Here is a 72,089-nt window from a genome sequence, read left to right as displayed (position 1 = left end):
GAAAACAAACATTCTCAATCATTATTATACAGTGTCATAGTATCATTATATAGTATCAAAGTTCAATTGTATCACAACTTCGACAATGATACTATGGTGATATGTATCATTACCCCTTAGCCAATACTCCATCTCACATGGAAATCACTCCCCCTTACATAATGATCCGGAAACCCTATGTATTTGTAGTATAAACTACATATTAATTCTCCCCCTTTTTAAAATTGGCAAAGGCACGAAAACGGGGTCCTAATGAAATTTCCAAAAGAGACATTTCATGACCAAAAGAAAGAATATATCAACTTGTTTAGATGAAATCATAAAGCCGAAGCTAAATGCATTCATCAAGGAGCTTATAAAGATACAAGATAACCCCTATAATATTCCACAGCCGCACTCCGCACAAAGATTTAGCAATTAAGCACAAGTTCAATTAAGAACTCTCCCCCATAATATGTAATTCCCGAAGGAACAACAAGAGCAACCTTAAATTCAAAAGAAAAGAAGGATTTCTTTGGACATAACAAATCACATACAAGTATTAATTTGACTCCAAAAATACTCAATTAAATTAACCACAAGAGAACCCATGATTAATTTAATCGGAAATGCTCAACATAAGTGAACTTATGAAGACTAAAAAATAATCAATTAGATTAATCACAAGAGAACCCATAATTAATCTAATCGGAATACACAACCAAATCAACCACAAAAAGTAATCAATTTAATTGGTCATGCTCGACATAAGAAAACTTACGGAGCAACAACTAAATAACCAAACGAGGATGATTAATTTAGTTGAACATGCTCGACATAAAATACCTCACGGAGCAACCACTAAGAATAACTCAGTCGATTGTGCTCAACATAAGACACTTTATGGAACAACACAGTATATGCACAAAAATTGTAGACCGGAGGTCGACCAAATACTGTGGAATAATCAAGGATTCATTCTATTTTCCATCACCATTTGCACAATGACATACAATAGACATAATCCTTGTAAACAAAAGATTTTAACCTATCTTTCATCAGTAATTGACATAATAGGCTTAACTTTGGTATTTGTCAAAAATTCATTCCTTTTTTTATCAACACATGCATATCGACATAAAAAGGACTTAACTTTTGACAAGGTATGGGACAAACACAGTTCGCGGACGAAAACATTCATATCCCATAACAAATTGCAATATATAAAACCATAAAGATTAATACTGCAAAAATCATCTTCCAAACAATTTCAGAATTTAAACCAATAAATCTAAAAACATGAAGATGAAAACGTTGGACATAGCTATGGGTAATCACAATAATGGTTATTCCAAACTCTAGTTATTCTTCTAAACAAGAAAAAATAGAAGATTTACTAGGCATTAATATCTCTTAGAGAATATGATTTGAAAAACACTAAACCTGGTCAGCAACCAGAGATTGAATATAGACAAGCTCATTCAGTTCGTTTTTCATAAAATCAAGATTCCTTGTTGCAATTCCGAGTTGTTCACGTATGACCTCAAAATCTCGAAGAATATTTCCTACCAGTTGTGATGACATCTGAACTGGTAGTTTGTTTTCATGATCAACAACATGAAAGCAAGTTATGAAAACAGGGTTCTTGTGAAACTCGATCGTCTTCCCTTTCTTGACTTCACCAACTTTGTTACCTCCAATCATTGTGCTCACCATAAATTGGTAAAACCTTTTGACCTCACGAAAATATGTATCAAGAGATGATACATAAGTTTATATAAATAGGTTCCATGGAAAACCCTAGGAAGGATTGTATACATCCGTGGGGGTCAGGTGTTCGTGCACATATGGCAACGGCTCTAAAGTTTGACCAAGAGGAAGGAGCATGAAATTCGTGTGTCGAGACTTAATAGTTGAGAACCAACTATTTTAAGGAAGTACACATAAACAGGGAATTATTCTCAAAGGAGGATAATCATAATTATCTTCAAGAGAAGAACTGGAGCGAAGCTCAACATATTTTAAGATCATCAACTATAATTTACATCAACAAAAGAAGAAGGAAAGGTAAACATACAACCTTGACAGCATTCTCAAGACACACTTCTTGAGACAATGAGCATCCTTCTTAAACTACAAGAAGAATGCTATATTGTGTAGTCATGTTGTATTTAGATGAGCATTTTGCTCATCAATATTGACTTCTTCTTTTTCTCCTTCAAGAAGATTTAGAGAAAAATCACTTGACTTACTTGAGGAAGTTTTATCAAGTGAAGAATAAGAAGTACCTGAGCCAGTCGCTTTCCTTGTCTTTTTGATGCTCCGTTTGAGTCTGTTTATGCTGATCTTAAGCTCCGAGACTCGATTATTGATATGAATGAAATCTGGAGCATCGGACTTGGATCCATAGTCTTCAATAGACAGAGAAAAAGAACTCAACTTTTCTTTCTTTCTCCTATGCCTTTTTCTTTTTCAGAGTTATTTAAGAAGTCAGTTGCCCTTCTGCCATTGTCGGTATTTTTTGTTTCAAATACACAATTAAGAAAAGTCTTATCACAGAATTTTTCTTGATTGTCGACAATGCCTTTTACTCCAACAATATGAGAGACCGGTTTAATAACTTCTTTTGACATCCATGCAAGAATGTTGTGAAGTTTTTTATTCCTTAAACGAAAACGGCATTTTCACTCAGAATGTCCTTTATTTCCGCAATAATAGCAGTTAAAAGAATCTTTCTTTACCGTTCTCGTGTGAGTAGATTTACAAGGAGAAAAATCCTTGTTTCCAGAATCATCACAAGATGCAAAAGGCTTCTCGCATAAAGAATTATCATTAGCTTTAAAAAAATTGATCTTACTAGTTTTTGGAGCATCTATTCCTTTATAGACCAGACCACGTGTGTCACGATGTTCTTTACATGCTCCAATCTAAGAAGATAATTTTTTAGAGATGGAATTGAATCTACTCAGACTGTCTTCTAGTGACTTCACTTTATCAAGAGCAGCAGCTAAATCATCCTCAAGGCGTTTTTCTCGAGTGAGATAAGTGCTTTCTTTGTCATCAAAAATTGCTTGCTGAGAGTTAATCCTTGCTTCAGTTTCTGCAAGTTTTTCTTCCAAAAAAAATAACTTTTGATAATGATTATCACATTCAAGTGACTTCATACGTAGGTTTTTCTCAGAATCCTTGAGGATCGATTCGTTAGAACGATTCGAGACATAAACACCTGCGTAGTATCTTCTCAATTTCTTATTTGTACGACATAGATTAGTCAGAAAAGGTGTGACATGAGAAGTTATCATCTTTTTCTTTTCCAACGAATTCAAAAGCTTAACATACTCTGAGACTTCCTCATCAACATCTCTATCCATATCTGAATCACTTTCATCAGAAAGTTCATCTAACTGTTCTTCTAGGCATGTTTCCCAGACTTCAACAGGTTCTACATTAAGATAATGTTTAGATACTAATCTAGATGAGATAGTTTTCTCAGGTGAATCCAAGCTTTGAAAAACATCTGGTAATTTATGAACAAGTACGTTATTAGAGATAGACTCGTCCATAATCAGATCACTAAAAACACAGACTTATGAGGTCTTGAACGTGTTTGCCCGCTCTGATACCAATTGAAAAAGTGGGGGTACAACAACCACACCCAATATTTCGCTTAGCAATCTGTATGGACAAAAACCAATATACTTTCAAGAGAATCAACTAGACTCAATCTTAATAAAGTATATCAAAGAGTTATATCTCTCTTTCTTGATTCAATTCTTTCTCAAGCAAATAGAAATCTGCGAGTCTAACTGAATACAAGAGAAATCACTTGAACGATACCAAAGACCAATGTTCAAGTATCAATCAATTTCAATCAACAAACAAAGGTCGGATTTCCAATTGATTGATTCAAACGCCAACCTGTGATATTTCAATTATATAACAAAATATAATGCGGAATAGAAATAACACAGACACCAGAATTTTGTTAACGAGGAAACCGCAAATGCAGAAAAACCCCGGAACCTAGTCCAGATTGAACATACATTGTATTAAGCCGCTACAGACACTAGCCTACTATAAACTAACTTTGGTCTGGACAGTAGTTGAACTCCAATCAATCTCACACTGATCCAAGGTACAGTTATGCTCCTACGTCTCTGATCCCAGCAGGATACTACACACTTGATTCCCTTAGCTGATCTCACCCACAACTAAGAGTTGTTACAACCCAAAGTCGAAGACTTAATAAAAAAATCTGTATCACACAGAAAAGTCTACAGGAATAGATAAATCTGTCTCCCACAGAAATACATACAAGTTTTTGTTCCGTCTTTTGATAAATCAAGGTGAACAGGAACCAATTGATAAACCGGACTTATATTCCCGAAGAACAACCTAGTATTATCAATCACCTCACAATAATCTTAATCGACGCGGCGAAAGAAGATATTGTGGAATCACAAAAGATGAGATGAAGATGTTTGTGATTATTTTTATATATTTCCTATCGGAGATATAAATCTCAAGCCAATCGTTATGATTGTACTCAAAACGATAGAAGATGCAAGATCAGATCACACAACTACAAGAAAGTAGTATCGGTCTGGCTTCACAATCCCAATGAAGTCTTTAAGTCGTTAACCTAGTTTAGAAGAAGAAACCAAAGGTTAAAGGAGAATCGAATCTAGCTTAGCACAACTAGTATCACACAGAAGGTGTGGGGATTAGGTTTCCCAGTTGCTAGAGTTCTCCCTTATATAGTCTTTCAAATCAGGGTTTGCAATCAATGTTATCTTGGTAACAAAGCATCCAATATTCACCGTTAGATGAAAACCTGATTAGATTCAAGCTAATATCTTTCAACCGTTGGATCGAAAAACTTAGCTTGTTACACACAATTGAAATGCACGATTTTAGGCTTGTGTAACCGTACCCAAACATGTACATTTGTTGGTTCAACAATAGTTAACCAAATGGTTAGCCATATGAGCACTTTCATATCAACCATATTCTTCTTCACCATAACTAGTTCAAATGACTCAAATGAACTAGTTAGAGAGTTTTTCAATTGCAAGGAAATCTTATGTAACTACACAAGACACAATCGAAGCAAAAACGATTTGATTCACTCGAATTGGTTCATGAACTTTATAGCCACGGTTTGCATTTAGCATTCCTTAGTTAATATAAATAAGTTCACAAACAATCGTCTTTAGATATAACCAGCTTAAGTTCGCGGACTTAAGTTCTCGGACGGAGTTCTCAAACTCCAGCAGATATTCTCGGGTCGAGAACTTCCGCCAGTTCAAGGACTGCGTTCGTGGACTGAGTTCACGGATCTTGTTCTGGTTCTCTTGATCAACAAAGTTCGCAAACTTCGGTTCAAGGAAAAAGAACTTATACATATATGTGTTACCACAATGCTTATATCCAACATTGGTTATATAATCTAAACTCTCATTTTAATCATTAAAATATTCTTAGAGGACGTTATATAGTTGTTATACACAAACCATTTTTCGTCAAAGTAATTTTTAAAGTGATTGAAACATATCATGACTTTCGTCACTAGGTAAAGATGAACTAGGCCAAAGCGAAAGCTTACCAACACATATCTCGAGAAATAGATAGGCGAGATTGTTTATGGGTGAAAACCATTTCTGCTGGTTTTGGTAATTTTGGGGTGTGTGTATATGAGAAATGAATCTAAACCCTAAAAAAATGCACTGCATGGGAGTGCTTTCTGATTCGAGAGATCAATCTGTACAATTCTGGCCTAAACCAAGAAATGGCCATTCCAGACTTGCTTCGGTCACAAAGTGAAGGGGATGGGGTTTATCTTAGGGAGGAAAAGCGAAGAAGGTGTTGAGATTGTGAAGGTGTTTGATGTTTATAACTTGTATCAGAATACCGAAGTGGCTTGCAAGATGTAAGCAATCAGTTCTGTGTGTTTGAATACGAATTGTATCAACACTTGGTTTTTGTCTTGTCTGTGTTGGAAATAGGTAGGAGAACCTATTTGTACTAGTCATTGAGCCTAACCCACGTCTCTCGTGGGAAGTGGAGGAGGTGGAGTGATAGAGTAGTGGAGTCGTGTTAGTGATTGTCACACGATCTGGTATAAGCCCACTTCTCCCATCATCACTAACCGTCAATGTCTTCCTGACACGTTCTTGTGATGGCGCGTTGCACGCTGCATGTTATAAACCGCCAGAACAATGCCCCAATATGTATCCCCCAGTTTGTGACATGCTTGATGTCTCGATTGTGTGGATCGTGGGACCCACAGAAGGTAGCATACAATGCTAGGTTAAATAACTAAGTTATTTAGGAAGTTGATACTCATGAAATATCGTTTACTCTATACATGTAATGCGTCGAATATAATCAATGTGTATGAAGCATCGTTGTTTTAAGGCTTAACGGAGTAAGTCGAGGATTAAGCGTCTTAGAACAGATGCATGCTTAGCTATCTTCGAATGATAGTTTGGAGGTTGCACAGGCAAGCCCTCCCTTGGCCGATCACATGATGTGGTAGAGTGACGGATGATAATCACCACGACACCTTATTGGCCATTTAACTCCTATCCTGGGCTGCCTAACCAAGATGGTAGAGTTGATGAAGTTTTAGGGTTTTGAAGAGGTGCGCAAGCATCACTCTTCAGCTTGGTCGAAACCAAGCATGGGAGGTGTTTTTGACATGACCGACTAGGTAGGCGTGTAGGCGGCTTGACGATGTTCATATCCATACCTCACTGCCCCATGAAGATGCGATCTAGGCTACTCAAGTTTACCGGTAAAGAGGAGTGGATGAGATCGATTTGTGACAGGAATCCTGTGCCGCAAAGGATTTCCAAAGGGGCGCGGCATGCCACCTTCAGGGCGCACGAATCGAGGCGTCTGGTCCTGCCTTGATCTGGTCGATCGGACGTAGAGGTAGACGGGCCCACGGTGATCATGTAGATACTCTCAGGACCTCCTTAGTCTATTACTGCACCCTTCATCCAGGCTGGCGAAGATGGACGCTCGTGATCGATTTACGACGCATGTAATATGCCGCAAACCCTAATTAGGGTTTTATGTTGGTCGCGAGCATGCTACTTTGGCCGGATGAGTTTGCATGCTATGCTCTTCGTTTGGATTGGCCGACCACGCGGGACCCACATTGGGACGGTGGTGAACATGGTGATACCTGATTGACGGTCATAGGCCTGATCTAAGCCATCCCAACATGCTTGCGAAGTTGGATGGTCAATTTGGATTTCCACGGTTTCCTAAAGCATCACTCCAGCCATGTTTGGGCAATCTTTTATTGCTCCATTGCTTGGATGTGGGAGAACCGATCAGGTAGGTGTAAAATGGGCCCGCCAATGGGCGTGCCAACACTTCACCAATTGATGGCTAGACAATCCAAGTCGTCCAACCGTGCCTGCGAAGTTGGACGGTCGCGACTTATTTTGAGACCATTTTTTGACAGTCTTGCGCATGCTAGCCACTCCATGCCTGCTCGACCATCCTCTTCAGGGTTGTTTTTTGGCGACTATTTGGGGGTCAGGCATGCGTTCGACCAGCCAGGGCATAACCAGGCCCGCTGGTGGTCATTGTGGTGATAGACTGCTCCTACTGAGGATCGTCTAGGCTATAGAATCATGCGGCCAACCTGCGTGGTCATGATTATTTCTGAGACTAGCACGAGCAGTCCAGATTATACTCAATCGGGCTAGTATAACACACCGAGAGGAATGCTCAATCGGGCTAGTATAACACACCGAGAGGAATGCTCAATCGGGCTAGTATAACACACCGAGAAACTTTACTCAATCGGGCTAGTATAACACACCGAGAGATAGCCTGTACGGGCATTTCGTGCATGCCTCACTATTGACACTCGGATATTCATGTTACTCTGTTAGGAGCAACACTCAGTCCTCATGTCGCATCAACAGTGAGGGTTCCCGGGAACAACACAGGAAATACAAGGCTAATAAAGCATTAATTAATAATGCTATAAATCCACAGAAAATCAGGATTGTTGCTACATGCTCCGTTCTGGGTATATTTAATTCACAGGGATTGTTTCCACATGCTCCATTCTAGGTGAATTAATAAAGTGAAGAAGTATTCATCACTCAAATGGCCTTATATTTTACAGGATATCAACCTATTAAATTCGGTTTTTACAATTTTAGCCTTAAACGAAAATCCACCATCAACATTAAGTCTCCTGCCTAGAACATAATGATTACATCATTGTGGGTTAGGCATGAGATGGTGACAGTATGCATGTAAGAAGACAAGATAAATGAAGTTTACCTGGTTGAGTTCTGACCAGCCCTGCAATCATCCATTTGGGTGCGCTGGGTGTGACCACGATCTTGGTGGGACCGGTTTCCTCCTTCGGGTATTTGAGCCAAGAAGGGAATATAACTTGTATACTCCCCTTCCCACAAAAAACCGTGCATGTAACCATGGACGAATATGGACCCCACCATGTATATGCTTCGATCAAACGTCACCCTGTTGCACCTGTTTGATAGGCATGTGGGCCCCCTACTTCGCTCAACCGTGGGACTCGTCATGCGCCTACTTTATCGAACGTAGGCTTGTTGTGCCTTCTTCGGTTAGACGTGGGTCCACTGCGTGCCTGCTTCGGACGAACGTCGGACCCGATGCGAGCATGCTTTCTTCGAACATGGGCAGCTGTGCATGCTTCGATCAAACACGGGGCCACCGTGTACATGTTTCAAACATTTCCCGTACGGTTGATATGCTTGCTCGAGTGTCATCCTTGCTATTTCGACCAAACATCGACCCTGCTATCTTGACCAAACACCGGCCTTGCTGCCTGCTTCGCTCAAACGTGGGACCCACCGCGTGCTTGATTTGCTCAAAAATGAACCTTGTGTGCTCAAATGTGAATGTGGGTCATGCAGAGAGCGTTGAAGCAGCTTCTGGAGCGAACGTCGAGATGGATCTTGGAGAGAGCATTGAAGCGGCTTCTGCTCGAGAGAGTGTTGAAGCGGCTTCTTCTTCACTTTGGTTTCCCCTTGAGAATTATATTCTTCTTGATTGACCATTTATCTTGTGTTGAAGAAGTTCTTGACTGACGGCGAAGGAATTTCATGTTGATCCTCAGTCCCCAAGTGTGGTCTACGTGGCTCTATCTTGTATGCCCGATGGGTCTACCATAAAGGTATCTCCATCCAGCCTTTGTACTAGTAATCATATTACTTATCCATGGGTAAAAATATGCAGAAGTTTAGATTACCTTTTGTACGTAGTGGTCGTTGATATGGTGAAGCTCTGGATGGTATGAATCGGCGAGCAACAACGGTTCTTGGAAGCAGCTGTGATCATAAGAGACCGGCAGGGAGAGGCGTGGTGGCAACTTGCACGAACTTGGCACCCTTCATACAATGGTAGAGATCGTCTCTTTATTAAAAGGAGAAGCAGCAATCGATGGCTTTCTTGATGTTTCTTCATGGAATAGAGAATAGGGAGACAGTCCCCTGCCCACGAGTATCCACTGATCTTTCGACTTGATAAATGTTGTCATGCTAAGTTCATGAGGCCGTCTTTACATATGCTCACTTGAGTATATCCTCGTCTTTGGACATCTTGGAATCATAGTGATAGCGTGCTTGCATCTCTCTGAATTCACCATCTTTGAGATGGGAAGTGCTAAGCAGTCCCCAGTCATACTCCTTTGCCATTATCATCTTTGGATCGTGTCTTTGAGGAGTAGGGAAGTTCCTTCATGCAATTAACTTAACTAATAGGTTCTGCAAATATGATGAAGCTCTTTACATGGAGGATCTGTATGTACCTCTCAAGTCCCAGGTGAAATCTCCCTTGGTAACGCAACTACTTCTTCTACGGGAGACAAATTCTGAAAGCATCTCTCATTGATGTAGTTACCGTCGATCCAGATATGGAATATCTTGGACGTTGTTTCATCATTGTGGCAGTCGTGCATGTAGTACTAGAGTTGAAGTTGGAAATTTTGGACGCGCGGGATGTTGTATCTCGGTGGCTTTCCTTTTGCTGGTTCTTTCTAGCAGGGCAGATGTTGTTGTAGATGAGCGTTCAACAGCTTCACGAAGTCCATAGGATGACCAAAAGCGCAGATTCTCCAACATAGCACGATATACATGCACCATTGTCTGATAGAGTAAATTCTCCCGGATCTTTCTCGACATGACGCGTGAACATCGTTATCTTCTTGAGGCTGCTTCCCTTGAGGTATCGGGCTCCAGTGGAAGATTGCTGTCATAGAGCGTTGATACATTGCACCGGCATTCTTTAAACCAAATGGCATTACAGTATAATAAAAATTTCCGAGAGGAGTTTGAAAAGCTGTCTTACTTGCATCATGCTCGTACATCCTTATCTGATTGTACCCGCTATATCCATCCATGAAGAAGAACATGTCATGTCCGCTGATGGAGTCTACTAACATGCCAATGTTAGGTAGAGGAAAATCGTCTTTGGGGCAGCATTTGTTCAAGTGTCTGAAATCTACGCAGCACCCGATCTGTCAGTTTTTCTTTTCTGGTCACGGCTTTCCACAAAAGTTTGTTCCCTCTTAGCGTGAGCGTGGGTTGCGGCTTCACCAGATGAAGAAGAACGCCTTGTCAGCAAAGATGCATCGTGGGGCTTAGCCCTCAATGATGCGAGTCGGTCTTCCTCCTGAATTGACGCCCACGTGGGGAGTGAGATGCAATGAACTTTGTCTGATCCTTCCTGCAGAGCTTCTCTTGGTTCAAACAATTCCACTCCACATATTGGTGCATAGGGAGACAGCGATGCAGGGATACGAAAGACTTCTTTATTCAGTATAGTCTTCAGGCACTGGTAATATGTCGAAGGGAAAATTCTACTGTCATGAAGACATAGTCTCTCCAATATCATGCGGTAGTATGGATCTTTTTCTATGACTTCGAATTTCACCTTTGACTGAACGGGCCCTACAGATAAATTCAGGTTGACATACCCCTACTTGTTGGTTTGGTTTTCCTCAAAGTCTGTCATTGTAGTAGGCTTCCGTACGATCTTTCCTGGGCGAACCTTGGCCGTCCTGAGAGTTTGAGAGTAATCACATTCGAAGACGCTCCCGTATCGATGAGAGACCTCTTGAACTCTGAATCCTTGATGCGTGCGGCAACATGTATGGCACGGTTGTGACCTTCCTCTGGTTGGTTGTAGCAAACGTCTCCGCCCGCTAATTCTTCGAGAGGTGTAAAAGTTCGCATAAACTTTCCACTAGAGAAGTCGCTTCCTGATCCACCGGCCTCTGGTTCATAGTGAAACTATTGACTTGAGGAGGATCGTTGTGAGGATCAGTCACCAGTGTAGGAGTCTCCATGACAGGACCGCTCATATCTGATGTCATCTTGTTGAGGAGATTGAGTATGTCGTTCATCGCTTATTTGATCCGGTTCATGTAGGCCCGCGCCGCTGACGTACCTTCTCCGAGTGCGTCGAATGCGTTCCTTGTTGGCTCCAGGGGCTGTCGCGGCTCTTGTGGCAATCGATCAGTTAATGTCTTAAGAAAAGTGAGTACCTCTTTCTGAGTTGTAGCCACGTCCATTTGGTCCCTAGAGAGAACTTCTTGTCTCTCCATCAAATCCACCATGGTAATAGGGGGTTGTCCTCCTATGGCTCCTCCATCTCCTCGTCGCGGTGGAGGAGTGGAAGTTGCTCTGGTGACGGCTGGAGGCGTTACACTTGAAGAGATTCCAGGGTTTGCGGCTGCTCTGGCTCTGGTGATATGAGGTGTCACGCCCAATGGAATATCTCCTCATGCTCCGCTGGTGCTGGTAGTATAAGAAGTAATTCCGAGATACATTGATGGTATTGACTGGCTGCAGGTGACATCACTGATTGGGATATCAACACCGAGAGTGTTGTCAGCGCTAGTCCCGTTGGGATTGGTTGCTGATCCAGACCTAAGATCCACCATTTTCGAAATCAGTAAAATTGAATTGGTATTGAAGAAATTGACTTCACAACCGAGAGACTAATCTCCCACTGTGGTCGCAAGTTGTTTATGGGTGAAAACTATTTCTGCTGGTTTTGGTAATTTTGGGGTGTGTGTGGATGAGAAATGAATCTAAACCCTAAACAAATGCACTGCACGGGAGTGATTTCTGATTCGAGAGATCAATCTGTACAATTCTGGCCTAAACCAAGAAAAGGTCGTTCCAGACTTGCTTCGGTCACAAAGTGAAGGAGATGGGGTTGATCTTAGGGAGGGAAAGCGAAGAAGGTGTTGAGATTGTGAAGGTGTTGGTGGTTTATGACTTGTATCAGAATACCGAACTGGCTTGTAAGATGGAAGCAATCAACTCTGTGTGTTTGAATACGAATTGTATCAATACTTGGTTTTTGTCTTGTCTGTGTTGGAAATAAGGAGGAGAACCTATTTATACAATTCATTGAGCCTAACCCACGTCTCTCGTAGGAAGTGGAGGAGGTGGAGTGATGTAGTAGTGAAGTCGTGTTGGTGATTGTCACACGATCAGGTATAAGCCCACTTCTCCCATCATCACTAACCGTCCATGTCTTCCTGACACATTCTTGTGATGGCGCGTTGCACGCTGCACGCTGTAAACCGCCAGACCAATATCCCAGTATGTATCCCCCAGTTTGTGACATGCTTGATGTCTCGATTGTGTGGATCGTGGGACCCATATAAGGTAGCATACGGTGCTAGGTTAAATAACCAAGTTATTTAGGAAGTCGATACTCATGAAATATTGTGTGTACTCTATACATGTAATGCATCGAATATAATCAATGTGTATGAAGTATCGTTTTTTTAAGGCTTAACGGAGTAAGTCGCGGATTAAGCGTCTTAGAACAGATGCATGCTTAGCTATCTTCGAATGATAGTTTGGAGGTTGCACAGGCAAGCCCTCCCTTGGACGATCACATGATGTGGTAGAGTGAGGGATGGTAATCACCACGACACCTTATTGGCCATTTAACTTCTAGGCTGGGTTGCCTAACCAAGCTGGTAGAGTTGATGAAGTTTTAGGGTTTTGAAGAGGTGCGCAAGCATGGGAGGTGTTTTTGACATGAACGACCGGGAAGGCGTGTAGACGGCTTGCCGGTGTGCATGTCCATACCTCACTGCCCCATGAAGATGCGATCTAGGCCACTCAAGTTTACCGGTAAAGAGGAGTGGCTGAGATCGATTTGCGGCAGGAATCCTGTGCCGCAAAGGATTTCCAAAGGGGCACGGCATGGCACCTTCAGGGCGCACAAATTGAGGCGTCTGGTCCTGCCTTGCTCTGGTCGGTCGTACATAGAGGTAGACGGACCCACGGTGATCATGTAGATACTCTCAGGACCTCCTTAGTCTATTCCTGCACCCTTCATCCAGGCTGGCAAAGATGGACGCTCGTGATCGATTGACGACACATGTAATATGCCGCAAACCCTAATTAGGGTTTTATGTTGGTCGCCCGCATGCTACTTTGGCCGGACGATTTTGCATGCTATGCTCTTTGTTTGAATTGGCCGACCACGTGGGATCCACATTGGGACGGTGGTGAACATGGTGATACCATACTGACGGTCATAGGCCTGATCTAAGCCATCCAAACATGCTTGCGAAGTTGGATGGTCGTGATCAATTTGGATTTCCACGGTTTCCTAAAGTATCACTCCAGCCATGTTTGAGCAATCGTTTATTGCCCCATAGCTTGGTTGTGGGAGAACCGATCAGGTAGGTGGAAAGTGGTCCCGCCAATGGGCGTGCCAACACTTCACCAATTGATCGCGGGACAATCCAAGCCGTCCAACCGTTCCTGCGAAGTTGGACGGTTGCGACTTATTTTGAGACCATTTTTTGACAGTCTTGCGTATGCTAGCCACTCCATGCCTGCTCGACCATCCTCTTCAGGGCTGTTTTTTGGCGGCTATTTGGGGGTCAGGCATGCGTTCGACCAGCCAGGGCATAACCAGGCCCGCTGGTGGTCATTGTGGTGATAGCCTGCTCCTACTGAGGATCGTCTAGGCTTTAAAATCATGCGGCCAACCTGCGTGGTCATGCTAATTTCTGAGACTAGCACGGGCAGTCCAGATTATACTCAATTGGGCTAGTATAACACACCGAGAGGAATGCTCAATCGTGCTAGTATAACACACCGAGAGACTTTACTCAATCAGGCTAGTATAACACACCGAGAGATATCCTGTACGGGCATTTCGTGCATGCCTCACTATTGACACTCGGAGATACGTGTTACTCTGTTAGGAGCAACACTCAGTCCTCATGCCGCATCAACAGTGAGGGTTCCCGGGAACAACACAGGAAATACAAGGCTAATAAAGCATTAATTAATAATGCTATAAATCCACAGAAAATCGGGATATTTGCCTCATGCTCCGTTCTGGGTGTATTTAATTCACAGGGATTGTTTCCACATGCTCCATTCTAGGTGAATAAATAAAGTGATGAAGTATTCATCACTCAAATGGCCTTATCCTTTACAGGATGTCAGCCTATTAAATTCGGCTTTTACAATTTTAGCCTTAAACGAAAATCCACCATCAACAGAGATAAACTCGGCTCGAAATAGAAAATCTGTATAATCAAAGTCTATATAGCAAAATGACTTTTGTCTCAAGATAGGAGATAGAGTAGATATACTTTTGAGTGATAGATAAGTTCAAGTCTCCACATACCTTTTAGTCGATGAAGTTCCACCAGTTCCTTGGGTAGTCCTTCGTCTTGTATGATGATTTCCATTGATCTCAACTACACTTTTTATCCTAGTCCGAGACTTAGCTATAGTAGACTAGAAATAAAGAATTATAGTTTTGATCACTAACATTGACAAACATGCTTGAGATAGAAACGCATGCGAGTTCGACCGAACAATGCTCTAACATATTGTGTTCGAATAAGTTCTGGTTGATTGATCGAATTCTTGAGAGTGATTGCTCGGATCAGAATTCTTCTGTTGTTTCAACCATGGGTTCAGAGACTTATTTATATTGCAAGAAGTAGTATACACATTGATCCAATAAGTGTGACAATTGCTGAAGTCAAAGAGTGGGAAAGTGGGAAATCGTGTTAAAACCAGTTACTCATCATGCAGAGACTTGGTTGATTATCCACCCACTACTTCATTAAATCCTTCAACCGCTCGCACGACTTAGTCACATTCTCATCGCGGGTGAACACATGTTCCATAGGCCGCCAGATCAAAACCCTAGTTAATATCCCCCATATGACACGATTGATGTCTCGTGATTGTGGAGTCTGCAAGGAATACTGTATTTAATTAGTCAGTTGTTGACTTGATGAAACGATGAGTCTTTGTATTGTTGAGTCGAACATGATTTACGAATATTCTGGGACTCATGAATTGAACATGTCTATTGAGACAGAGGTATAATTGTCGAATAAATGTTGATAGTTAAAGTGAGCAAATATTGCTCATTCGATGAATTGCTGAATATTGATAGTTGAACCAATATTTCTGATCTGAGCAAATATTGCTCATCTGAGCAAATGTTGCTCGTTTGATGAATTATTGGTAGCGGGACCAAATGAAATATTAATTTAAAATACTGGCAACTGGACCGAGTATAATTAATTAAAATGTTGATTGTGTGATCAACGTAAAATTGTTTGAACCTGCTCAGAATTATGCTTTGCAGAGCCTTGGATTCGAAACCCTAATTTTTGATCAATTGTTGATCAATTGATGATTTATTGAAAATCAACCACAGAGTGAAGGAGGGACCGAATACATGGGATAATGGGCCGACCATGTAGCGCCCAAATGCTCAAGTGAGCCAGCACCAAAGTCTCTTGAGTACCAGTTGGTGAAAGGATGATTAAATGATGGTTTAATCATTTATTGAAATAATGCTCATTTGAGCCTTAAGTGATAAAACCTAATTATGACGGAGTGAGGGACCGACCAAGGGGTCATGGGACCGTCCCTGGTGGTCATGGACCGACTGACGATCGTTTGATGAAATTCCAAGTTGTTTGGAAGAGTTTAACCTAATATGAACAAAGTAGGTTAAATTATGAAAATATGTGGGACCGGCTTCTTGTAAGCTAAAGGGACGACCCTGGTCGCTCAAGGTAACATGCCCATGTCACCATAGTGTCCGTGTCTCAGTCTTGATAATTTTGATATTCTCTGATGCGCGTTTGAGCAACATTTGAGAAAATACGAAGAAATCAGGGTTTTACTCAAACTGAGGAACTTCGTAGGATGAAGGAAACAAAAATAATAATAATAAAATAAGGAATTACAAGGTGTGGGACCGGCCATGGCTAAGGCATGGCCGACCGGCTAATGAGCTCGGTCCCATGACACATTTCCTAATTTTATATTATTTTAATGATGTGAAGAAAATATCATGAAATTAAGGAATTTGTTGAAACGAAGGAGTTTCCATAAATTGAAGGAGTTTCCATGAGATGAAGGAAACAACAACAATAATAATGATAATAATAATAATAATAATAATAATAATAAGGGATTCCGATACTGCCTTTCCTGCGAATATTGGTAAGCCAAAAGATGGTGTTAAATTGCTTGGTGGACCAGTCAGCCTAGATATGAACTTCTGTAGTAAAGTGGTGTTGAATAGGATTGCCAAAACCTCTCAGCTCATTGACAAGATTCAAGAGCTGCATGATCCTCAGTGTGAACTTTTGCTTTTGCGCAACTGTACTGGAGTTTCGAGGTTATATTTTGCCTTACGCACTACTTGCCCCAAGGAGATTCAGAATGTTGCCACGCGCTTTGATGATTATCTTATGTGATATCTTCGTCATCTTATAGTCGGAGATAGGGATGGTTTTGGCTTAGTCCAACAACGACTAGCCACTCTCCCCATCAAAGATGGTGGTCTGGGTATTCTTACTATGACAGATACTATGCAGTACTGTTACCTTGCATCTCAGGCACAGACCCAGCATTTGCAGAATTCTATTTTGAGGCTTCCTGCAACAACCGACTTATGCCTTGGTTTCCATACTACTTTACAGAGTTTTACACAAGCTTGTGAGGTCCCCCTCCCTGATTTCAACATTAATGATGCCGCCCCTCATTAATGAAGTCATTGGCTGCTATCTACTTTGGATCTATCAGGGAAAAGGTACTTACTCGCTTTTCTTTTTCTACACGTGAAGCTATTGTTTGGCAATGTAATAGATCTGATCATGCTATGGATTTCCTTAAGGCAATACCTATTCCTGGGCTCAACCAGGCAATTGGTTCCAGGCAGTTTAGCTCGGTCTTACAATATCGTTTAGCTATACCCCTTTTTGAGGAAGGTAATAAATGTACCTGTTGTGGCAAACTCATGGATATCTTGGGAGACCACGCTATCCATTGTGCTAGAGAGGTCGGGCTTAAATTCAGACATGAATTAGTAAAAGATATTCTGGCAGACATGTGTTACAGAGCTGGGGTTGTGGATAGAAAAGAGGTTTCTTTGGGCGTCATCAATAATAAGGATTTTCGGCCATCGGACATCATGGTTTATAATTGGATAGATGGGAAGGATGTTTGTCTCGATGTCACTGGGGTATCTCCGTTTACCAGTGCTAAGTCACGCCACTTCGTACCAGGTCACGCCATTTCTGCAGCAATTACTCGCAAGAACACTAAATACTTAGATGTTTGCACTTCTCTCGGATATGGGTTCGGTGTTTTGGCTTTCTCCACTTTTGGTGAGCTTAGTACGGATTTATTAACTTTCCTGAAGAGATTAAGGAATTGCATGGTAGGACATGATTCCAACTTTAAGATAGGCAATTCTCTTTTTCATAGGCTAGGAATCGTTATTCAGAAAGGTGTTGGTGCCCAACTTGTTGCTAGGATACCCACCATCTCTTGTAATATTGATTTTGATTAATAAATGCCTTAGTGTCTCCCTTTTATAAAAATAATAATAATAATAATGTTGATAATAATAATAATAATAATAATAATAATAATAATAATAATAATAATAATAAGATAGGAAATTTTAAGATAGGCATGATGCTAATTTTAAGATAGGCAATTCTCTTTTTCACAGACTAGGAATAGTTATTCAAAAAGGTGTTGGTGCCCAGCTTGTTGCTAGGTTACCCGCCTTCCCCTGTAATACTGATTTTGATTCATAATAAAAGCCTTCGTGGCCCCTTTTATAATAAAAAAAAATAAATAAAAGTAATAATAATAATAATAATAATGAATAATTGTTTCCCGACTTCGTCGAAACTTCTTCTTTCTTTCTCGTTGAATCCATCAGTTTTCAGATTCAACTGTACTTCTTCTTCGTAGATTCACTTAGGGTTTTTAGAGAATCGAATTTCTCAGTTTATTGAGTGTGAGTTAGTTGAATCAAGGAGTTGATTTGATTAGGGTTTGCTTTGATTGAAAGTGGTGTTTCTGTGTTAGGGGGGTTTCTCTGTGGGAAGGTATTCTTTGAGCAGCTTTGGAAGTTTTCCTGTGAAGGTTTGTTGTTTTTGTCGTAATTAGTGGGTCAATGAATGGAATTTTAAGTTTTCGATTGGGGTTTGCCTAATTTGAATCCTTAATCTCTCATTCCTTAACTCCTAGTTGGCCTTGTTTCTTTGTTTTGTAACTGTGAAGATTTGAGAGTTTGTGAAGGTTATACTGTTGAATTAGTCTGAGTGTGTTTTGTCTGAAGGAGGTGTTTCAGTGCATATAAGAGTTTCTTGTATTTCAAGATCAATGCCTACAACTCGATCTGCAACCTCATACACTCCGAGAATTCAATACATAGATGAAGATGAAGTCGTGGATTTTACATCTTGTTCGTCGTCGTTGCCTCAGACTTCATCCACCTCATCTCAGAATGGTAAGGTTCCTTGTATCTTGAGTACTAACAAACCAACCATGACCAAAGGAGGACGTATTCAGTGTCCTTTCAAAAAAAATTATGGGTGTTCTAATAGGACTGGTGGTAATGGATATAACAAGTCGGGTTTTTACATGCATTTGCGTGATAGACATCAACAAAATACAGAGTGTCAACATGCTTGCAGGGAGAGAATCAGATCTAGCAGAATAGTTTATGAAGCTTGGGAACGAACACTAAATCAGTTGCAGATGTGGTTGTGTGCGCCATGTATGCATATACAGGCTTGGAAGAAATCCTGCGCGTCTCATGTAGGTGATGTCACTGTTGGACCACTTACTGGTAATTCTGTGGAATTTCTCATTCATGGAATTGTCAAACCTCTTGAAACCCCTGACACAATTCCATAAGTTGTGCGAGATGACGTCACAGATGTTGTCCTCAACTTAGATTTACTAAATCTTGTTTATCAGAAGCGGTTCACAACCATTGCTAGCATCCCCCACCATGCAGGCTTCATTTTTCAAGGACTTTAAAGATCGCGTTGGATAAGGTATTATCTAATCCTACATATTTAGCATCATGGTTACATCTTTTACTGTTGCCAATATGCACCTTAAATCTTTACATGCCTAAGAACTCAAGGTAAAAGAGGGATGGAATTAGAAACAAGCTTCAGATGGATAGTATCCACCAAGTTTTGGTTCAGTGGAAGGAAAGTGGTGGGTGTGTTCATCTCATTGAACAACTTTTGGCTGAATCCGAGAAGAGACAGCAAGTCCGTAAATCAAACAATAAGAAGAAGTCTAACCTTAATGTGCAAGCATGTAAGAAGAAATTGAGTCAAGTACGTTACACTGCAGCTGTGAAGGTCTTATCCTACGATGGTATAGCTCTGGACAATGCAGACACTCTATAAGAGCTTATCCAGAAACACCCAAATGCTCCACCACCATCTATCCCCCTTGAACCAGTTGAAGATGCTGCTTTGTATGTTGATTCTAAAGCTGTCCTTGATGCCTTGAAGAGTTTTCCTAAAGGCACGGCATGTGATAGAGATGGGCTTGGGGCTCAGCATATCTTAGATGCTTTGAGTGGTGCGACTGCTGCTGTGAGTGATGAGCTTTTAGCATCCATTACGGGGGTAGTCAATTTATGGTTGGCTGGACAATATCCATCTGCTTTAGGGGAGTACATTGCGAGTGCTCCCTTAACTCCTCTTCTCAAGACTGTAGGTGGGCTACGACCAATTGATGTTGGTATAATTTGGCGAAGATTATGTTCGAAGCTAGCTGCTAAATCAGTTTGTAAGGATCTGTCTTTATATCTAGGGGATCATCAGTTCGGGGTTGGGGTTTCCTGTGGAGAAGAAGGTATTCTTCACGCTGCTAACAGGCTTTTGGAGATGAAAGGTACACAAAATACTATGTCCATGCTTCTAATTGACTTCTCTAATGATTTTAATATGATTGATCGAACCAAGTTAATTCAGGAAGTTAGACTTAGATGCCCTAGTATCTCCATATGGGTGGAGTTTTGTTATGCATCTCCAACAAGACTTTATTATAATGAGGTTGTACTTTCATCTGCTTGTGAGGTCCAACAAGGGGATCCGTTGGGTCCTCTATTATTTTCCTTGGTTCTTCAGCCTCTAGTGAACATGATTTCAGGACAGTGCAAACTGGATTTTCATGCATGGTACCTTGATGATGGTACCATTGCTGGTGATAGTATGGAAGTAGCTAAAGCGTTGTCTATAATTCAGGTTGAAGGCAGTAGCCGTGGGCTACATCTTAATGTTCGCAAGACAGAGTTATTTTGGCCCTGCGTTGATCCTAGAAGTCAAGCTGACGGAGTCTTTCCAGCTAACATTAGTAGACCTACTCGTGGTGTTAAGCTGTTGGGAGGGCCGATGAGTTGTAATCTGCAGTTTTGCAGTGACCTTGTGAAGCATAAAATTGATAAAACTTTACAGCTCATGGAGTCTGTAAATCAATTACATGACCCGCAGAGTGATTTATTACTATTACGTAGTTGCGCAGGTGTTTCAAAGCTGTATTTCAATCTGAGAACTACCCAACCTGAGGCTCTTCAACAAATTATTTCTTGTTATGATTGTCCCTTGATACAGTTTCTGCAGCATATTGTTACAAGAGATGGTGCAGGGTTTGGGCTCCTTCAACAACGTATTGCTACGCTGCCAATGAAGGATGGGGGTTTGGGAGTTCACACGATGGAAGATACGAGTAAATACTGCTTTCTTGCTTCTTGTTATCAACAAGAAACCTGCAGGAGATCATCCTTAATCTTCCACCGGAATCTGAGCTAAGCCTTTGCTTTCAGCGTGCCTTGTCACTGTTCATGCAGGTACGTGAGATGTCTTCTTTCAATATCAACACTATTGCCACACGTCCTATAAAATCTTTGGAAATACAGTATTTTGAGGTTGTTAAGAAAGATATGCCTTCCCAATTTGTTATGTCAGAACGTGATACTATACTTTGGAAAAGCAATAGGCTTGATCACGCTCAGGATTACCTCAAATCTATACCAATATGTGGGATTAATCAGACACTTGGACCTCGTCAATTCAGGGCAGTTGTTAGTTATAGACTTGGAATACCTATGTTTAATACTATTGATGTTTTTGCTTGTTGTAAGAGGAAAATGGATGTTTATGGTGATCATGCTCTTCATTGTGCAAGTGAGGTGGGCGTAAAGTTTAGACATGATTTTGTTAGGGATATTGTTTAGGATATATTTTACAAGGCTGGAGTTCCATCTAGAAAAGAGGTCAATCTTGGGCTCTCATCGGATGATAGTAAGGATTTGAAACTGGCCGACATTCTTGTATGTAATTGGGTTAACGGGCAAGATTTGTGTTTTGATGTTACGGGTGTTTCACCTTTTTACGGTATTCATGGTCGAACTTTCGTTCCGGGTTTCGCCATTTCTAATGTTATTTCACGCAAGAGGGTGAAATATTTGGATAAGGTATCTACTCATGGGTTTGGTTTTGGCGTTCTTGCTTTCTCCACTTTAGGAGAACTTAGTGAAGACATGGTGTTTCTTTTGAAGAGGTTGAGAAATTGTATAGATAATTATGATCTCAATTACAAAATAGGTAATTCTCTTTTTTATAGATTAGGTATTTCAATTCAAAAAGGTGTAGGGGCTCAACTTATTGCTAGGTTGCCCTCTATCGACATTGTACCTTGTATTTGATTAAAAAATAAATATTAATAATAATAATAATAAAGAACTAATATATTTCTATATACGTATATACCGATTGTAAGAACAAAATTCATACAGAACTTTTGGTTGGTAACCTAGCAACAAGATGGGATCCAACTCCCCTTTGAATAGCAATGCCTAGTCTATAAAAAATAAAACTCCCCATACCACAACTAGCATCATTGTTGATAAGACAATTCTTCATACGCTTGAAGAATCTCAAAGTGTCCTCCCCAAGTTCTCCTAAGGTAGAGAAGGCTAGGACTCCAAGGCCATACCCATGTGAAACACATTTGTCCAAATATTTAGCACGTTTCCGTAAAACATCATTAGAAATGGATTTACCAGGGACAAAAGAGAGAACACCTTCACCAGTGAAAGGCGAGACACCTGTGACATCCATACAAACATCTTGACCATTATCCCAATTAAGGACAAGGATATCGGCGGGCTTCAGATCTCTGTCGTCATCAGTCAGAAAACTAAGTGAAACTTCCTTGCGTGCAGCTACACTAGCCTTGTAGCAAATATCAGCAACAACATCTTGAACAACATCATGTCGAAACTTGTAACCAACATCTTTAGCACAATTAAGCGCATGATCACCAAAGATATCCATAGGCTTGCTACAACATGGGCATAGACTATTCTCAACGAACAGAGAGATGCCAAGCGATAACAATTTACAACTCTGAATTGCCTTGGACCGAGGCTCTGATTAATTCCACTAATAGGCACAGCTAATAAATAATCTTGTGCATGTTTGACCCGGTTGCATTGCCATAGGAAAGAATCTCTTACAGACATAGAAAAGCGGTCTGGGACTTGCTTCTTAACTGCGTCGAAATAAGTGACTGCCATGGAGTGCATGGAAGGGGGGGAAGTATCATCAACACAGTACGAAGAAGGTATTCCACATGCCTGGATAAAAGTCTGAAGAGCCAACTGATAAGCGGAGCATCTGTCCGTTGAGAAAAGATCACCAAGGATTACCTTTTGCAAAGAAGTAGTCTGGCTCTGAGAGGCGAGGTAGTAATAGGCACGAGTGTCCGCCATAGTATAAATGCCAAGTCCGCCATTTTTTATAGGAAACGTATCTAATCTCTGTTGTAAAGGGCCAAATCCCGCGCCATCTCCAGTAATAAGGGGTCTCAAATACTGAAGCAACTGGTCATCAAAAAGATCAGTGGCTGCTTGCAAGGCCGCAGGATTGGTAGTACGCATTGCAAAATATAATCTAGACACGCCAGTGCAATTGTGAAGTAATAACATCTCACTTTGAGGATCCTTGAGTTTTTTGATCGCCTCCATTAGATGAACAGTCTTGTGCACTCTGCTCAGCATCATATTACTAATAAAATCCAAATCCAAACTCACAGGACCACCCAAAAGTTCAACACCATTAGAAGGTCTACCAGTGTCCGAGGGGAAAACACCATCTTCAGTACTTCTGGGATCAATAGAAGGCCAAAATACCTCAGTCTTCTTTATATTGAGATGTAAACCCCTATCAGGCCCCTCAGCTTCAATTATGCTCAAGGATTTATCTACCTCCAAAGTATCACCAACAATTGTACCATCATCAAGGTACCATGCATGCAAATCAAGTTTGCAGCGAGAGGCAATAATCTTCACCAAAGGATGAAGTGTCAAGGCAAAGAGCAAGGGACCGAGAGGGTCACATTGTTGGACACCGAGTGAAGAAGACAAAGTATATTGGTCATAATAAAGTTTACCCGGCCGTAAGTAGCAAATTCTACCCAACGAGAAATACCTGGACAATGAAGACGAACCTCCTTGATGAGCTGAGATCTGCTCACCATGTTGAACGCATTAGAAAAGTCAATGAGCAACATTGCCATTTTGTCCGAGTGACCCTTCACCTCCAATAAGCGATTTACAGCATGTAAAATGCTTTCACCCCCAATAGGCATACCAACACCGAATTGGTAATCCCCTAAATAGGAAGTCATATCCTTCCCCACAGAAAAAGCGGCTACTTTTGAAACCAATCTGCGCCAGACCGTGCCAACTGCAATGAGCCGAATACCACCTCCTGGTTTGAGCAACGGTGTCAAAGGTGCACTAGCAATAAACTCGCCTAATTCCATAGGACATTTACCGGCCAACCAAAGGTTGACAACCCTAGAAATCGAAGAGAGTAAGTCATCTGCCACGGCTGTTGCTGCTCCACTCAACACATCCACCAAATGCTGCGCCCGTAAGCCATCACGACCACACGAAGTCCCTTTAGGGAAGCTTTTGATATCCCCCAAGACTGCCTTGGAATCAATTGTGATGGGCTCGGCTGTGACATCCTCCACTGGAATCTCAGGGGGAGGTGCATGGGGATGTTTATCAAACAGATCCAAATAAGTCTTCTCAGTACATGGAGAAACTCCAGATGAAGACAAAACACGAATTGCTGCTGCGAAATGACCGGAATTCATCTTCCTACGGCAAGCATTCATATTAGTCGTCCTCTATTTCTTCAAATCCACCTTCGTTGAACCAAGAAGAACAGGTTGTTGAAGCAATTTCTTAAGCAAGATGACACAACCATTTGGCTCTCTCCAAACTGAGAGTGCCCGGTTGATTGCAGCCACCTGAAGACGTCGTCTGTTACCATATTGTACTTCAGCTGAGTTCCGTGGTCTGAATAGAGACAAAGTACAGATCGGGAGAAGTAAAAGGTGCAACCAACCTTCCAAGCTAGAAGGGTTCACTAATACTCTGTCGAGGCAGGCTTTCAAAGCTATCGAGAAGCTAAGCTTACATTGATGGGGTATGCAAGTCACTGTTGGAATCTGTCTAAGGAGGACGTCATTCAATAACTCAGTAGAGATGGACTCTACGACATCACCACTAATATCCGCAGAAGTAACGCAAACAGCCTTAATGGAGGAAGAATCTACGGCATCACCACCACTCTCACAGCACACAGAACCTGTAAGTACCTCATCAGGCTTGTCAAGACCATGAATGAGAAACTCCGCAGTTGCACCAGGCCCTTCTATAACGTCCCCATGTATCACACTTTCACGACCTTTGCAAGGTTTCTTCCAGGCATGCAAATGCATGCACCTCGAGCAAAGCCACATACGTAAGCTACCAAGAACCTTCTCCCAAGCCTGGTACACACTCAGATTATTTGCAGTCAAATCCCTGCATACGTTCTTGTTGGCTTCCGAGAACAAGTATCTGTCATTGAGGTGTTTCAGAAAAGACCCCTTTACGTAACCTCTTCCATGAACACCATCCAGGAAGCCATCGATGCTCTTGAAAGGGGAATGGCAGAAGCTATCTTCTACAGCAGCGTTGTCTGAAGAAGGAGGAGAGCACAATGGCGTTTGAGATGATGCTCGAGAAGCATAACTAGTGAATCTAGGCGTTGGGTCTGCGAAAGAAACCCTAAAAAACGAAAAACCAGTAGAAAAACTAGAACCCTAGAAAAATACCAACGTAGAAGGCTAAAAATTAAGAAAAGGAAATCAAAAGAAGGGATCTCGAGTGTATATACAGGCTAAAATCAAAATCGAATGAAAAATCCGTGGAAAACATGATGAAAAATCGATGGAATTTTTTTCTCCATCGCAGGAGAAAAATCGCCGGAGAAAAAATCCGTGTTTCAATGAGTTTCCATGAGTCTGTCAAGCAATTGCAGGATCCCCAAAGTGAGTTGTTATTATTACGAAGTTGTGCAGGTGTTTCGAAGCTTTATTTTAACTTGAGAACTACTAACCCTGAAGCTCTTCATCAGATTATTCCTTCATATGATCAACCCTTGTTACAGTTCTTGCGTCACATAGTTACAGGTGAAGGTGCAGGTTTTGGATCTCTTCAGCAACGTATTGCTATGCTACCAATTAAAGATGGGGGTCTCGGTGTCCTTACGATGGCAGATACAAGCAATTTTTGTTATCTTGCTTCTTGTTTTCAAACAAGAAATCTGCAGGAGTTTATTCTTGGGATTCCACCTGAGTCGGATCCATGTCTTGGTTTTCAGCATGCTTTGTCTCAGTTCATGCAGGTTTGTGGATTGTCTTCTTTCAACATCAACTCTATTACCACTCGTCCCATGAAATCCTTGGCAATGCAGTACTTTGAAGTCGTTAAGAATGACATTCCGTACAAGTTATCTATGACATACCGTGACACTATCCTCTGGCAATGCAACAGGCTCGATCATGCTCAGGATTATCTCAAAGTTATATCAATATGTGGGCTTAATCAAACTCTGGGGCCTCGACAATTCAGGGCAGTTCTCTGTTACAGACTTGGTATACCTATTTTTGAAAATGTAGATGTTTGTGCTTGTTGTAAAAGGAACATGGATGCCTTTAGCGATCATGCACTTCATTGTGCAAGTGAGGTAGGGATCAAGTTTAGGCATGACTTTGTTAGGGACATTGTTTCGGATATTTTTTACAAGGCTGGAGTTGCAGCTAGAAAAGAGGTCAATCTTGGACTCTCATCGGATGATGGCAAGGATTTGAAGCCCGACGACATTCTTGTCTAGGTTGAGAAATTGTATAGCTAATTATGATCTCAATTACAAAATAGGTAATTCTCTTTTTTATAGATTAGGTATTTCAATTCAAAAAGGTGTAGGGGCTCAACTTGTTGCTAGGTTGCCCTCTATTGACATTGTACCTTGTATTTGATTCTTTTGTTAATAAAAGCCTTTGCGGCGCCTTTTTATAATAATTATAATAATTGTTTGGTTGAATGAAAAAAATAATAAAATAATAAAATAAATAATGATAATAATAATTATTATAACTTATGCAGGAGAGAGAGACTCCGGCGAAAGCCCAGGCGACTGAAAACCTGGTTTGGAATTTCAATTATTATAACTCAATTTTGATCGGCTTAACACCTTCAGATATTTTCTCAACGTACATCACTGGTCTCTCCTACTTTTTTCCGTTCGATTGAGGTAAGTGGTTGCGTTTTTCATCAGGTCTGCCCTAGTCCTTATAAAACGGTTATTGCAGTTCCTCCATTGGTTCTGCAATGCCCAGAACCAGGCGTGCTTCATCTTCACAGGCTATTGCAGTTCTTCCATCAGACGACGATGAACCATACATTGATAGGGGGTTACAGTTCGATGGATGATTCAATGGCTCATTGTCCTTTTAAAAACTTTGACGATTGTCTGGATGGGTATAACGGACGAGGATATGCAAAAACCTCCATTCTGCGGCATATCAAGGATCATCATTGGCCTACACAAACTAGGTTAATGGATTGCAAAGAAAGGATTGGAATTCACTTGCGTGTTTACCAGACGTGGGAAAACCTACTAAATCTGATGGAGATGTGGTTTTGTGGTGATTGCATGAAAGTGCAATCATGGAAGCGCCCATGCCGTCCTCATGGTGGTAATGTATTGGCAGGTCCATTCAATGGTAGGTCTGCAGATTTTCTCATACAAAGTATAACTAAACCACAGTCTGTAGCAGATTCTACACCAGTGTCTAATAGTGCGGACACTCCTGATGAAGCATTGAGTCTTTCATTAGAATTACTCGATTTGGTTTATCAGAAAAACTTCACGACTACATCCAGTATTCCTCCCCCGTGTAGGCTGAATTTCTCCAGAGTACTGAAAGTGGCACTTGATAAAGTGATAGCACAACCCACTGAATTAGTCCCGTGGCTTCAATTGTTGTTGCTTCCTGTGTGTACACTTAATCTGTATGTCCCTAACAACGCCAGTGAAACACGATCCAGCACTAGAAAAACGTTACAGATTGCGGCCATCAACAAATCACTGGTGGAATGGGGGCAACCAAATGGTTGGAGTATCATCGTCCAGCGCCTGTTGGCTTTAGCACGCCAGCATCAACAACAGCAGCAAAACACTAAGAGGCCCCAGCGTAAGAAAGCCAACACCAATGTAGAAGCATGCCAGAAGAAACTGGAGGAAGGACATTACACAGCTGCAATTCGTATCTTGTCATCTGGTGGTGTTGCGTATGCAACCCCAGAGACCCTTGCCGAACTCCAGCGGAAGCATCCTTATTCTCGACCTCCTTCCATACCTGTTGATGCCCCTAATGCAGCTGCAGTAATTTTTGATGTTCAAGCAGTGGTTAAAGCATTGAGAAGCTTTCCGAAAAGAACATCTTGTGGGAGAGACGGTCTCCGTGCTCAGCATTTACTTGATGCAACGAGTGGAGCAGCCGTTGCCGTTGCTGATGAACTATTATCGTCCATCACTGGAGTTGCTAACCTGTGGCTCGATGGTAGATTCCCACTGGCCCTCGGTGAATACATCGCTATAACGCCGCTTCTTAAACCTGATGGAAGTATTCGTCCGATAGTGGTAGGTACAATATGGCGACGTTTATGTTCTAAACTGGCGGCATCCGCAATACTTAAGGATATGACTAGTTATCTCGGCGATCACCAGTTTGGAGTTGGCATAACCTGCGGAGGAGAAGGTATACTATACTCTGTGAATCATCTTTTCGAACTGAAAGGTACTCGCTCTGACATGACTATGTTACTCGTCGACTTTACTAACACTTTCAACATAGTTAGCCGCACGGTTTTGATTCATGAGGTACGAGAAAGATGTCCTAGCATTGCTAAATGGGTTGAATTCTTCTACGCGCGACCTGCGAAGTTGTATTACGATGAGCATACTTTAACTTCTTCACAGGGAGTCCAACAAGGGGATCCTTTAGGACCCCTCCTGTTTTCTTTAGCCCTTCACCCAGTGGTTTGCAAAATTGCGGCACAATGTAAGTTGGACTTGAATGGGTGGTACCTGGACGATGGTACTTTGGATGGTGAGTCTACGGAAGTGGCCAAAGCTCTTCAGATCATAAGGGAGGAAGGACCTGCAAGAGGCCTGCAGCTGAATCTACAGAAGACGGAGATCTTTTGGCTATGCCAAGACCAGCGTTGCATAGACATCTTCCCTTCTGCTATAGGTAGGCCTGAAACCGGTGTTAGTCTACTCGGAGGGCCAGCAAGCTTGAACGATGAGTACTGCAGCAACATCATCCAGTATAGGGTGGACAAAACACTGTGACTAATGGATTGTGTAAAGAAACTGCAGAACCCCCAGGCAGAGCTCCTACTTCTTCGAAATTGCATCGGAGTTTCAAAGCTATATTTTTCAGCACGAACAACCAGGCCTCAGTGTATGCAGGAAGCACAACAACGCTACGATGACTCCCTCGTTCAGTTCCTGCAATATTTGGTTACAAGTGATGGGGCAGGTTTCGGCCAATTACAACAACGTCTCGTCATTCTCGCCATTCTTGCTACCAAACACAATACCTGCAGAGCCAAATTTTACAAGGAACTCCTGGACTTAGCCCTCATTTCTAGACTGCGCTGGATCATTACATACAAGTATGTGGTTTATCTCCTTCATCTTTCGATATTAACGAAGTCGCCCCACAACCCATGCATTTACTGGCTACTCGTTATTATGATGCTATCATGAAGGATATACCATCCAGCTTCGTTATGTCCGAGCGTGACTCCATCCTCTGGAAGTGCAATAAGAAACCTCATGCGCAAGATTACCTAAAAGCACTCCCCATTCGTGGGTTGAATCAATCCTTAGGGTCACGGCAGTTCAGGTCGGTGTTGCAGTATCGTCTAGGAATACCGTTATTTGCAGAGGACAGTATTTGCTCGTGTTGTAACCGGGTTATGGATCTGTTCGGTGACCATGCCACGATATGGTTAGAGACATATTTATTGAATTGTGCTATAAAGCCGGAGTAGCCGCAAGAAGAGAAGCATCAATGGGTCTTACCCTAAAACCGGTAGATCTCATGATATATAACTGGGAGAATGGTAAAGACACATGCTTCGACGTCACCGGCGTTTCACCTTTTTCCAAAGGTGGGAACCGTGCCTTCACACCCGGTTATGCTATCTTCGCCGCAAGCGCAACAAATATGCCGACATATGTTCGGCCAATGGATATGGTTTTGGGGTTTTAGCCTTTACCACTTTGGGAGAGCTGAGTGAAGACACCATAACACTATTGAAAAGATTGAAGAACTGCATGGCAACTCACGATGTCAACAATAACTTAGGCAGATTCCTTTTCCTTAGGTTAGGCATCATTATTCAAAGGGGCATTGGGGCGCAACTTGTCGCGCGTCTCCCTGCACAATTTCTGTAAACTTCCGTTTATTTCTTCTTCTTAATAATAATAATAATAGACTAGGAATAGTTATTCAAAAAGGTGTTGGTGCCCAGCTTGTTGCTAGGTTACCCGCCTTCCCCTATAAAACTGATTTTGATTCATAATAAAAGCCTTCGTGGCCCCTTTTATAATAATAATAAATAATAATAATAAGGGGTCGCAAGGTGTGGGACCGACTATGGCTAGGGCATGGTCGGCCGGCTAGCGGCCCGATCTCGTGACACCTTTCCTAATTTTATATTATTTCCTTGATATGAAGGAAATATCATGAAACTGAGAAATTTCCTCATACGAAGGAGTTTTTCTCAAATGAAGGAGTTTACATGAGATCAAGGAAAAAAATAATAAAATAAGATAAAATATGGGAAGAGGCGTGGGACCGGCCACGACGGCATGACCGGCCGGCCGGTGGGCCCAATCCCCTAGGCGCCTCATTTAATATTTTTTTATTATTATTATTTCCCTATTTTGCATAGGTTCATCGTTCCTTCGTATTTTTTGAATGCTCATTCGTGCATTCAGGTGCTCGTTAGTGCATTATTGCTGAGTACACCTGCACCACTTTGTCAGGGCTTATTCGATAGTGTCTCAAATGCCCGTACATTGAATATTTATTACTAACCCATGGAATTCTGCTGGGAAGAGCCATGAATTGAAGTAATGAAATATTATGAAGAACGTGGAATATTTTCTAGGAATTCAATCGATGAATCTAGTGACTGGAAATAATTAATTGATGGCTCTATACTAGCACGTTTTCTAGGAGCATTAATTATTCGAGAATTGAGTGATATGAGCTAGTTGAAGCGTCATATTTATTACGTATAGTCAGGGAATACGTTGTTGCATCCTGAAGACGTTATCGCTCTATACTAGCAGGCAAGTTGTTTAGGAGTCGTCCAATCATTAAGATTCTATACACATGTCTTTTATATAGTCAGGAAAAACATTATTACATCCTAGCATACGCTATCGCTCTATACTAGCAGGCAAGCTGTCTAGGAGTCGTCCAATCGTTCGATTCTATAAAGTGATTGCTGAATTTGTCCAGTATTCATGAAATGTGTCGTTGCCTCAATTGAGAGACTGCATATTCACGTATGCTCTGAGAGACAATATACTCAGTCAGAGGTTCTTGTGGCATGAGGTTTCATGCTTTAATGAGAGACATAAGTCTCAATATTCATCTAACTATTGGATCAGGAATATGTAAGATTACGATTTTAGCCTTTGCTAAAAATCCACCATCAACACCTATATGATGGAACAGAATCCATCCTGCCCGTGCAAACTCCTTTAGAAGATATGATGCTCAAATCCCGATCACCATACCTGACCTCATGAAAATTCTAAATTATATATATCATCATAAATCAAGCCGATATTTTTAAGATCCTGATGTTTCCTACTGTGAGAATTCTTACAGATAAATTCTCGAGGGAGCCAACAAACATTCGTCATAGGGGAAATACTACTGATTTCTGGGTTAACGCCGATGGTGTTGATTCTTCTTCTAGATTTCATGTCTCCGACCGTGAAGATGAAGACGAAGCATACATCCATGTTGAACGAGAACATGAAAGGAACAATCAACCCAGATTTGCTCCTTGTGAAGATATGGAACAACCCTCTCAGGATAAAGAAGAAGACGCGACGAATCTACTGCAATACAGCCATCATCCTTACGACGAAGGCAAAATGACGATCAATAAAGCTTTGTCGGGAAATTTATATTTTTAGACTCTCCTTCATCCGTGGAAAATGCTTCAACCGTGTTGAAAAGAACAAGGCATGTCATGAAAGAAAGGCGTGGGGACAACCGTGGAAATAAACGACTGATCGACGATCAATGCTCAGGTGTCGTCGCCAACAAAGGTGTTAAGGGAAAAGCTACATCTTAACAAACCAATGTTCAATGTCAGGGTACGCTCAAAGTTCCGCGACGACAACCACAACAACAAGCAAAGACAGATCAAACATTCCCAGACTTTTCATTCCTTATGGAAGAGGTTCTCGAGTTACTGGAGGTCTGGATACAAGATGGATCTGTCAAATTACCTCATGTGAAACGCCCGCCGACTGTGCAAGACTTTTCATTCCTTATGGAAGAAATGCCTACGGCCACGTCACCCTTGACGTAAGCATAGGCGATATCAAACCGAATGTTGTGTTCCATATTATCAGGGAGAATACAGGCTATGATATGATTATCACTCGCCCATGGATTCATAACAGCAAAGCCAAGTTCGACGCGCTCCCACCACAGAAGTTACCATTGAGGAACCCTCCCGATGACGCTGATGAGTCAAATGGACCTATCAGCCACTCACCACTAAAGAAAGCTGACACAGATCTGGAATCGACACTTGGAGAAAAGACGAGGTTACACACTCTTGGATCGCAACTACAAGTAAGTCCCTATTCCACAGATCTTTTCGCAACTAGATATCCCGCGGCTTGTCTAAACTTGGGGACTTGACCCGTTAGACAATCCCACTTTGACTGGATGATGAATGTGAAGCTAATATTTTTCAGTATTTTACTAATTGGGTAGGAGTCGCCCCAGACGGAAACAAGAAAACCAGTAACCCAATTATTTTAGAAACGTGTCGCAAATTCGAGATACAAAAAAATCCAATCCTTTCCAAGTCGGCGTCGAAAAACTTACCACCTTCCCTGGAAAAAAGACTCGTACATGTTGGAACCATATTAGGTAGATAATACGAACTTTTCAATACCGATGAGCCAACAGTGGTAGCCACATCTAGCAAGCGGATTTAAGCAGTAAATGCTTAAAACACTTCACCACCCCTAACAAATCTTTCCATGATTTACATAATTTTGTAAATTCCCCAAAATGATTGCAACGACTTGCATTCATTTTTAGGATCCCAGTTCATCCAATTAAAAATCTTATTTTCCCTATCCTTTGCCAATCATCCAAGAGAAAATCTACCTACTATCCCAACAAATAAAACCATAAAATCCGGGTATCTCAGAGACACATGAACTCCCAAGAGAAGAGCTACTAAGAAAAGATATCTCAGAAGACTTATTTAATGCCATTAGAATATTCTCCTTTCTTCTATGCAAGAGCTTCAATTGCGAGCCTCAATTCTCGTAGTAAGCGAATGCATTTTTCATTACATTGGTGCTTTCCCCAACGTCACCACATGGAGAATCGTCTTCGGCAACCATATACGAAGAATCAAATAATTACGTGAATCACACTTGGGGATAGAAGATTTCCAGAAGATCCCCTCACTGTCGAAAATCTCTCGATCTTAAAGGAGACGGACAACCGGAGAGTCCCAATCTTGATCATTTACTTCCAAAAGTATGACACAGAGATATCGTCACATATCTCGACTGCGCCATCAGATCTAGTATGTGTCTACAACTCCCGACAAGGCCGTGATGCATTCCCAAGCCGACTCAGAAATACAACTCTAGCAACTAAAAAAGAGTATGACTGAGGACTGCTTATCGCAGCTCATTCCCTACAACAATCAAAGATTAAGAAGATAGTTCAAAATACGACGTCCGGTACACAGATTTTGAAGACATCGATAGAAGCAGGACGATAATGGGGCACCTCTCAGCTCACCTTCTTCACCATTGACGTTTCAATACAACTCCGCCCATCTGAGCATTCCAAGCATAGCATCATCACAATCAGAAGGGCAAGAAGATGCTTATGTGCTAAAGAGTTAGAATAAGCAAAATTACATTCAGTTAATGCTCATGAGTTTAGAAAATGTCCCAGTTGCGGCTCAACAACAACAGAGAGAACAACAACAGAAGGAGACTTCGATCTTCCTGGTTTCCTTTACCTGATCACACCCATGGCATGGGGATTTCACCTCCGTTACCGCTAGCTTCAACCCCGCCAATTTTGGAGGAGATGCTGAATTAATAATTCTCAAGATGACACCATTAACTTCCCCAATCTACGAACAAGCCTAAAACAGACAACACATGTAGTCATGGTACTAGTCTCGGCTATTATTGGCTTACAAGATGCTTTCAGAAGTTCAGAAATCGGCAACCCTTAGTGAGGAACGGGGCGACAAACCCTTCATAATAAGTGTTTATATATGTCTCTGCTACGACATACTGAAAGGGCATCCAGGTCTACACAAAGTTGGGGTTACAACTACACATAAGTGTTTATATATGTCTCGGCAACCCTTATCTGCTCCCTTGTCTGTACGTATTTGGCTTGGCAGCAACCCCAACTTTTCTTTTTTGTTTGTAACTACACAAACACTATATAAGAAAGTAGTTGTAAGCTCAGAAAACACACCACACAGAAACATCTCTTCTACTCTCCCTCTGTTTTTCTGTAAACATCTCTTCTATTGTTTTAAGTTCTGCCAAGCTCTAAGGGTACCCTCATTTTATGCTACATTGAGGGGTACTAACTGTAGTTGTATCCTGGAGGTGACTCGCCAACTGCTGTAGCATCTCAGAGGAGTGGCAGGCGTTATTGCCTTTAGGACAGCGTAGTTTACGTGGCTCTACATTTTCTGTGCAGCAACATCAACAACATTTTTTTTGAGCTAAGTATCTTCTTCTCAGTTACATTATTAGTAATTTACCCAACAACGGATATACAGACTAATAGATATGACTCTTTTACCGAAATTCATGGAGTCTCAAAAATTGCACGGGATTAAAAACTACAAATTTCTACGCATGGATGACCAGCCATAAAAACTCATAATCAGGTGATTCCTTTTGCATATGATATCCTTATCTGTTAGTTTCGAAAGTTGGGGTCAAACGTCAAAAACCGACATCGTATGAAGACTCTACGCCTCGTGGAACAAATGGTGTGCACACTAGGGTTCCTCTACGGGATTCAGTAAAATAAACCTCAAAAGAGACCTCATCCGCCTATGGGTTCTCGTTATCCTGAAGATTTCGATCACCATTAAAGGAAATCAAATCATCAACAAAACTTACCTGGTGCCACAGAGCTCGAGCAGTTGGAGATTAACAAAGACTCTGCCGCAACGGAAAGAGAGAAGAGGAGTGAATGGGGACTCTATAACTCACATCCATGGTATACAAAGAAAAAAAGACTCCCTCCTGGGCCCCCAATGGCCATCCAAAGCCCGTGGATCTACATGACTTCTACTATGGATGTACAAAGTCCGAGCTTCTCCATATCAATGGCGATAACCACCCGTGCTGACGGATGTGAACGCGCTACTCGGTCATGCTCGCGCCTTGCCTCCAAGATTACTTGACGGTTGAATATCACAACAATACAGATAAGTAACTATCCATCTACTTATGAATTTTGATTTTTCTTAGCGTCATTGTCACCATCTAGTGCTTACCACGAAACACGATATTTGTTCCGTGCTAACCAGGGGACTAATGTTGATGGTGAGTTTTTGACAAGGACATAAATTGTAAAATTACTCTGCCATGGTTGCGGAATTGTAATTTATCCCTGACCCAGCATCAGGATTAAGGATTTGTATCTACAACTTGTATTTCGCAAGAGATTCAGTAATGCATATCCGACCTCCGGTTTAACCGTCACATAATAGACATATATATATATATATATATGAGTGGGGTATTTCATTATTGGTAATCTATCCTATTGATTGGGAAACTCCTAGAAGGATTGACTGCTAGTATAGAGCATTATTTTCCTCGGGTTGCTACTGATGATGATGACGACTACCCTTCAGATGGTCTCTGCCTGTACACAATATATATACTACTAAAAGTATTATATTTAATATATAGTCATATCAGTATCGTCTCAAGTCGCAAACTCCCACGACCGAGTTCCTTGAGCATATTATAGCAGCACTATCATATTTAAATTAGTACTGGAATAGCATTACACTTCAAATCTAGTCCTGACATATTGTCATAAACCCAATCCCTAGATTATAGCCATATGATTATCACCTCATGATTGATAGCATAAGGATTACGACACATTGGCTAAGCATAGACAAGACCGTAACATATATTGAATATCCCACGGTATCTTAGATAGTAATGGCTAGGGCCGGAATACAGTTATAACAGCTCACAACACCTCGGCAAAATATGACAATGGACTAATTGCCTAGTTGGAATCATCCCAGAGCAATTGGCTAAGTTCATGGAGTGGCCAAACACAACTTTGCAAAATATGACATGTGGCATAGCCACTACCGTGCCATAGAATAATGCGCGCGTCATTATCACGCATTGGCAGCTTTGTCCAAGGCCATATCATAAGACCAACGTCATTATCGCACCTTGGCAGCTTTGGCCAAGGATGTGGCATAGGCCGCGCGCCATTATCGCGTCTTGGCAGCTTTGTCCAAGGCCGTAGCATATACCGCGCGCCATTATGCGCCTTGGAAGTTTTGGCAAAGGCCTTGGCATAGGCCGCGCGCCATTATCGCGCCTTGGAAGCTTTGGCCAAGGCCAAGGCATAGAACGCCCGCCATTATCGCGCTTTGGCAGCTTTGGCTAAGGCCATGGCATAGGACGCGCGCCATTATCGCGCCTAAGAAACTTTGGCCAAGGCCATGGCATAGGCCGTGCGCCATTATCGCGCCTTGGCAGCTTTGGCCAAGTCCGTGGAATAGGCCGCGCGCCATTATCGCGCCTTGGAAGCTTTGGCCAAGACCATGGAATAGGTCGCGTGCCATTATCGCGCCTTGGAAGCTTTGGCCAAGGCCATGGCATAGGTCGCGCGCCATTATCGCGCCTTGGCAGCTTTGGTCAAGGCCATGGCATAGGCCGTGTGCCATTATTGAACCTTGGCCATCCACGACCAAGGCCATAGTGTAGAGTGCAATATTTTGGGATCTTGGCAAGCTCCATGGTATAGCCATTATAACTCACAGGTCCACGACCAATCAACGACCTAAACTGGATCTAATATTGGCCCATGCTCCACTCATGATAACTTAGGTCCATTCTTAATCCAACTTGGCTATCCTAGTTGAAACATGAATCCCATTTTAATAGCCTTGGACGAATTTAGGCAAAATCCCACTTCTCGGTCATGGCCTATTCACATCATTCCCATGCCAAACGCATATTAGTTGAACCCCTATGAATGGACACAGACATGCTACAATGTCGTGCACACATTATAAAACTCTATGGTTAAGATGAGATCCGACAATTTTGGTGTGGTAGCATTGGGCATGGCACGCCACTTCTAAGGTCACAGCTTATCCGGCGCCATCGCGGGCCCACAATATGCCACGCGCCTCCTTGGATGCAAAGTACGCCACTACAGTTCCCCTAGACTATGGGAAAACTTATTTATCTTATGGCTAAGCAATGGCCCGACAATTTCTTCCTTATTGGTCGCGGCCAAGGCAAAATACACTAAGCTGCTATAAAACTGCAACTTACTGAGCCAAGCGCTAGCGCCATTGAAAGGCCACAACCGCGCCAAACCCTAATATGTCGCTAAACTGACATGCCATCTCACACCAATAGCTCCCACTAGATCTAATTTAAGTTGTGGCAGCTAAAGCCAGGGCCATTGAGCCGTCTTTTAGATCTCAACTCATTAGTCCAATTATAGGCCATTGCGGGCCATGACGGCGCCATTATAGGCCACTACGTCATTTGCTATTTTATCGCCATGAATAAGCCATTCAAAGGTCACGTGAAAATTTAGCACTCCACTATCTCACATAAAGATTATGGCATGGGATATTTCTCTCCATCTTAGCTGTGGCATAAAGTGTGGGCGTGCTATGTGACTTTACACCATTGGCATTCCATGCTAAATTATAGCATCATAACTATCCACTAGTGCATCAAGCCATCCTCAAGCACCTCAACGTGGCATGAGAGAGTCATGATACCATGGTTGGCCTTGGTCAAGATAGTTTCACAACAGTTCCATGTCTGCAAGTCATACGGCATGTCAACGACTATGATTTAGCCTAAACAAGATGAGATCCATAGCTCATCTAAAACACCTAAAAAAGATCAAAATACGTCACATGAGAGGATTCTTCATGGGGTATTGGTCTGGTGGTCTATGGAAAAATGCGGCATGGCAACACCCCATGTGAAAAGTTAAAGTAGTGGTGACAGTTACAACAATTAGAGAGATAATTGATCATTGAAAAGGGGTTTTCCAGAAAATTCCCTGATTTATCTCACCTCATACCCATTATCTCCATATTCTACATCTCTGATCGTATTTTTACAATGAATGTAGAAGTGGTAGGTAATATGGTTCATTCAAGACTTGTGAAAGCTGATTTTAGATCTAATTTCAAAGCTAAAAATATAACAAACTCAGAGTAAAAAGTGTTGTGAAAATTATGGAGAGACCGGGGCTAGGATTTCGCTATTTACCAATTCCCAAGTTATACTAATCATAATCATGCAATTTCATACGTTCAATTTTATTCTCAACTATTCCAAAAGTAGATTTTTAGAAACAACAAATGTTAATCCAAAGCATGGGACATCAAAACCCTAGGCCAAGCATGTTCCATCAATAGAATAAAATCTATTTTCAATCTAGGAAAATAATCATAAATAAAAATTGTACAAATTAAATAATTAGAATTACCACTTTTTCATTGGCAAGATACCTTCCCCCGTCGTCCCAAGGATTGAGTTTTAGCTCATCATGTCGTTGACAAGCTCAAAATATGAATTCATTTCTCAAAAGGTGTTTACAAATGATGAAAATGAGAGAAAATGATTAAAATCGGATTTTGTAACACTTATAATTGTTACAAAATAATTGTTACAAAATAACTGTTACAAGGAATGATACAAATAAAGTGTCACAGTCATTGTAGTTATGCGACTGTTTTCTGGCGTCAATGTTCTTCGTTCTTCCTCCTCGTGCTCCCTCTTCTCTGAGTCTCGAACAATTTTTATATGCCCCACTGCACCAAGAATCTCTGGTAATAAATCCCAAAATCTCCGAAATAAATTTCTCGTAGTCACGGGGAATAATTTCCCGAATTGACTTCTTTACACGTCTGCATGTAATATGCACACTCTCAACATCCTCGTACACACTTCATAAGAAGTTTAGAACGCTTAAAACTCATGAAAACCTTCCAAAGATGAAATAGATATCCTGGGAATCTCTCAAAGAACAAACGTGCCATGTTTTCTTCCAAATCACACAATACTCTTATTTTTTCGAAATTAAATCTCTTACCATTTCTGTTTTGATTAAACAGGCTGGTCTCAATCAATTGGAGCGAGAAAATATCCCAAATCTTCTCGAGTTTAATGGAGACCATCCTCCCATACACGTATGCCCCTGTTTTCTTTAACACCAGTTAACTAGCCAAATTCAATCGACCCAGATACCCAAACCAAGCCTGTTATGCTCAATCAAGTCTTCCCATGAGAAATACACAATTTAATCTCTCTAAATCTGCCGAGAAATCTAACTCCAAATTTGCTTCACTGATGCCATCAAATTCCCACCAAAAATCCATTTGAATTGTGAAGAAGAAGGGACGCCCCTATCCAGAGTAGGGGTGCCTTTAACATCTGACTTAGGGGTGCCCCTTATCCAAACTATGAGTGCCAATAACGCTTCCTCTGGGTGCCTTTAACAACTTTTCGAGCCGATTTTTCCAAAAATGTTTATTGGCCAAAAATACCTACAAATATATAAAACACCGTAATGAGTACAAAATTGAGTACCAACAATGTAGAAAATTGAGGACAACTTAAACACAAAAATGTGTCTATCAATCTCTTCATAACCTCGCGACCTCCATTACTTGCGAGAAAGGCAGTGTGTATTCCAAACTACTATAAATAGGCCACTTAGCCTATTCAGAAGGGAGAACAAGCTTTGATACCCAAAAAAAACTTTGTTATTCTTCATAGTTTTTAATACCCAAAACACACAATTCAATACCATTGACATTTTCTCAAATCTTTTTTGCTTCCCTCCCTTAGGATCAACCCATCTTCCTCTCCTCGTGATCGAAGCAGGACGGAACGGCTACTATCGTAGTTTAGGCTTGTCTTGTTCGAATTTGATTTCGAATCTAAAAAGAAGTAATTTTTAGGTAGAAACAAATATATAGTGTGCTGGAACATTGAGTTGTAACGAGATGAATCATTGATTGGATCGATGAACTGGGTTGGCAAGATGGATTGCTAATTGGATCAACGAGATGGATAGCTAATGGAACCGATAGCTTTGAATGATGTGTTTGACAAGTTAGAGGTGTCAAGTATTGATTAATGAGCCGAAGGTGTGTCTACAAACACTGAGTTTTGAGGCGAGTAAATAACGCTGGACTTGGCGTAGTGATATTTGGCTGATATTTTCCGCTGATTTCATGCGAGTTTTCAACTTGAGATCGCCGAGTATTTGCTTTGTTATGCTAAGAAAGTATGAGTTAATCGAGTATGTTGATTATACTACGTAAAATTTACATCTACAATAAATTTTCATGTGGCATACCTGTGTCGTTGTTGATGGATGTCATCCTCACATGTGTGTGGTGTATGCGCATTTGATATTTAACCCGTGTTGGAAGATTGCATCAATAATGAGATAAAGCGACAAGGCATTCATGACGAGAAATTAAGTTCCATACTAAGTAACCATCAAACAAACAATGGTCAAATTCTTAATTAGTAATTACTATCCAAAACAAAAAAGTTGTTTCTAAGAATAGTAAAAATCAATTAACATGCTCACTCGATTTTACCCCCTACATTATAAATCAAACAGTGACATCTAACTTAGCTTCTATCAAAGTATAAAAGACGAGGGTACCCAAATATATCTCAATCTAAAACTTTTCCACCTATATGTCTTTTCTCCGAAAGTGATTGTCTATGGACTGAGTCGAGACAATACAACTAATCGGTTCACACTTCGTGTAATCGTCTATGGATACGAGATCGAGACAATACGACAAAAAGATGACTTGTGTGATTGACTATGGATACAAGATCGAGACAATACAACAACGAAGTATGTTTACTTGATAAAAGGTTCGGGCTTAACCAAACACAATAGGATTGCTATCAAGTAAATAGGAATTAACGTTTGTGTAATATACTTTAAATTATAATAACAAAAATTATAATTGCGGAAAATAAAAGTAAATGACACATCAAGATTTTGTTAACGAGGAAACCGCAAATGCAGAAAACCCCAGGACCTTGTCCAGAATTGAATACTCTCGGGATTATGCCGCTATACAAAATCAAACCAACTTCGTATAGTTGATACCAAGCAACTAAACCTATAGTTCACCTAGTTCCGTCTGTATCCCTGCGCCTCCAACTTGCAATAGGTCACGCACTTGGAACAATTCCTTTGGTTCGTATTCCAAACAGTAAAGGAACAACAAATTTGTTCGGTAACAACTCTTTTCAAACAACGTGATTTGAGTTTGACAAAAGACTCTTCCGTTTATCCCAATAAACTCCTTTGTCAGGTCCTTAGATCTATCTTTTCAATAATTACCAAAATAATTATTAAGATTTTGCAATCAATACTTCGAATCACAAAGAAACGTATTGATGTCGATCTACTCAACTAATCAATCCAATCTATCACAAAGATAAATCGATTATAGTTGGATCCTTTTCCATCCTAAACAAATTTTGCGCACGCCAAAGATTATGAACCCAAATATCTTCTTTGTCTTCAAATCTTCTCTGATCTTCAATAAACACCTGCACACCATCAACTTGAATCTCTTGTGATCAATCATACACAGTATGAAGTCTGTTAACGATGGATTATCACAAGACCTCTTTAGATCTACAAACAGTCTAAAGATCCCCGTCGAAACTTTGATCTAGTTTGAGTGAATCTTATATCAGAAGAGAAGATTCTCAAGCATAAACAAACTAGGTGCAATCAAAGTTCAACAACCGTTATCGAAAACTAATAATAAACTGCAATTATCTAGTTTCCCACCAACGGTGCTCGTAGAGCTTCCAATCCCAAAGAAGTCTTTAAAACGAGCGGTCGTAAGAGATTTCTCCTAATTAGGGTACTTTCCTCTCCGAATAGACGGCTCCACCAGTAACAACACAACTAGGCAGTTTTGCTGGCTCTGAGGATTAGTTTGCTTGAAATGCAAACTTCAATATTTATAGACCAAGGAAGTTCGGACACCAAGGAATTTCCAAAACCGAATATTCTCAAAGATATGCAATAAACACAGAATAGGTTTTCATAATTCCTGGAAATGCTCTGTCCAAATATTGACCGAAATCTCAGTAGAAAAGCTCCAACTAGTAAATGCACATAACTAATTTTTATTTTCTAAAGATATGCATTTTAATTGCTGGAAATTAAAAGCATATAAAACTAAAAACCTTAATTAAAAGATTCTCAATTTATTTCGATCAAGGATTCTCCTTTAGCTATTAAGGAATATCTTTGAACAATAAAAGATATGATTTACTGCACATGTTCAAAGTATGTCGACATCTTTACTTTGTAAATCCTTTTTCATATTTACAATCTTGGAACCGATTCATTCCCCTACTTTTCACAATTCCATAAAATATGTTCCATATTATCTTGATCTTTTCTGCAAAGATAGCATCTTGAAGCCAAATTCATTCCTCTACTTTTCACTTTCTCATCAGTAGTACAAACATCTCTAGTTATTTTCCAGATGTTACCTGCAGTGGATGGATGAATACAAGATTGCCATATTTTCTTAAACCATCTAAGCTTTGGTTGTTTTTTCCTGAGTACATTAACTGCACTTTGAACTGAAAATTCACCATTTTGAGTAGCTTTTCACACCATCCTATCCTCCTCAAAAGAAAGTAGAGGCAATTCTTCAAAAGAAAAAAATTCCAGCATTTCCTCTGGTACAACCCATTGATTATTTTGGATTAAATCTTCCACTTTCATGTGACTGTTATGAAGTATATAATCATTTACAGGGAAGAGTGAAATATACTTTTTTCAAGGATCCATGCATCATTCCAGATGGAGAGCTGTTTCCCATTGCCCAGAAGCCATCTGATATTTTCAGAGAAATCATTCAAAACCCACTTGATTCCAGGCCACACAGAAGACTTTTTGTAATTAGAAATCCACATTCCATTGAGGTATTGGTACTTAGCTAGAAATAAAAGTGCCCAGTCTTCTTTAGAGTTAAGAATTCTCCAAAGTAGTTTCATGAGTAGAGCCTTATTAATATCTTCCATCCTTCTAATCCCCAAACCTCCTTCTTCTTGTGGTACACAAAATTTCTCCTAATCAAGAGTAATATATTTGTAGGATCAGAATCTCGCAACGACAACGTTTCAGCGAAATCATCAATGACATTACAACAACATCGTCGCAGAACTTTTTCAGAAATGATATAATAAACGACGTCAACTAAAGTCATGAGAAAGACGTGATGGTCCTGCGAAAATTAGAGATTTTGCGAGATTAACATTTATATGGTTGCGAGAATGTCGCAAGTCATATTCGAAAATAAAGGACAGATTAGCTGTCATCCACTATGTACTTCCCTATAAATAGTCGTTCAGTTGTAAAGGAAAGGGAGACATCTTTTTTGAGTAAGAAACAAGTAAATAGGAGAGAGAAAGTTCAGAGCAGAGATCATTCTTGACTTCTTTATCTTTCTTGTAAGAACATTCAAAGATTTATCAATAAAATTAAAAGTGTAAACCTAAAAATGAGTTGATCAACAATGAAATCATATGATGGGTGTAGTGTAGGATTTCCTACAACTACATAATGGCGCTAGAAACAGGGATTTGAAGATCGAAAGTTGAAGATTGTTGATTGAGAATATTCAAGTCAAGAAAGTGATTAAACAAATAAGTGAATCAATTAGAAGAAAGATCAATTAGTGAAAATGGCAAAAGATTGGAGTGAAATATGATAACAAAAACGATGATTAATGAATTCCATGAAAACATCAAAGGAAGAATACATAAACGAAATTTTGAAGGAAGGAAAGTTATGGAGGTAGAAAAAACATCACCCTTGAAAGATTGGGAAAAGAAAAAAATTGCATTCATGGCGGAAGAAATACCAAAAGAAAATTTAAACCACACATCTCCGTTGGTCATCACAGTGCCTATTACACGAAAAGAGAAGGAGACAACAATAAAATCCACAGGAGAATGGATGTTGGACAGAACTTTAATCGATACAGGAAGTTCAGTTGATATAATATTTTATCACGCATTCCGGGGAATGAGATTTAAAGATGAAGAAATGTCCAGTTCAACATATTTTGTTCACGGCTTTGGAAAATCCACAACAAAACCTAAAAGAGAGATAGTGGTACGAATTCCACTTGGAGAAATCGAAACACATGTCACATTGTGCGTGGTGGATATGGAATCGCCATGGATACATGCGATAATAGTTGTAGTATCAACGTTGCATCAATGTATTAAATTCTCCACTCCAAATGGAATAGGTGAAATCAGAGGAGATGTTGACAATGCGAAATTATGTCATCAAATTGAAGTCAAACATTATGAAGGACAAGCAAAAAAATAATAATTCTGCAGAAAATTGGCAAAGGAAGCAAAAAAGGAAGAAGAATTTAGAGTATATATGATAAGGGCAAAAGAAGGCAAAGGAATACCCAGCGAAATTTCGGAAGAAGGAGAAGGACCCATAAAAACAATAAAAGAACCAACACCAATGGGAGAACCTAAATCCACTTACACTGTCGCAGAACCAACAAAAGAAATAAACGTTGGGACTATAGAAGAACCTCTAATATTGAGAATTCGAACCAAAATGGATATGGAAGAAGAAGAAAGAACTGTTAACTTGTTGCGAGAATATAAAGATGTTTTCGCAGGAAACATGGATGAGATACCAGGAATAGATCCATCAATTGCATGCCACAAATTGGAGATTAACAAAAATGTGAGACCATTTAAACAGAGAATAAGAAAAATTGCAACAACTTACCATTCCCAAATAGAAGAAGAACTACAGAAAATGCTTGAGGCAGGAATTATAAGAGAAGCTAAATACCCAGAATGGATAGCGAATATGGTCATTGTCCCAAAGAAAAAAAAGGAATCAGGATTTGCATAGATTTCACTGATTTAAACAAAGCTTGCCCCAAAGATAGTTTTCCGTTACCAGATATTCCTCAAATGGAATCCGCAGCGGGAAATGATAGGGTATCATCTTTAGATGGATACAAAGGGTATAACCAAATCCCTCTCGCTGAAGAAGATCAAGAACATACTGCTTTCTTTGCCCTAGAGGTTTATATTGTTACACGAAAATGCCATTTGGTTTGCGAAACGCGGAGCGACATACCAAAGATGGTAGAGAAGGTGTTCGCAAAATGGATACACAAAACATTAGAAGTATACGTGGATGACATGTTAGTAAAGAGTAAAGAAGCTAAAGACCATGTACAAGACCTGAGGGAGATTTTTGAACAAATGCGGCAGTATAACATTAAATTGAATCCAGAAGTGTACTATTGGAGTTGCATCGGGAAAATTTAGGCTACATTGTATCAAAGAAGGAATACAGGTTGAAGAAAAAGTAAGTGCAAGCAGTTCGTGACATGCCAACACCAGCAACAATAAAATGTACAAAGTTGAATGGGATTCTAGCTTCGCTGGGGAGATTCATTTCGCGATCATCAGACAAATGCAAATATTTTTTCGATATACTCAAGAAGGGTGCGAAATTTAAATGGACTGATGAATGTGAAAAAGCTTTTCAAGGAATCAAAGAACATCTTATGAATACAACTATTTTACAAAAGCAGAATCAGGAGAAGAATTATTGATCTATCTTGCGACGACGTCGCATGCATTAAGTGTTGTTTATGCGAGTAGACGCAGGAGTGGAGAAACCCATTTATTACATTAGCAAAACTTTTAATACTGCGAGAAGAATTACTCAAAGATTGAAAAGTTAATCTTAGCATTAGTTTATGCATCATTTAAGCTCCGCATATACTTTCAAGCACACAAGATAAAGGTATTAACAAAAGTACCAATTGAATCAGTGATGAAGAATTCTAAAAGATCAGGAAGAGTGGAGAGATGGAATGCACAAGTAGGCCACTTTGATATTAAATATGAAATTTTGTCTTCACCAAAATCACAAGTTGTTGCAGATTTCTTGGCAGAATTTCCTTTAGAAGAAGATGAAGCAGTAGAAGAAATGATGGATGTAGAAGAAGAACATGGAGATCCAAAAGATTTATTAACAGAACCAAATAGATGGGAGATATTGGTAGATGGATCATCAAATGGAGAAGGAAATGGAGTTGGAATTGTTTTAATTTCCAGAAGGAATAAAAATGGCTTTTTCATTCAGATTGGAATTTGCATCCACTAATAATGAAAAGAATATGAAGCTGTGTACATGCCTTAAAATTCGCAATAGAAATGAAACTAGAAAATGCCAGGATCACTAGTGATTCGCAGCTAGTTATTCGCCAAATAAAGGGAGAGTATACTACAAATGAACCATCCTTGAAGAAATACAAGAAGCTGGTTGAAGAATTGTCAGCGAAAATCCCAAAAATAAAATGGAGGCACATTTCAAGAAAGATAACAGACTCGCAGATGCTTTTGCTTTCATCTCAAGCATGATGACAGATCCAACTGCGAGATGCATAAAAATACAAACACTTCTGTCACCATCAATCAATAAAGAAGAAGAAGACTGGACGTGATGATAATAGACAATGAAGAAAAACAAATGAACAATATCGCAGACTGGAGAATGGAACTTCATGCATATTTGGCGAAAGGAGAAACACCAAGAAATAGATTGGAAACACACAAGTTAAAAAGCCGTGCAACGAATTATGAATTAAGAGATGGGTTGCTATACCGAAAATCCTTTAATGGACCATCACTCAGATGTTTGACACGAGAGGAAGGAGAAAAGGTGCTAAAAATGTTACATAGTGGGGATGCTGGCAATCATAGTGGAGGAAGATCTTTGGCACATAGAGAAAAATGCAAGGTTATTACTGGCCATACATGCATGAAGATGCAAAACAAATATCAAGACGTTGCGAAGATTGTCAGCGGCATGGAAAGAAAATACATGCACCTGGAGCACCATTGTCATCTTCAACTAGTGTATGGCCTTTTGGAAAGTGGGGCTTAGATATTGTGGGGCCCATTTTACCAGGATCTGGACAAAGAAGATACTTAATAGTCGCAACAGATTATTTCACAAAATGGACAGAAGTGAAGGCAGTACAGCATATTCGCGACAAAGATATCTTTACATTCATATTCGAAAATATCATTTGCAGATTCGGAATTCCTGCACAGTTGGTATCTGATAATGGGAAACAATTTGAAGGACAGAATATAGAAATGTACTTAATGCATTCAAGATAAAATGTGGAAAGTCTACTCCTTTGTATCCACAAGCTAATGGGCAAGTAGAAGCAACAAACAAAACAATTGCAGATATATTAAAGAAGAAATTGGAAGGACATCACAGAGCATGGTGCGAACAAGTACATAATGCAGTATGGGCTTATAATACAACTAGAAGAGAAGCTACTGGAATGTCACCTTTTGTTTAACATACGGAGTTGAAGCGGTGTTACCAACAGAAGTTGTTATTCCGACAACAAAAAGAAGCTTGGGAGAAAAATCTTAGTGCGGGCTTGATTTTAAATAAACTTGATGAATTAGAAGAAAAAGAGAAAAAGCTTTACAACATATGGAGAATTATCAGCGAAGATTAGCCGAGAATATAATAAACGTGTCAAAACGCGAATTTCAACCAGGAGATTTAGTTCTGCGAGAAACACCATATATCAGCGAGAAAATGGTGGAAAATTAGCGAAAAAATGGGATGGACCTTACATCATTAAGGAGATAGTTGGAACAGGAGCTTATAGATTAATGGATCCAGAAGGAAGAGATGTTGGTCATAGATTAGACAGACCATGGAACAGGTTGTACTTAAAAAATATTATCAAGTAAGTAAGAGCTTTGAGAAGTTATGGATTCTGAAAGAATAATTGCAAGATTACTCATATCAAAACAAGATCATGATGTGCGAAATTTTCGCAGAGATAATCACAGAACAATGACATAAAAGAAAGGGCGAACCTTTATGGCGTACACCCTAGTTCGCGAATAAAATTTCGCAAGAGGCAAATGTAAGACCTAAAGTACGTCATATTAGGGGGTACCTGTTGCATGGCTCAGGGAAAGGCTACACCGCCACCGGAACCTGAGTCATGGAGATTTGGGGTCAATAAAGCCCATCCGGGAGAGGCACCTTGGATTCTCAGCTTAAGCATATGACTTGGGTTGGGCGACTAAGGTAATAAGGACTCTCCCAAGGAGTGCAGATCTGATCAAGGCGCCGAGGTACACGGTTGAGTCAAGAGTGCCAGGGACGTTTGAAGCGTACCTTGCCATTCTTGACAAGTCTTGGCTTATACTGCACTCGGCCTGAAGAAAACCCCACTTAGGGTGCAGTCTCGTAACCATAAGCCCTATAGGTAAAAGGGATAAGAGGCTGCGAAAAAACTGGTTGTTGTTAAGACTGGATGGGAGGAGCTAACCTTGTATGGTAGAAGTACGCCTCCTTGAAGGGGCAACCAGGGGGAGATAAGGGCGGCACCCTCCATTAGGGAGCTGATAAGTGTCTTAAGACGCAAATGTCATGAGGTTTTATTCGCAAGGATATTAAGGCTTGTCATATTTGTGCAACAATCCTGAAGAGGCAATAATACAAAAGAAAAGATAAGACGAGATCAATGGGTTTTCGCATGAAAGTGCGAAGACGTCCTGCGATTTCGTCGCAAGACGGCAATGTCATGGGCTTTATTTTCGCAAGAATATTTAGGCCTGTCATATTGTCGCAACATTCCTGAAGAGGCCATAATACAAAAGAAAAAGTTAAGGCAAGATCAATGGGTTTTTGCATGAAAGTGCAAGGACGTCCTGCGATTTTGTCGCAATGACAAGAGGTGGCATAATAAGACCTTTAATTAGGAAGGCAATAAGACCATATGATAAACAAAAATTTATAAGTATTCGTAACAGATTATTTTTTGCAAGAAAGATAATGAGAGGCAAGTATGGGAATCAATACACAAGAAGCATTATCTTTCTCATCAACAAAATATTAAAAGGAAAAGTTGACCAAAGTTGGTTGAAAAATGTAACTCGCAAAAGTGATAAAAATAAGACAGTTCAAGAAGACAAAGCTAGATAAGAAGCTCAAGCTTCAGTATTAATTCAGTAGCAGGAGATAACAGAAATTCTTCGCCAAATTTCTCGCAAGCCTCTCCTTCATTTCGGTTTGATCTTCGCCTTGACTAGCATCTTGATTATCGCCAGCATTACTTCTTCAGGAGAAATTTCTTTCTCATTCTGATTAACACCAGCAGATGCTTCTTTAGAAGGAACCTCTTCTTCATCTTCCAAGAAATTATCCTCTGCACCGCTCTTAATCATAATCACTATCAGCAGGACGAGGAACTTCATCATCATCTACTTCTAAAGGATCAATTGATGTAGGAGGAAGAGAGTTGGACAATAAAATGTCATTTACAAGGACTTCAGCCCGGAGATGAACTTGGCGAAGAAGAAGTGCTCTTGATGATTCCTATCTTGAATATCCTTAAAATAAGCAAGATAATCAAGTCTTCTTTCTGCTCGGTCGCGAGAACCAGTAAGGGTAGAGACGAGCAATGCATTTTCTTTGCGAATTTTGGCATATTTAGCCTCCAAAACAGAAATAGAAGAATGAAGATTCTTCTCAGACTCTGCGAAAATAGAATACAAAATTTATTAAGATAAGGAATTCAGAGAGATATGACAAAGAAAAGATAATTAAGGCAGTCAAACTATTATGACTACCTTCCTTTTGCGAAATAAGGTGTTGAATCAAGGACAACAACTATTCTCCCAACGGTCCATTGCGTCATCAAATTTATCTCCAACTAAACCTTTAAGTCGAGACTGAAGATTTTTCTCTTTAGAAATAAGAAAGGCATTTTTCTTCGCAAGAGAAGAATAAGATTCTTCTAATTTGGAATATTGTTCTTTAAGCTGATTCGCCTTTACACTTAAAGCTATTCTACCTTGAATGAGTGTATCTCTTTCAGCGATAGATGACTCTGTTACTTCTTTAAGTTCATTTCTCAAAGAGCGAAGAGATTGCTCTTGGTCATCACATACTTTTTGAAGAATACTAAGTTGTTGCGAAGATATCGTCATCTTGTTTAAATAAGTTCTCTTCTCTTGGGACAAGGTTTTATTCTCATCTGATAAAGTTTTCATCCCTAAATTAGCTTTAGTTAAAGAATAAGAAAGGCGAGATACTTCATTACTTAAGAAATCTTGTCTTTGAATTAATTGGGTATTTTCATTACTAAGGTTATTTATATAATCAAGAGAATATGAATAGAGGTTATCTAACTGGTTATATTGATCCGTCAAGATTTATTTATCAACACGAGCTTCTTCAACAGCATATTCAAATTGATATCTCTCCATTATTCATTTCTGGTTTAAAGCTTAACATGCGAAAGAGGGATTTCAAGGATAATTAAATAGGGGAAGGATAAAACCATTCAAAAGGAAAATTAAAGACATAGATAAGAAAATTATACCTCTCAATTCATCATTCTTCTTGCGAAGATTATCACGATCCAGTAAAACATTCTGAAGCTTCTGATTGTCGAGACGAAGAGCATTACATTCTATTGTTGATGACCCAACCTCAGAGAGTGACACTAAGATCGTTGTTAAGCCTAACATTCTCAATGAAACTTTCCGTGACTTCATCAAGATCATATTCGTGAACAACAAAAAATCTATCCAGACATGGCACTTGGATGGTTATTCCTTCCTTCTTTGCTGTTGCAACTGAAGCTGGGCAGTGGACTCCAGAGAAAAGAAAGAATTACAACCTGCTTGATGCTGTGAGGAGGCATACAATTCAGGTTAATACTAACCCTAACAATGTATATTTCTTAAGATTCAAAAGATTTAAAGACTGAATCATATAACTAGGGTTTACAAGATACGAGGATGTTGAGATTTACCTGTAAATTGAAGCTCCAATGGAGAACTGAGAGGAAAGCAGAGAGAAATAAAATCGGACTCAGTTTTTTCTTATGAAGCGAGATTTCATTTATTTAGATTTCACTTATTTAGATACGAATTGTAGAAGAAGAAGAAGAAGAAAGACCGAAACATAATTTTAGGAGTTATGGGTTTGGGAGATATTTTCTCGTAGAAAATGAGTGCGCGCCCGAGCTTTTCTGGGCGTGGGTTTATTAGTGTAGAAAACCTGAAAAATGGGAGTGAAAAATGGGAGTGGCTGGAGTTTTTACATGATTATAAGGTGAGCCCTTCTTTCTTGTTTAAACAAGCCCATAAAACTTTAATAGTGAAGGTAGACAGGGCCCCCAATTATGGACAAAAAGCACTAGGTGGAGCGTAACATCCATCAGTCCTTTGTTGTTTGTTTCTAATACTGGCTCCAACCAGCAGTCTCTCTCTTGTTTTAATCTCACATTTTCCACTTCTCTATCTCTACAAATCTTTAGGTGTGATAAAGGAAACGAGAGTTGAAAGTTTTTTTTTTTTTTTTTTCCTTTTTGTCGTGCGTTGAATCACTCTGTATTCATGGCTACTCTAGGTCAAGTCATCACCTGCAAAGGTAATCTCTCCCTTTCTCTTTGTGTACATATAAATACGCGATTTGGGGGTTTTGATTATGATTATATGTTGCGTTTGGTTGTATTGAAATGTGAAGCTGCGGTGGCCTGGGAACCCAACAAGCCATTAGTGATTGAAGATGTTCAGGTAGCTCCACCACAAGCTGGTGAAGTTCGAATCAAGATATTATATACTGCTCTTTGTCACACTGATGCTTATACATGGAGTGGCAAGGTATAACTTCCTATTCAATTAATTTTTTTTCAATACGGGGCAATGCGTTTAAGCTTATTATTTTAATTTCTTGAAATTTTATTGGATTTTATAGGATTAAAGCAGCTTAATTTTATTGCTATGATGAAAATGAGTCAACCCCTTTCTTGTAAAATCTAACTGAAAGATTCAAACAGATCCAGATGGTTGGTTGTAATATAATCTAAGTTAGGTTTACCAAAAATTGCCTCCTTGACTTAATGGAGCCACCATAGGAGGAAATTTTCATATGGTGTATCTGTGCTATCGTTTCATTAAGATGTTCACAACTCACAAGTGTAATTGGATTTGAGGTTTGGTAGGTAGGGAAATGGTTTGCACTAGTCTTTGCTGAAATTCGCAGTTACTTAAAATGCTTTATCAGCTTAAGTTACTGTGGGTTTATGGTGTGTCTCCTTCGGCTTTTAACCTAATGATTTCATATGATTGTTCTGCACAACAACCACAAGTACCAACGTAACAGCCCTTGATTTTGTCTTTTGCGCATATACTTGATTAAGTTCTTGCCGCATTTACGAGTTACGACGTATGTCTTGGTGGTGTGTGGTTATTCAGTTTGAGTTTTCTTTTTTCTTTCTTATCATTAATAGTTCACTACTCAAAGCAAAATCAGAATATGGCAAGAATCATAGTGCTATGGTATTATCTGTTGGCACAAATGGGTGCCGCGGGCATATTACGAGATGAGTGTTTCCAGGATCTATGTATAAATTTAGAACTATTCGGAATATCACTGATTTTCAAACAAGCGTCGTTGCGAATAGGAGTAGCTTCTTATAGCTTGCTGGTGAACTTCGACCATGTGAAGAATGATATGTTCTATATTAGTAGGATTATCATAAAAAACCATACACTGTAAATGAAGTTTGTTAACATTTTGTCCTTGTCATTATGTGTATTGACTCCAATAAATATGCACGCAGGATCCTGAGGGACTCTTCCCTTGCATTCTTGGTCATGAGGCCGCTGGGTACGTGTCTTATATATGATATATACAATCCTATACTGAGACTAAAATTACCTACTGGAACTTGTGTGTGTAAAAAATTTACATGGACAGGGTTGTTGAGAGTGTTGGTGAAGGAGTTACTGAAGTTCAACCTGGGGACCATGTTATCCCTTGTTACCAAGCAGAATGCAAGGAATGCAAGTTCTGTAAATCAGGAAAGACAAATCTCTGCGGCAAAGTCCGGTCTGCTACTGGAGTTGGCGTTATGATGAGTGATCGCCAGAGTCGTTTCTCAGTGAATGGAAAACCCATCTATCATTTTATGGGAACCTCAACATTTAGCCAGTACACTGTTGTACATGATGTCAGTGTTGCAAAGATTGACCCAAGTGCACCTTTAGATAAAGTATGTCTGCTAGGTTGTGGTGTTCCCACTGGTGAGTCTTATGCGCCTGATATACATGCACAAATTATAGAAAGTCATGTATCTGTGTGTAGCTTTTTTAGCTGTTAGTTGAATGCCACTTTCTGTACATGGTAGGTCTACATTGAAACTGTCGTGATGCTATTGCTTGTAGTTCTAAATTATAATCCTTTACATCCTTTTAATTGATATTTTTCTACTACCATATGTAACGCTTGAGCTTAAACAGCAAGTGGCTCTCTTCAATGTTGGATAGTGGATGAAGGGGATCATCAGAAAATTCCCAACTACGTTATAATCTTCATATTTTGTTTCACTGAATAAGCATATTCTTGATTTCTTTTTGCTTCAGTAATTACTAGACTCATTAATCTTTAGTCCCAACACACGATTGCTTTTCTCTTGTTACCTTGTGAGTACAGGTTCCGTAATCCAGTTTATAGAATTATTGTAGTGTTGTCACCTTGAAACAACTAAAACCCAATATGTATTTGTATTTCTGAATTTTATCTACTACTTCCCTCGGTTTTCTACCTTGATGTTTTTTTTTCTTTTCATTTCTAAGTTAATTTTTATTGCAGGTCTTGGGGCAGTTTGGAATACAGCTAAAGTTGAGGCAGGTTCAAATGTTGCTGTCTTTGGTCTTGGGACAGTTGGCCTAGCTGTACGTACTGAATTGAAACACCTAATAGTCTGGAATGGTAGATAGCGTAAGGGGAAGGCTCACTAATGTGTATCTACTTTCTTGTTTATTATTCAATAGGTTGCAGAAGGCGCAAAAGCAGCTGGTGCATCACGTATAATTGGCGTTGACATTGACTACAAAAAGTTTGATACAGGTACAGTACTGGATACACTATTGTTAGTGTAGCTATTTTACTTGCCGATTTTCAACTTTTTTTGAAGCTTATATTTGCTTTTCAACATTGTTATGTCCGCTAGTTTTGTGGTTGTCTTATCTTTATACCAAAAATACAATGTTCCAATGTATTATCACGAAGTGAGTTTATCTCTAGAAATAGCTAATGAATCGTGTATATCGTGTGTTTTTCAACTGTGAGATTTGCAGCAAAGAATTTTGGGGTTACAGAATTTGTGAACCCAAAGGACCATGATAAACCTATTCAGCAAGTCCTTGTTGACATGACGGACGGTGGAGTTGACTACAGTTTCGAGTGCATAGGTAACGTGTCCGTGATGAGAGCTGCTCTGGAGTGTTGTCATAAGGTAGGTCCAGCTCTGAGTTCTCAGTGGCCCCATCACACCAACTTAGTGCAGGCAACTATACGAGACTGACACTTTCTTTTTGGCTTAAACTTCTAGGGTTGGGGGACATCAGTTATCGTGGGTGTTGCCGCATAAAGTTGATGCAAAGTTGCAAACTCCAAAGTGATAAAGCTAACAATAAAAAGGAACAGAGTTCAATTGTTCAAAGCTCAAAAGATAAAAGAGTGCATTACTATTGAGTATTGCCTACTATACTAAAGCCTAGTATGTAAATTAGTTAAAGTAACAAAGATGAACTCAGAAAGATAAAGCTACTGACAATGACCCTTGGCGTCATTACCTTGTCTAAGCCAATAGGAATGAATCATCTATGACGATGGAAGAAGCAGCAAGGTCACCGAATAGCTCTGCAAGCGAAATGAACAATTAGAATGAATGAAAGGGTAGATGAATTTCTTGAAACAAGTAAAATAACTCTGCAAGCGAATGATGAAAATATGGAGTTAAAGAAGCAAAATGCTAATCTTGGTGAAGATTACGTTTGGACTGATTACATGTCATTGCCATTTACTCAAAATGTGAGTTCTAAATTGGAAAACAGATATGGTTTTAAAGTAGTTTAACTCTTAATGATGTTTATAGTTTATGTTGGATCTAAATTATTATTACAGGTGATTAGTGAAACTCTGAGAATGGCAAACATAATCAATGGGGTCTGGAGAAAAGCTCTCAAGGATGTTCAAAACTTTAAATCAAAGGTAAAAAATAATTTACAGATCAAAGGAATTTAATTATTAATTTATCTACTGATCAGAATTTATGAATTAATAATTTGCAGGTTACTTGATACCTAAGGGATGGTGTGTGTTAGCTTCTTTTAGTTCAGTTCACATGGATGAAGAGAATTATGACAACCCTTATGAATTTGATCCTTGGAGGTGGCAGCAACAGGTATGTTAATTCACATATGTTTAGGTTCAAAAGAAGTCCACTAATCAACATTCCAATGTGCTCAGTACTTTTTGAACATGTATGCTAATCATTTACGCAGAGCTAAAGTACCATAAATTTTGAATCAAATTATATTGGCTTAATCAAATAAAAACAATAGAGCCAAGGAAAATTTAGACATGCCAGACTCAGCAATATCAATCTCCTCCTCCTCGACTCTAAGGGTAGATGAATCCATGTCTATTGGTGTTCGTAACCAATTTTGTAACAAAATAAAGGCCTCAAGTGTCTTGGGCTTTAAAAAGCTTCGAAAATTTAGACATGCCAGACTCAGCAATATCAATCTCCTCCTCCTCGACTCCAAGGGTAGATGAATCCATGTCTATTGGTGTTCGTAACCAATTTTGTAACAAAATAAAGGCCTCAAGTGTCTTGGGCTTTAAGAAGCTTCGAAAAGGATCCAAAATTCTTTTTCCGGTACTAAATGTTGATTCTGAAGCAACGGAAGAAACGGGAATAACAAATATATCTTTAGCCATAAGTGGCAAAATGTCAAACGTCGCAGCATTTACCTTCCACCATTGTAATATATCAAAAGTAGCATTTTCATTAGTGGGTGTGTAGATCGGTTCAGCCAAGTACCTTTCTACCTCAGATCTCCCATTTTCCTCCACATTACTCAATTGATGCTTTCGTTTATTCCTTCCCGCCATATACTTGGCCTTGCTAGAAATAGTACTTCCAAAACTCGAAGAACTTTGAGTATAAGTAGAATTAGTCTCGCCCATAGATTCTGATGAAGATACTGCACATCTAACATTTTCTGCTTTATAAGCTGCAAACAGCTCCACAAAATTTTTCAGAACTTCTTCAACCCATTTTTCTACAAGTTTTTTCTTCATTGCTGGGTCATAATGCACAATTAAATCTTCAACAGTCACAAATAATCCATGTTCTTTCTCTCGTGGATCAAGAAGTACAACCATAAACATCAACGAATTCATCTTTCGGTATGTTCCCCAATATTTGTTGTACTTGAGCAACATTACAGCACCCATGTGGCTTAAGAAAGGGTCCTCATGTGTATTTTTCCATTCTTCTAATTCTTGACGAACAGTACCAAGTTCCAATAAGAAAGAATGAGAAGTAACATAAGTAGAAGATGAAAATGCAACAGTTGTTTCATAAAATACGTGTAGAAACTTAATCAGAACTATCTCATTGCACCAATCGTATCGTTCAGGAGCATGCACTTTTGGCCTGTTTTTTTTCTTGGTTTTCCTGACAGCAACTGAATCTTCTTCTTCAGTAGTATCAAGTTCTTCTTCATTGTCTGATTCCAGATCATAATCAGCATCAAGATCAACAATGTCATCACCATCACCCATAATATTATCTGGTACTGGAATATCAAAGCAAAACTCTTCACAAAATGCCTTATCCAACTCACGTAGCCTTTCAAATGCCTTTTCATATCTTTCAGCAGCAACAAGCATTAAGTAAGTAGAATTCCACCGCGTTCTCACATCTAATATCAGACCCTTTTTACAATCTATTCTTTCCGACTCAGCAGCCTCCGTAAACCTTTTATATCTTGCGGGAGATTTCGTGACATATTTTACCACTGCCCTGATCCTGAGAAGTGATGTATGATACTTCTTCATACCGTCCTTCACAACAAGTGCAAGTACGTGAGCCGCACATCGAACATGTAAATGTTTAGCTCCGAGTAATGCAGAACCCCAACTCTGAACTCTCTTCCTCAAATAGTCAACAACAACTTTATTTGCAGACGCATTATCAAGCGTCACAGTGAAAACCTTTTCAAGTCCCCAGTCTAGCAAACATTTCGCCAAAGCCTCTCCAATATTTGTACCTTCATGGCTATCAATCAAGCAAAAACAGATAATTCTTTTATGTAGTTTCCAGCGATGATCAATGAAATGCGCAGTCACTACCATATAATTGTAATTATGCGATGACGTCCAAGTGTCAGTAGCAAGGCACACTCTTACCTTGTTTGCTTTGAAATAACTTTTCAGATTAGCCTTCTCTGTCAAAAACAGCTTGCACACATCACGGTATATTGTCATACGACTTGGAAGCTTAAATCGAGGCTCAAGATACTTACAAAAAGCTATAAAACCTTCGCCTTCAACAATTATAAAAGTCATTTCATCAGTAACGATAAATCTAATCAGCGCTTTCCTACACGCATCTTGAGAAAAAGACACCCCAACCAACTGTGGTTCCTCTCCAAGCTTGCAAGGCTGGAAGTCAAGTGTTTGTTGTCCGTCAGCTCTAGCCTCATTCATTTCATTCTTATACTTCTGACACTTATCCAAATGATGTTGGAGATTAGAAGTCCCATGTTTCTTACCATCCAAATTTTTCTTACCAATCTTGTAATTAGCCTTTTTGCAATATTTACATTTCGCTCTCTCGCCATTTTCATAAATATCATAGTGATCCCATACCTTTGATCTCTTCACACTAGCATTAGGATTATTAGCTAATGTTTCACCTGCGGCACAAGCATGTGAAGGTTCAGAAGCTGGTGTAGATGAGCCAGCGGTACTCCCTGTCCTTGCTGATGGTCCATGCATTTGTCCAGAACGCGGTGGACGTGGAGGGGGAGGTCCCATTTGTGATGCCACTCCATGTATAATTGGAAGATTAGAAGCAGAATCATCTTCTGAGATTTCAACCATGGTAACCTGCACAAAAGAAACAAGTTACATCGGTAAAACACATTACAATCAAACACCATACTAACACCATACTCAATTGAATATTTGCAACAATTGAAAGTACTAACACCATACTTAATTGGACACCATACTCATGACTTAGTTCAAATACCAAATAAATTAACTAGGTTGTACTAAAGAACTGAGATTGATTTAAAATTTAAAATCAAACTACTGGTTCTGAACATAAATGAGTAATTCCAAATACTCATTGTTGCAGCTTAGAAGAATAACACCTCTAACAACACATAAACATTAACAACGAGGTCCACAGTAAGGCTTCTCCCTGATATTATCATTTATACAAACAAGTTATATTCGTCTCATCTAACTATACCAATGAATCAGTAAAATAAGCAAAAACCAATTTGGGTTTCTCAATAACCATCCCAAAGAATCCTTAGAATCTACTGATTAAACTCTTCATTACTGAGTTCTAACATCATACCAATTCATTCCAAACTGAAATTAAAAAAAACAACACCCTAAATAGATAAACCCTAAATTGAAAATTACAAGAAATCACATCATCAAAAAATTACAAGTTTACAGCGGTTCCTAATCTTACCTTCCGTTATTGGTTTGCTTCTAGTGATGCCGATGATCCACAAAGCGAATCTGAGAGTCTGAGACTAAGCGAAGAAAAAAGAATGGAGTCTGTCTGAGACTCTGAGAAGGAGAGAAGAGGCCGCGGAAGAGAAGGGTTCGTGAAAAATGCGATTAGGTTAGGTCTTTTATTCATCAATTCAACGGCTGTTATAATTCATTCTAGGTTAGGATTAGATAATCTAAGGGTCAAGAATCCTATGTTAGTTTTGGGCGGGTGGGTGGGTCGGTTCGGGTGATGGAATTTTCTACCCGAAACCGACCCAAGATAGGTGGGTTCTGGCGTGCCTCACCCATAGTCGACCCATGCCTAGGTGGGTTGAATCGGGTGCGGGTATTTTTGGTCGGGTACGGGTAGGGTCGGCGGGTTGGGTCGGGTATGTGCAGCCCTACATACACATATATGAGCTAGTTTCTTTGTTGCCTTTTATTATAATAAGTAATAACTAGTATGTAACCCGTGCTACGCACCGGGGCTAGTGGATCAGCTAATTTAGAGTGGCGGGGTTTCTCCCCGCGCCCGTGGTAAAATGTGTTAGATTTGTTTTTGAACGGATAATGTAACTTTGGTATTATAAACCTGAATTCATGTATCAATTTTATAGGCAGATATTAAAATAATTAAAAAGAAATTGACTCCATAGATTTTGGATTTAATTTGCTTACGGACATTTGCAATTTTGTATTAACATAATTACAATTAAACGTAATTACAATTTTGTTTGCAATTAAACATAATTACACGTTTTTTTTTCTGTCCAACCTGTTTTTTATTAACAAATTGCCCTATCCAATGATTTTATCTGTAAAAGTTTTGGAAGATATATAAATCACATGTAAATTTGTGAAATGCAATTTTTAATACAAAACAAAAAGAAATGTAAAATGCTAGAAGTGTGCATGCAGGACTACTGCAGAGATACCTTTATTTATGTCTAGATTTAGAAGTCGATTAATGTAACAGTACTATGTTGAGTCCAGTTTTGCTTATGACCTTGCCAACATTACATGTTTGTTGGTGGTGTTTGAACAGCTTCTTAAGCGTAGTTTCCTGCTACAGCTTAATAGGTCTTATACACTGGTCCCCAAGAAATTAAGAACCCCATGATGGCACTGTTAATTATAAGATTCACATCCATTTAGTTTAAAATTGCCACGATTTAAAAAAAATAAATAATATATTTCCAGCGAATAATAATATGTTTCAAAAGCGGTTTTCCTAAAAACAAATGCCCATGCTATCTATGATCTCTATTAATAAGTAAACACTTAATTGCATTCTTCATCTATCACAAACAATGGTGGCATGTCATAATCCTTCTCCATAATCTCGTCCATATCATCATCATGTTCATCCAGTTCGATCAACGTTGGCATGTCATCGTCGTTTTCTATTGTGCCATACTTGATTAAAATAAAATAAAAAATACTGCCGGAGAATAATAATATGTTTCAAAAGAGGTGTGCCTAAAAAAAAATGCTCATGCTATCTATAATCACTATTAATAAGTACACACTTCATTGCATTCTTCATCTATCGCAACCAACGGTGGCATGTCATGATCCTTCTCCATAATCTCGTCCATATCATCATCATGTTGATCCAGTTCGATCAACGTTGGCATGTCATCGTCATTTTCTATTGTGTCATCTTTTATTTTTTTACCAGGTCGTTCTTAGTAGGTGTACGGAATTGTTCTCTGTCAGAAGTTGTACTTACCCGTTCGTTTTTTTTTAATAGATATGCTTTCTCCAAAACATTATCACAATGAAATATGTCACGTGCTTTTAGAGTGAGATATATGAAGTATCTTTTATCGAGTTTGAATTTAATGAGCATTGATTTCCCCAACTGCAGTTAATATTTCTTCTATGCAATCTGCCCCGTTTTTCAGTAAAACAAAATTATTTTTTAACAGATTGCATTCTGATTTTTTTTCTCTCCGAAGATTGTGCTTATCTTAAACATTGTGATTACTTTACATCATTGGAGACAGTTTTAAATATACATTTAACTGAAATACTTTTATTCTTATCTTGAATGATGGCATAGATCCACATGTTAATGCATTCGGCTCCATGTGGTCGTTAAATTTGGAGCAGCAAGTTATGACGTGTTTACCTATTTCTGGATTCCACGTGAGATTTGTTTTCCTGAAATACACGAAGGTTAAGGATCATAAGAGTTTTATATTAATCTATCAGTATGCTTTCTTCATCTACGTTGAATTTATATATTAGTTGTTCTCTCGATTCTTGTTATAATTGGTCTCAAACATATTATGCATGCATCAGATAGGTTCTAGCATTTGCTACACGTTAGGACATCGGCACTTGGCTTTTTAAGAATACTACGCGAGTACTAGAGCTTTACGCTTCAACGATAGAAGTGCTACTGTAGTAAGCTTTGGAATTCATACAAACTAAGTTGTCGTTACATCATGTTTGAATACGAGAAGTCAGTTCTATAAGTCAGGAGAAATAACATTTTTTTTAGCTTCTAGAAGTCATTTAAAAAAAATATCCACAAGCTGATTTCTAGAAATTGAAAAGTTATTTCTCAGTGTACATCCAAATGCCCAATTATAACGTCTTTGGATACAGAAGCAGAATCATAAGCAAAAAAATTTTGCTTCGCAAAAAGTTACGGTATTTTTTCTTCTAGAAGTTGATCTGAGTTCTATACCCAAACTGACTTCTTTCAAGAAGTCAAAAAGTTACTTTTAAGCTTCAAGTTCTCTACTTCAGATATTGCGAGGTCCCTTGTTCAAAGATCTCCATTCTTTTGTTCTTTTTTTCTTCTACACATACTTGTGATATAAACTTGATGTGCGTGCGATTCAAAATTTTAGTTGGACTGTTGTTCTTGAGGAGTTTGCACATCCTGCTTTTTTCTCAACTGTTGGAATTATTGGACCAACCTTCTTCCTGGAGACCAATTCCCATTCTTGTTTGAAATTGATACTTTGGTTGCTGAGAAAAAACTTAAGCTACGTCAGTTCCCAGATTTAATTGAACTATCTGTAATTTATTCGTTTATGGAATTTCTTATTCATTTATATGCATACAATCACAGTAATAACACATTTGTCAGACAATTAACACATAGAGACTATAAAACTTTCACACGACCGAACCAAAAAACAATCATCGGTCTCAATATTTCTTTTCACAATATAGACCGATCAAAATGAATTTAGGTTTTATTAACTAAAACTATCATATCGCATATTCAAAATCGACCATGAATTGAACCATAAAGACCAACAGATTTGAGTGCTTATACATGTCATTGGAAATGTATTCAACATCCATGGAGAACCCTTCTAATCCTCTTCATAATAACCCATCATTCTATTAATTCCAAGCTCCAAGTAGCGGTAGTGTTCATCATAAATACAAAACTTATAATCGAATAGAAATAATCACAAACAATTTTATTTGGAAATATTATGGCGTCGATATGATGCTTCCTTTTTTCATTATCGAACAAATGTTATCCTAGTCCATCCTTGATTTGATGGGCACTACCATAATAATTATCATTTATCATTTTGAGAATTCTTATTTCTTACAGGAATATTAGACAGTGATCCTTTTACTTTCTCGTAGGCAAAAGATAAATCATTCATTGTTCTTTATATATACTTGTCGTATGCATGAAGATCAAACCGATCATGTCTGCACATAGCTAAGAGTATAATTTTTGATTCTCCAGTTTCTTTACAATACAGAGAACTTCATTTACTATGGAAGCTATTGCATAAGTTATTTCTGGAAGCTAGTATGTAATCCGTGCTACGCACTGAGTCCAGTGGGAACTGTTGATTTGGGGTGCTGGTATAATATGTCAGTCTTGAAAAGCTGCAATTTGGACTCGAGAGAAAGGAAAGAAAAATGCATGTTTCATCAGTGATGCTAAAGTAGTTATAGACTGTTTGAATCCAATAATAACCAGCTTTGATGGTATAATATGTCAATCTTGACTGACTGTAAGTCAGTTTTAAAATCTTTAAGTTTAGTATATTTGAATTCTTTAATAGAATTTTTACTTATTTGGATGATATTGCAGCCAAACATGGTATAACAAATAGAGTCAATGGTGAATGGTATGGGTCTATCCCTTACTTCCTCACCGAACATCTGTAATTCCTTGGTTTTTAATTGAGGTATTTTTCTTAGCAAAAACTATTAAAAAAAAATTAAAAAAAAATACGTATTTTTTTTTAGCAATCAAACTATGTATGTTATGTGTATGGTCTAATAAGGCTTACACGTGGTAAAAGTATGAATAAAATTCCTGGCATTTTTAGGGGCGACCCTGAAAGAATTAGTGGCGACTAATAAAACAAAATAGGATCACCAAAACCTAAAATCAACCCACCTTTATCCCCCGATTTTCATAATGGCGTATCTACCCTTAATAATCGGTAGCTAAATTTATAATGGGGAGAAATTTGTTATATAGAGGATTTTTTTTTTTTTAGTTTGAATGCCATTAACAATCTAGAATCAGTAGATAATGGAGTACCATATCTATCGGTTGTAAACTACCGAGCCAAAATATACCTATAATCGGTAGAAAATGACATTTAATTGGCTTCCGATTACAATGTAGCCCAAAAATTGGATTGTTCCAAAATCCTTAAATTTTCAAATTCTCTACACAAGCATAATCGGTAGAAAATGAAGTTTATTTAACTTCCGCTTACAATCGGTAGTAAATAAACTAACATAATCGGTACTAAATGAAGTTCATTTAACTTCCCGATTAAAATGTAACCTCAAAATTGAATTTTGCTAAAATCTTTAAATTTTTAAATTCTCTACACAAACATAATCGGTAGTTTTATGATGTTCATAATCTACCGATTGTGTTACTAGCCCCAAATTCAAATTTTCAAAAAAACCAATGAAATTTTGAATTTCTCTATTTTCACAATCGGTAGTTTCGTGATGTTTATTATCTACCGACTCTCTAATCGGTAGTTTCATGATGTTCATTATCTACCGATTGTGGTAGTAGGCCCAAATCAAATTTTTCAAAAACCAATGGAATTTTGAGTTTTTCTATTTTCACAATCGGTAGTTTCTTAACCATCTCATTATCTACCGATTGTGGTAGTAGCCCCCAATTCAATTTCTTCAAAACTAATGAAATTTAAAATTTCTCAACTTTCACAATTGGTAGTACAGTGATGTTCATTTTCTACCGATTGTGACAGTAGCCCCATTCAATTTTTCAAAACAAATAAAACTTCGAGTTTCTCTACTTTCACAATCGGTAGTTTTGTCATGTTTATTATCTACTGATTGTGATAGTAGCACAAAGCAATAAAGAAAGGAACAAAGTAATAATCAGTTGCTAAGACCAATTTTTAACTACCGATTTTAGAAGAGCATTTAGGTATTTTTCTAACAATTACGACACCCCATAAACCAACCCAATTGATGGGAATAAAAAAGTCGCCCCTAATTCTTTCAGAATCGCCCCTAAAAAATGCAAGTATAAAATTTAAGTTACCTACCAAAGAATTTTGTATCAAAAATGCTTAAATCATAGAACATTTATTCTATATATGTCAACTCTGTACACTTTACAATGGAAACTAAAAGCATCAACCAAATCTTTATTTGAACTATATCCAAGCTGGAAAGGAGTATCAAATGTTGTTGGTCGATCCATCACCAACCTATTAACTACCGTGCACAGTGACTGCACACCATACATGAGAATTACAAAGAACCTAAGATCTTCTAAATTTTATGGATCTACATGATAAACAAAAAGCATCTGATTGGAATCCAAAATAAATAAAGTACGAAGTGTACGTGCCATTGAGATTAACATTGTAAGGGCTAAGTATGATGCAAACCATTCTTATGCCTTTATAACCGCTACTCGAGATGCCCAAGAAAATTACCATGTTCCGTAATCAATCTATTTATATCGCAGTACTATATTGTTGCAGTATGTCATAAACACTACAAAATACAAAATTAGTCGAAAATCAAAATGGCTATTTAAAGATTCAAACACGGAAAAAGTAGGAAATTATTTTTCAGATATTTCCTTCATCGATGTTTCCAACAGACTTAGATGCAACAAAATATTATTGCACTCAGTCAAGGTTGCTGAAATGAGCATAAATGACTATTTAAAAGATTCAAACACAGAGAAAGAAGGAAATTCTTTTTCAGATTTTTCCTTCATCGATAATCCTTGCACAACTCTTCAAATTTCGTACTTCTGAAATCCATAAATGATTTTCCCTCAATCGATGTTTTCAACAGACTTAGAAGCAAAAAAATCTTATTGCGCTCTGTCGAGTCGCTGAAATTAGCATACCTATTGCATTACAATACTCGATAGCAATATAACTGGCGGCGTAAGTGATCTGACTGAACTTGGGTTAGTATCCATACATCTAATCGCTCTGATGAGAAATTAGATATATAAGGACTAAACTAATTCGGTTAGAATTAATATTTTCACATGAGGTTCACCATAGAGGCATCTGTTCCCATCGTTGTTTTTTTTATGAATGAGCTTATAGGGCTTGAAGTCCCCGGTAGACATCTAATAAAATAACACATCAAATAAATTATGTACGTCAGCAACAAATATAATGTCGTATATGAGTTCACATTATAATGGTCTTATACAAACAGATGCAACTTATCTATAATTTTGGAAGGAATCTTGTCATGCATTGCATTTGTATGGTTGAATTGTAACTCACTGTCTTGTAGAGAGAGAGTAACTCGACAGTGGCAAGCTCATCATGAGAAGAGAACTATCCAGTTCCAATTACTCAAGGAAAAAGATAACATGAGGATAACAACATTTTATTCATATTTCATATACCCATACAGAGAATTCTTTATCCAAGACTTATATATAAGAATTGCTACTACGGAACAGAGAGCTTTATTAGTACAAAACTTTGGATGCCACAACCAGAATCCACATTTCCATGCATCAAGTAGAAATCTAGAATCATGTAACACCTTGACCTGATTGAAGAAAATAAACAGTACTTAACACTTATTTATGTAACACCTTGACCTGATTGAGGAAAATAAATAATACTTAACACCTCTCATAAGAAAAATATACTAACTATAAATTCATAGTCAAAACCAGACTTCGATATGCTTAGCTCCGTCCAAGATTTTCAATCCCAATCCCTTTCCTGGGGTTATTCTATGTATTTTTTTGTCGAATATAGTTGATGGGTAAAAAGTGGATTTTTTTTATAGAAGCGTATTAGTGCAGAACATAATATTTGGGTAATACCTTATTTGCAGGATTTGAATCTCTGTGGCACTAGGAGTTATTCTATTAGTATATGTACGGTAAAGCCATATACTCAAAATCTTAATCAAGTATATACAGTAACACTGGAAGATTGACAACATAATTGACAATTCAAAAATCAAACATGGTGAGACCTTAATCACACACGTCAAAGAAATATGACGAAATATGACAATATGACGAATGCATAACTAATGACTGGTACATTCCACATAGTATATGAAGAAAGTGAATAACTAAAAAATATCACCTCAACATCTTGATAGACATCCTTGCAAGCGACAACAATTGCCTCTACGTTACCCATATGTCCAACCATGTCATTATTTGATACGTAGACACGTACCTGGAAAACAAAGAATTACATGATAACCTATTATACATAATCGTCATGAAAACCCTTCCAATCACACTCATCATTTGGTTTTGTTGGCTCTAGGACTTAATAAGTAACAAAATTATGCGATCGCACCATAAATTAATTCATAAAAATATAAAAACAATATGCATAACCTACATAATTGTTGCAATGGATTACTAACTAATTGGATTACTAATTTAATAGACGTATGATTAAGAATATACCACCTATATATATTAGATTAACCACATAAGTTTTATGTCATTTGTAGTCTGTAGGAGTCGAACCCAAAACACATGGGTGAAAATCATGTGCTCTACCATTGGAGCCAAGGTTGCAAATAACACCTTAAAGGTTTGCCTGGAAGAACAGATAACATGTTAGAGAACTGATGTGATGGTTAAGGTTTGGCCTTCCAATATCGGTTACGTGCTCAAACATTAGTTATGAGGACTGTGAAGGCAATTGTGGTATTTAAAAGCAGATTATCCAATCAGTAGTTACCAGAGCTTACCTGTCAAGACCATGTGATTTATTTAGCGTAAAACTGGAAGAACAACACATCACCAACAAATATCACATCTTGCTAACAACCAATTAATGTTTTTCTCTTACTAACAACGGCATTACAAATATTAAAAAATAATCATAGCTGAGAACCGCAACATTCCGAAGCTGGGACATTTTTCTTAAGCTCAAATGATCGTCTAAAATATATCCAGCAACACCATAAACATCAGTGTACACTTAAATACAGATAATCATGCACGTCACTCGGAGAGCCAGGCTAGATTTATTTCTGGTAATCATTTGAATACAACAAATTCCAACGTAAACTCAAAATTGATTAAAAATCCATAAAAACTCAAAATGTTGAAGGACCCATGATTTAAACATGGTAAATTAACTAATTAAGTTATAGTGTTCTGAAAAACCATGATCCAAAATAATCAACAAACAATACAAACTAAAGACATAACAACACAAAGATCCTACGAAAGACAAATAAGTTAATAATCAATAGTGATCAAAAATAGCTTACGAATCGGTAAGTAAGCGACCCATAATAAAGAGGTGGAGGATGCCTACTTACTTCTTGATCAAGATTAAGGTTATCCAGTCTTGAAATAATAAAAGTTGTTGGTGGTGAAGCAGATGTCTGACTTTCTCCACTAATGTTTAATTACTAAAAAAAATCAAATCAAAACAAATGGCCAAAATATAAAGCTACAAACTAAAATTACATTCAAAAACCAAAAATCGAAATTCAAGTTCATACCTAATTAGTAAAGAAAATAATTACTAAAACATCAAATTGCGAAAACCCTAATCAGAAACAAATTTAAAATTCATATGAAAGATAGTAAGCAAACCAAACTGAAACATACTTCATTAACATACCAAACAATGCATCTAACGGGACATCATCACTGTGTTCTGAAACAACATCAAGGTCATCAGGGTCCAGTAAAAATTGTTGATCTGGTGTGGCGGGGCTTGTCCAGATGCATTAGAACATCTTTATAAAACTCTTGATTTTGATACCCTTTAATAATCAAACTATGATATACGCAGAATTTTAAAGTACATGCGTAGAATGATAAAATAAATAAATCAATAAAAAACTGTTGCACGTGTAGTTTTTTTTAAGAATAAAAAAAGAATGAAATTAGTTTTATTTCTTTTAAACTTCATTATTTATTTTTTTTATAATTTTTCTTATTTTTTGCATTTGACAAAATAAGAATATGAGTGAAATTTTAAAATACCAGCTGCCAAAATTAATTTTTCTTATTTTTTGCATTGTACACCCTTGACAATGACGACTAAAAGCATAAACCAAACTTTTGCTATATTGCTATATCTAAAATTTTGTTGAAATTGCAATCAAGCTGGAAAAGAAAATTCAAACGTTGTAGGTAGATCAAACTAAAAATATGATATTTGATGTCTTACATTAATATGGTTATTATTCAGTTTCAAGTTGTCTCTTTGGACTTCCGTCTCTTAGCAAGGCGAACCTTTTACATGAGTGTTATTATTACTCGAGTAACCCCATCATTTTTCTAGCATGGAATTACGTAGTTGGGTGGTCAAATTCTCTATGAGAGCAACCCTATGGGTTTCTCCACCTTTGCCAGTGATATTACAACCGCAAGCCCGGTATTTTCCAAAGGTGATAACCTTTTAAAAACAGAAACAATGATCAAACTGTTCATAGAGTGTATTATTAGTTTTTCTACTATGACTATCCCCTCTTAATAAGCGACAAAACTGCTGCCATGGTGCTTAGCGCCTGACCCCCGTAAACTGAATTTGAAGTTGGCTAAAATCATTTTCCAAAAATAAAAAAGGCAGCAACATAATCATTTTCTAAAATAAAATAAAATGCAGCAACATGACAATGAAAAATTACCATAATGTCTCACATGATACAATTAACATCGGTCCCATAAAGTGATCATGTAGTTATCCCATTGACACTAACTGTGTAAGTTACAACAGTTGATCCCATTGACATTGACAGTAACTGCACTATATAATTTAAAAGCATATAAATCACATCGCAACACATCATATGAACACAAAGGAGGTTCTTTTGCAAACAACTCTTCGAAAGTTGAACCTATTTGAAGGCTAGAAGGCTCAAAATCTGATATTGATAATAACTCTTCCAAAAGGTGAACCTATTTGAAGGCCAGAAGGCTCGAATTCTGATTTTGATAATAACTCTTCGAAAGTTGAACCTATTTGAACGAAGGCTCAAATACAATAGAACCATAGGTGAGAGAACGTAGCCGTTGCATAAAAAAAGCAGATGGAAGTACTGGTACGCATAAAAAAGCAGATGGAAGTACTGGTTGTGTACATTCAAACTTGATCTCCCTTGACTGTACATTAAAACATTTATGCACAACAAACACGAAAAAAATTATGCACTAACCATAGAGACAGCACAACCAAGTCTTTGAGATTTTTCAAACCTTCTCATCAGTTGGCGCGCCTCTTTTGCCAGTGGATAATGTGGTGATTCTGCTAGAGATAAATTCAGTTTGTAAGTATCTGTTAATATGCACACTGGCAGCAAACTTGTCATTAGATATAGATAACGGAAAAACACAGACATCCCTTCAGCTACACTAATGGAGTAATGGTTGTTGACTAAAAACTTGCCATCTCCTAGTTCCCTACCAAATCTTCTCAAGTGGAAGCCAATCAAGTAGTAACGGTGAATCAGTGATTAAACAATTTTGAGTGAGTAAGGGAGCTCATTTTCTAATCATTAGACCACTCATCAACTTCCCAGTTCATCCTGATAAGTCACAGTTGGTAGTTTATCTATGTCCCATTATATTTAGAAATAACAAAGAAACAATAGCACATACCTGCTTACTACCTTCCCGACTCTTAGCTAAAAATCATGTGAACAAAAATGAAGTTATTATGATCAATCATAGCACAAAAATAAGATTGTTCGAACAGATAAAAAGACGATTAAGCTAAAAATCGAACTCAACCAAAATGTAAGGCATGCATGTTCAACAAAAATCAAGAAATCGATGTGCATTGATAAATGATAAAAATCCAACTCAATTATCATTCATTCATAACATCCAACTTACAAAAAAAAAATTAGTCAAAAAGTTGACATACTAAAATATTAGGTCCATTTGTTAGAGCTTTGGCATACTCCTCTATCACCGAAAGTTGAATGAGCTTTGTGCGGGTATATTCTAAAGAATACAAATGACCCACTTTGTACAACTGATCCCGCAACTGCACCAATTAGAAGATTCCTGGTCGTTAATATTGAAGTTAGATCCATACCCCAAATCATTAGAAAATCCTATAAAGTTTTATTCAAAGAACCTTAGGTTTTTTCTGATCTTATAACTTCCCATCTGAGAGGGAAAGTTATATGGCACCAACCCCATTCTCCTGTACCTTTTCTTAATAGTTCCTTCAACATCTTAAGTTTAAAAATCTAATCAAAACAATCTTGATTTCATTAAATGTTCTTAATACTTCTTATACTCACATAAGTAACATCTTTCCCTTCTTCTTCGTTTGAATCAGAGTTATTTTTCTTCTTCCTAATCTTCTTTTTTCCTTCATATCAAATCCTATAAATGCACCACTAGCACCAAATTCAAATCCCAAACCAAATTAAAAAGTGAAAACACTAAAAGAAAAACTGAAAAATTACAATTCAAAGTTTTTAGAAAAAATCTGTTTAGGATACCTGCAAAACAAACAATTGACACACATATCAGGCAACAAAATTCCATATTGAAGAAAGAAAAATTGAAGGAGAGCAAAACAACACAAAGTCCTACCAACCTTATATTAAAACATTGAGCCTACAGAAACTCCAACACAAAGTGCTACCAACCTTGTTCTTGGACATCCATTGTCTTATGGTGTTCCGTCCCACCCACTGGATGTGCGAAATTGATTGACTATATGCGATCATAACAGAGGTGCAAATCCAATAACCTTGCATAGTTTATATATATCTCAGTAACCTAGACTCCACGATCATCAAAAACCTAGCCTCCACGAATTATTTTCTTTTTGCATTGAACAATTTTGCTATATTTGGCATTAACTGCCAATGAAAGAATCGTTAAACATGGCATAATATAAATATAAATTGATTTTTTTTTTCATTTTGGAAGTTCTTAGAATTTTTGACAAAATATATTAATGTATTAAGGAAAATATTTAAAAGTAGCTCGGTTTTAATTTAATTATAACTGCCTATGAAAGAATCACTAAAGATGGCATAATATAAGCATAGATTAAAAAGAATCGATTTTTTATGTTTGGCAGTTTTTAGATTCTTAGACCAATTTTTCACCGAATTTATCGAATCAACAACTATATACAGCGTAATCTAAATATGGATGAATATTTTTTCTAGCAGTTTTAAGATTTATTAGCAAAGTATATCCAACTGGTCAAAAATAAAATTTATTTTTAATCTGCACAAAAATGTCTCCAAAGATCTTGATAGCATTTTACATTTTGTTATTGTTAAATTTAGCATTACTGCCGATTAAAGAATCTCATAAAAATTTATTTCGGTCGTTTTTTTAATATGAAAATTCCTGGATTTTTTCGAAGATTTTCTTTCTTCTTTTTTTCGTTTTTTTGCCAAAGATTTTTGTAGATTTTTTTGCATCCGCTATATATGGCATTTTGTTTGCAGCTAATCCGAAGGCCTGAATTTTATTAACCCTACCGACTAATATGGAGTATTAGATATGTAACCTGTGCTACACACCGGGGATGGTGGGATCAGCTAATTTATTGTAGCGGGGATTCGCCC

At 38.7% G+C, this 72,089-nt stretch overlaps 2 protein-coding genes and 1 long non-coding RNA gene across 5 annotated transcripts; 2 read left to right on the top strand and 1 right to left on the bottom strand.

Annotated features, from left to right (window-relative positions):
• The first annotated feature begins 31,665 nt into the window (after positions 1-31,665).
• On the top strand, positions 31,666-34,536 carry LOC113315219. Of its 2 annotated transcripts, none has more exons than XR_003342857.1 (2): positions 31,666-32,660; positions 32,805-34,536. XR_003342857.1 is itself a non-coding variant. In XM_026563528.1 (2 exons), the coding sequence occupies exons 1-2, from the start codon at positions 32,166-32,168 to the stop codon at positions 32,969-32,971; spliced, it is 681 nt and encodes a 226-aa protein (XP_026419313.1). In that variant the 5' UTR covers positions 31,666-32,165; the 3' UTR covers positions 32,972-34,536. The 2 variants fall into 2 exon arrangements, 1 of the variants encoding a protein (XP_026419313.1); XM_026563528.1 differs by having other exon boundaries at positions 32,786-34,536.
• Positions 34,537-51,744: 17,208 nt separating this feature from the next.
• On the top strand, positions 51,745-59,259 carry LOC113318175 (alcohol dehydrogenase class-3-like). 2 transcript variants are annotated; one of them, XM_026566307.1, is made up of 11 exons: positions 51,863-51,896; positions 51,993-52,129; positions 53,092-53,138; positions 53,229-53,554; positions 54,123-54,205; positions 54,305-54,380; positions 54,611-54,768; positions 54,865-55,346; positions 55,440-55,526; positions 55,607-55,719; positions 59,062-59,259. In XM_026566307.1, the coding sequence occupies exons 1-8, from the start codon at positions 51,863-51,865 to the stop codon at positions 54,901-54,903; spliced, it is 900 nt and encodes a 299-aa protein (XP_026422092.1). In that variant the 3' UTR covers positions 54,904-55,346; positions 55,440-55,526; positions 55,607-55,719; positions 59,062-59,259. The 2 variants fall into 2 exon arrangements, with proteins under 2 accessions (XP_026422094.1, XP_026422092.1); XM_026566309.1 differs by lacking the exons at positions 55,440-55,526; positions 55,607-55,719; positions 59,062-59,259 and having other exon boundaries at positions 51,745-51,896; positions 54,865-54,903.
• A 9,955-nt stretch (positions 59,260-69,214) lies between these two features.
• LOC113316987 lies at positions 69,215-71,384 on the bottom strand. The gene is made up of 3 exons (XR_003343166.1): positions 71,099-71,384; positions 70,797-70,895; positions 69,215-70,554 (listed from the first exon to the last, which is right to left on the bottom strand). It is a non-coding gene; the product is annotated as an uncharacterized LOC113316987 (long non-coding RNA).
• Positions 71,385-72,089: the final 705 nt, after the last annotated feature.

This window comes from Papaver somniferum, chromosome 10 (genome assembly GCF_003573695.1).
Source record: "Papaver somniferum cultivar HN1 chromosome 10, ASM357369v1, whole genome shotgun sequence".
Lineage (NCBI taxonomy): Eukaryota > Viridiplantae > Streptophyta > Magnoliopsida > Ranunculales > Papaveraceae > Papaver > Papaver somniferum.
Note: the sequence above shows the minus strand (reverse complement) of the source record. Positions and strands in the feature narration are given on the sequence as shown.

What these genes read in the sequence shown, in the direction of transcription:
- LOC113318175 (XM_026566307.1), top strand. Translation starts at nt 51,863, where the DNA reads ATGGCTACTCTAGGTCAAGTCATCACCTGCAAAG. An exon ending in TCAAGTCATCACCTGCAAAG is followed by an intron (nt 51,897 to 51,992) that starts GTAATCTCTCCC and finishes TGAAATGTGAAG; the next exon opens with CTGCGGTGGCCTGGGAACCC. An exon ending in CTTATACATGGAGTGGCAAG is followed by an intron (nt 52,130 to 53,091) that starts GTATAACTTCCT and finishes ATATGCACGCAG; the next exon opens with GATCCTGAGGGACTCTTCCC.
- LOC113315219 (XM_026563528.1), top strand. Translation starts at nt 32,166, where the DNA reads ATGTCAGGGTACGCTCAAAGTTCCGCGACGACAACCACAACAACAAGC. An exon ending in CTCTTGGATCGCAACTACAA is followed by an intron (nt 32,661 to 32,785) that starts GTAAGTCCCTAT and finishes AATATTTTTCAG; the next exon opens with TATTTTACTAATTGGGTAGG.